This window comes from Melitaea cinxia, chromosome 25 (genome assembly GCF_905220565.1).
Source record: "Melitaea cinxia chromosome 25, ilMelCinx1.1, whole genome shotgun sequence".
Lineage (NCBI taxonomy): Eukaryota > Metazoa > Arthropoda > Insecta > Lepidoptera > Nymphalidae > Melitaea > Melitaea cinxia.
The window spans coordinates 281,409-353,497 of NC_059418.1; the positions used below are offsets into that span (position 1 = coordinate 281,409).

At 38.1% G+C, this 72,089-nt stretch overlaps 6 protein-coding genes and 1 long non-coding RNA gene across 7 annotated transcripts; 4 read left to right on the forward strand and 3 right to left on the reverse strand.

Moving 5' to 3' along the window:
- Window positions 1-3,211: 3,211 nt before the first annotated feature.
- Window positions 3,212-4,138, forward strand: LOC123665825. The gene has a single exon (XM_045600058.1). The coding sequence runs from the start codon at window positions 3,212-3,214 to the stop codon at window positions 4,136-4,138; it is 927 nt and encodes a 308-aa protein (XP_045456014.1).
- An 8,736-nt stretch (window positions 4,139-12,874) lies between these two features.
- Window positions 12,875-13,807, forward strand: LOC123665826. The gene is made up of 2 exons (XM_045600059.1): window positions 12,875-13,274; window positions 13,650-13,807. Exons 1-2 carry the CDS (start codon window positions 12,875-12,877, stop codon window positions 13,805-13,807), a joined length of 558 nt encoding a protein of 185 aa, XP_045456015.1.
- Window positions 13,808-25,966: 12,159 nt separating this feature from the next.
- Window positions 25,967-28,485, forward strand: LOC123665827 (protein toll-like). The gene is made up of 2 exons (XM_045600061.1): window positions 25,967-26,095; window positions 27,148-28,485. The coding sequence occupies exons 1-2, from the start codon at window positions 25,967-25,969 to the stop codon at window positions 28,483-28,485; spliced, it is 1,467 nt and encodes a 488-aa protein (XP_045456017.1).
- Window positions 28,486-28,822: 337 nt separating this feature from the next.
- Window positions 28,823-29,551, reverse strand: LOC123665828. The gene has a single exon (XM_045600062.1). It carries the CDS (start codon window positions 29,549-29,551, stop codon window positions 28,823-28,825), a length of 729 nt encoding a protein of 242 aa, XP_045456018.1.
- A 114-nt stretch (window positions 29,552-29,665) lies between these two features.
- Window positions 29,666-30,430, reverse strand: LOC123665829. Its single transcript, XM_045600063.1, has one exon. It carries the CDS (start codon window positions 30,428-30,430, stop codon window positions 29,666-29,668), a length of 765 nt encoding a protein of 254 aa, XP_045456019.1.
- A 291-nt stretch (window positions 30,431-30,721) lies between these two features.
- On the reverse strand, window positions 30,722-45,966 carry LOC123665964. The gene is made up of 3 exons (XR_006745136.1): window positions 45,827-45,966; window positions 34,857-34,862; window positions 30,722-30,734 (listed from the first exon to the last, which is right to left on the reverse strand). It is a non-coding gene; the product is annotated as an uncharacterized LOC123665964 (long non-coding RNA).
- A 2,402-nt stretch (window positions 45,967-48,368) lies between these two features.
- Window positions 48,369-54,835, forward strand: LOC123665963 (serine protease snake-like). The gene is made up of 5 exons (XM_045600185.1): window positions 48,369-48,566; window positions 50,794-50,988; window positions 51,923-52,112; window positions 52,989-53,155; window positions 54,642-54,835. The coding sequence occupies exons 1-5, from the start codon at window positions 48,384-48,386 to the stop codon at window positions 54,813-54,815; spliced, it is 909 nt and encodes a 302-aa protein (XP_045456141.1). The 5' UTR covers window positions 48,369-48,383; the 3' UTR covers window positions 54,816-54,835.
- Window positions 54,836-72,089: the final 17,254 nt, after the last annotated feature.

Genomic DNA, 72,089 nt, shown 5'->3' on the forward strand with positions numbered 1-72,089 from the left:
CTCGAACGACTGCAACTCATCCTGCACTGCCGCTAACCACTGTGCTTTCTCAGGACCTTCTAAGTCTTCTTGCAATGATATCTCACCCGTGAACATCTTGTCATCTTATATACAATCACTTGCAAAACCATATCTGTCTGGATGCCGCCTACGCCGAGGACCATTTGTTATGTTGACATTGTTGAGTATAATGGAGTCTTCTCTGTCTGTTGTATCAGACTTAGAGCTATCTAATGTATCACTTTTACTAGGTACATACAGTTCACCGCTATCATCTGTGTTCAAGCTTTCTGATTGTTCAGGTGAATCTTCCTGAAGTGTCAAACCTTCTTTCCCCACTGGAACCATATTCACCTCATCTGAACAATCTTTCTGTACCTCCAGAACATTCTCTATCTCTATCTTCTCTAACACCATAACATCTCGACTGGTGGTGATGGCATTAGATTTCGGATTGTAAATCCTGTACCCCTTGACATTATTGGAATAGCCGACAAGAATACATTTTTCCGACTTTCTGTCCCACTTTAATTTCTTTTATTTTGGCACATGTATTATGATTGTACTACCAAAAACACGTAAATGACTTACATCTGGCTTTCTGCCTGCCCATATCTCGAAAGGAGGTTTAAAGTTTAATGATGCGGTCACAGTTCTGTTCTGTAATTACACTGCAGTGCGTGCCGCCACTGCCCAAAATCTTTTCTCAAGACCTGCATCGAACAGTAGACACTTGGCTTTCTCGACAACAGTCCGGTTATAACGTTTCGATAGATCATTCTGCTCAGGTGTGTACGGGTTCGTTCTGTGATATATTATTCCATGTGACATCAAAAAACTGTCAAATTTGCTGTTGCAGAATTCTCTACCACTGTCACTTCTCAAAATCTTAATAGTGTGATTAAGTTGATTCTCAACGTCCGTTTTATACTGTTGAAAGCATTTCAATGCCTCATCTTCTGTTTTCAAAAAATAAATGTATGTCATATAACTAAAATCATCTATAAATAGTATCTAGAACCACCTATAGATCGGTTTTCCATCGGTCCACAGAGATCGGTATGCACAGTATGTAGCAACTCAGTACTTCTGTTACCTTCTTTGGGAAAAGGTAAGCGACTCTGCGTGTCACAACACGCGACACATGATGACTTTGATATTGTTACGGACACACAAAGAAACGCGCGGCAACTATTGAAACCACACAAAGACAGAGACCGCATGAAACTCTCTACTAAATACTAGATGGCGTTAGAGGAACTACTGTGGAACTATATAGAATTATAGTCTCGAAAACCGGGTACATGCGCGAACTTTCCAGAATTCTCTCGTCGAATTATTAAAATCGGTATACCCAGTAAAAAGTTATTACAGATTTTCAAGAGTTTCCCTCGATTTCTCTGGGATCCCATCATCAGATCCTGGTTTCCTTATCATGGTACTAAACTTGGAATAACTCCTTTCCAACAAAAAAAAATATCAAAATCGATACATCCAATAGAAAGTTATTAGGTATAATAAAACGTAGGTCGACGAAAAAAGCGTCAAGTAAAAACGCATTATTAGATATACCTACCTACCTACCTACCTACCATACCCCTACCTACCTACCATAACCTACCTACCATAGAGTACGCATGTATGAAGAAGAAGAAGAAGAAGAAATATACTTTATTGTGCATATTACATAACATACATCTTTAAAAATAAAATTTGCAAAACAATACTATGCACAAAGGCGGTCTTATCGCTAGGTAAGCGATTTCTTCCAGACAACCTTGGGGTAGAGGAGATTTTAAAATAAAAAGAGTAGGGTTATCAAAAAGAAAAACAGAAAATTAAAAACAAAGTAGATCCTATATTCTAATAATAATACAATAATATATATATATAGATAGATAGTATATATTATAAACATATAAAGAATTAAATACACAAATAAATACATACCCATTACATTATGCTTTATCGTAAAATATATACACAAATAAATACATACCTATTACATTAATTATGAAGTAGATAATAGTTAATCATAAATATAATATTGAATAATTATCGACAGCACATTTACGAATAACTACGAGTAAACTTACGAGTAACTTAACACAGACCAGCTTTTCACTAACAATTTAGGTAAAAATCTTTTAGTAGCTTCTTAAATGATGTAAGAGTTTTAGCCTCCCTAATAGTTTTAGGCAAAGCATTCCACAGAACTATTGACTGCACTGTAAAAGAGCAATTGTAGAAAGCAGTATGATGGATAGGTATATACAGCGTAGTTGTATCATTCGAGATTGTCAGATTCACGCACTACAAACTTTTCTCTTAGATACTCAGGGGCCCGGGGACTTTTAAGCACACAGTAAAGCAGCGCCAGCATTCTAGTATTCCGGCGAAAGCGGATTGGCAACCACTTGAGCTTTTTACGAAAATCGGATATGTGATCGTATTTTCGCAAAGAAAATACGAATCTAATAGCGTGGTGACTATGGGCAAAACACATGAGTTCACGTTATTTTTGGCGTAAACTTGTGGAGGCCTATGTCCAGCAGTGAACTGTATAGGCTGTAATGATGAGCTAAATTTTGGAGCCTCTCAAGTTTTGTCAGTTGTTGTTCAGTAAGGTCAGGATAGCACGCATCGGCATAGTCGAGATAAGACAGGAAAAGAGATTCCGCGAGTGCAATTTTAGTAGAAGTCGGTAGCATGTATTGTAAGCGTCTTAACGAATGCCAAGTTGAAAACATTTTTCTACTCACTTCTTTAATCTGCGTTGTCCAGTTCATATTCTCGTCCATGTAAACGCCAAGATTTTTAACGCACTTACTATATGGTATGGAAGTGCTATTGATGAGCACCGGAGGTAAAGAAGCCCAGTCAATCCTCGAAATAAAAGCCCGACAACCCAATACTATAACTTGCGATTTCACTGGATTTAATTTAAGACCATAACAGCGACTCCATTCAGCTACAGCAGCAAGATCTTTATTAATTATAGTAATAGCCCCAGGCAAGTTTTCGAGGTCAGACTGAGCATAGATCTGCAAATCATCTGCATACAAATGGTAGAGAGAAGAAATGTTATTCGTGATGTTGTTAATGAAAATGGCAAATAGAAGAGGTGATAATCAGTCGTCTCTTGGCATTGTCGCTAAACACACGCTTGTTCGTTTGAATAGTTATTTCAGTGTTTCTCAAACTTTTCACGATGTTTTCCTGCTCGAGTTGCGGTCTTCAACACTCTGACGGTCCAGTGTGCAGTTTGTGTAAAAATCGGTACGACTTCGGTTGTGCTGGAGTTACTGAGGCCGGGTTTCGGAAGCTTGGTGACAGAAGGAATAACTGGCGCTGTCCGAAGTGCAAGGCGGGCCCATCACTTTCGCCGACTCCTAACTCACCAGCGGTTAGTCAGATGGACAATATACTTGAACAACTGAACTATATTAATCTGCAGTTGGCTCCATTGGCATCCCTGATGGAAGACATCAAATCCATCAAATCTGATGTCAACAGTCTGAAGTCATCGCTAGAAATGGCACACGAGTCAATAAATCAATTTTCGAGCACTATAAAGTCCTTGGAATCGAGGGTAGCTAAAGCTGAGGAGATGGTGAATGATGTGCCGAGGCTGCGGGAGGAATTAATCAAGTTAAACCAGGAACTTGACGTTAGGGATCAGTGGGCTAGATCCAATAATGTTGAAATCAGGGGAATACCACAAAAAAATAATGAAGATCTCTACGATTTAACTCAGAGAATTGGTAATAAGTGTAATTTCCCTATAAAAAAAGAAGACATCAATTATATTGCCAGAGTGCCCACTCGTGTACCGAATGTTGAGAAACCAATAATTGTTTCTTTTAACAACCGATATATTAAGGAAAATTTTGTTTCGTCTTCGCGCAAGACTCGGCTGTCGGTGTCGGACTTGGGCTTTGCATCTACTGGATATTGTTACGTGAATGACCACCTGACCCAACGGAACAAGGTTTTGCTGAGTAAAGCCAAATCTCTGGCAAAGAATAATAACTTCAAATACATATGGGTTAAGCACTCAAAAATTATGGCTAGGAAGTCTGATACTTCGCCAATATTTTTTATAAGGTGCGAGAAGGATCTTGTCAGAATAATTTGAATATCAGTTCGACCGCTTCTTTATTATACTTAAATCTTTTATTTTTATATGAAGCATTGTTACAAGGTTTGAGAGCCGTCACCGTTTATTTGTTATCGTTTAATATTATTTATAAATACAATTGTGTTGCAGAGTTCAAGCTAATATCATACGTGAGTATGCAGCCTTTGACGCAAAGTTCACCTGTATGGGTACGTTTATACATTATCGTAGTGCCCATTTTAGTTTGCGCGCTACTTAACTTAAGTTTAATTTCGCCTGTCAATGACCTCGACTACTCAAGACCCATTATTAACTATTTCAAATCTACCCTATTGTTTAATGGTGTTATTATTTGTTATTTTAATATAAAATTGGTTCGAATTAATAGTAATATAATTCTAAATGCCTATCCCTCCAAGTACTATACGCGTAACGGTATATTATTATTACCATTATTACAAAATATATATTACTAGCTGTGCCCGCGGCTTCGCCCGCGTTGAAATCAGTTTGTCACAAAGTTTTCCCGGCAAACTTCCAGTGAAACTCTCATCAAAATCGGCTTTGCCGTTCCGTAAACCTTCCTCTTGAAGACCTCTCTCCATTTGTGAAACCGCATGAAAATCCGTTAAGTAGATTTGGAGGGAATCGGTCACATACGCTTTTGGGAACTTTGTTTTAAAATACACTAACTGTTGCCCGCGACTACGTCAGCGTGGTTATGAAGATATGCATTACTATTAAGATGCTTAACGCAAATTATTTTTTTTTATTTCAGTCACTTGAAATGCTTATCACTCTGAGTAACTTTTTCAAAGGCACAATTTAGTATAATCTAATAGTTATTTTTATAAAACCTCTCTATACACCACATTTTTAGTTTTATTTTCAGGCTGCAGTATGAATAACCTATCAGGCGAACTTGTTGCTACTGTATATGTTTCATACAAACTATCAACCCTAATTAAACCCCCTTAGCGATGGAATATCGCAAAATCCGTTCTTAGCGGACGTCTACTAACTATAATCTACCTTCCTGCCAAAATTTCATCTTTGTTCATCTTGGATGGATGGACCATCCAGCGATTTTTAAGTTCTCGTGATGTCAATCAGTGACCTTTCTCTTTTATATATATAGATTACGATGTTATTTGAATTCGTTTTTTCGGGATTTATACCATGTACCTTTTTATCTTTGAGGCTCCGATATTTCGGCGCAGTTGCATGCGCCATGGTCACGGAAGAAGTCAGTTCTCAAAGAAGGTACATGGTATAAATCCCGAAAAAACGAATTCAAATAATGTTAAGAACCATGGAAATTTAAAACAATATATAGATTACGATGTATTATTCGGACACTTTCTCGCCATCTATAGAGCATATATTTTAAATTTCAAGTCTCTTACCTTAATAACATATGACTTTCATATAAACTTCCAACCCCCGTTTTATCCCCTTATGGATCGAGTTTCGTAAAATCCGTTCTCAGCGGATGTTTACGCCCTATAAGGAACCTATCTGCAAAATTTCAAGTTTGTAGCTGTTATAGTTTCAGAGATTTCATGATGAGTGAGTCAACCTACCATACCCCATTTTAACCCCAAAAGGGAGTTGATTTCTAAAGATACATTATTTTAACACCTTCTCAACATCTATAGAGCATACATTTTAAATTTCAAGCCTCTTACTTCAAAAACATAGGACTTTCATACAAACTTCCAACCCCTGTTTTATCCCCTTAGGGGTAGAGTTTCATAAAATTTGTTCTTAGCAAATGTATACGCCCTATAAGAAACGTACCTGCCAAATTTCAAGTTTGTAGGTATTATAGTTTCGGAGATTTCGTGATGAGTGAATCAACCTACCATCCCCCGTTTTAACCCCAAAAGGGAGTTGATTTCTAAATATACATTATTTGGACACCTTCTCACCATCTATAGAGCATATATTTTAAATTTCAAGACTCTTACTTCAAAAACATAGGACTTTCATACAAACTTCCAAACCCCGTTTTACCCCCTTAGGGGTCGAGTTTTGTAAAACCCGTTCTTAGCGAATGTCTACGCCCTATAAGGAGCCTATCTGCCAAATTTCAAGTTTGTAGGTGTTATAGTTTCGAAGATTTCGTGATGAGTGAGTAAACCTACCATCCCCCGTTTTAACCCCAAAAGGGAGTTGATTTCTAAAGATTCATTATTTGAACACCTTCTCATCATCTATAAGGTATACATTTTAAATTTCAAGTCTCTTACTTCAAAAACATGGGACTTTCATACAAACTTCCAACCCCCTTTTTAACCCCTTAAGGGTCGAATTTTGTAAAATTCGTTCTTAGCGGATGTTTACGCCCTATAAGGAGCCTTTCTGCCAAATTTCAAGTTTGTAACTGTTATAGTTTCGGAGATTTCGTGATCAGTGAGCCGACCTACTATCCCCCGTTTTAACCCAAAAAGGGATTGATTTCTAAAGATACATTATTTGGACACCTTTTCACCATCTATCTATAGAGCTTACATTTTAAATTTCAAGTCTCTTACGTCAAAAACATGAGACTCTCATACAAACTTCCAACCCCCTTTTTAACCCCTTAAGGGTCGAATTTTGTAAAATTCGTTCTTAGCGGATGTTTACGCCCTATAAGGAGCCTTTCTGCCAAATTTCAAGTTTGTAACTGTTATAGTTTCGGAGATTTCGTGATCAGTGAGCCGACCTACTATCCCCCGTTTTAACCCAAAAAGGGATTGATTTCTAAAGATACATTATTTGGACACCTTTTCACCATCTATCTATAGAGCTTACATTTTAAATTTCAAGTCTCTTACGTCAAAAACATGAGACTCTCATACAAACTTCCAACCCCCATTTTACCCCCTTAGGGGTTGAGTTTCGTAAAATCCGTTCTTAGCGGATGTCTACGTCCTATAAGGAGCCTACTTGCCAAATTTCAAGTTTGTAGGTGTTATAGTTTCGGAGATTTCGTGATGAATGACCTTTCGCGTTTATATATATTACTAGCTGTGCCCGCGGCTTCGCCCGCGTTGAAATCAGTGTGTCACAAAGTTTCATCAAAATCGGCTTAGCCGTTCCGTAAACCTTCTTCTTGTAGCTATTATCATCTCTCCATTGGTGAAACCGCATGAAAATCCGTTCAGTAGATTTTGAGGGAATCGATCACATACACTTTTGGGGACTTTGTTTTTTAATACGCTAACTGTTGCCCGCGACTACGTCCGCGTGGCTATGAAGATATGCATTCAAGATGTTTAACACAAATTATTATTTTTATTTCAGTCACTTGAAATGCTTATCACACTGAGTAACTTTTTAAAAGGCACAATTTAGTATAATTTAATAGTTATTTTTATAAAACCTCTCTATACATCACATTTTTAGTTTTATTTTCAGGCTGCAGTATAAATAACCTACCAGGCGAACTTATAGCTGCTGTATATGTTTCATAAAAACTATCAACCCCAATTAAACCCTCTTAGCGGTGGAATATCGCAAAATCCGTTCTTAGCGGACGTCTACTAACTATAATCTACCTCCCTGCTAAATTTCATCTTTGTCCATTCTGGATGGATGGACCATCCAACGGTTTTTGAATTTTCGTGATGAGTGAGTCATTGACCTTTCTCTTTTATATATATATATTTCGACGCATTATTTGGACATCTTCTTACCATCTATAGAGGATACACACATTTTAAATTTCAAGTCTCTTACTTCAAAAACATAGGACTTTCATACAAACTTGCAACCCCCATTTCACCCCCTTAGGGGTCGAGTTTCGTAAAATTTGTTCTTAGCGGATGTTTAAGCCCTATAAGAAACCTACCTATCAAATGCCAAATTTGTAGCTGTTATTGTTTCGGAGATTTTGTGATGAATGAGTCAATCTACCATCCCCCGTTTCAACCCCAAAAGGGAGGTTATTTTTAAAGATACATTATTTGTATACTTTCTCATCATCTATAGAGCATACATTTTAAATTTCAAGTCTCTTACTTCAAAAACATAGGACTTTCATACAAACTTCCAACCCCCGTTTTACCCCCTTAGGGGTCGAGTTTCGTAAAATCCGTTCTTAGCGGGTGTCTACGACCTATAAGAAACCTACCTGCCAAATTTCAAGTTTGTAGCTGTTATAGTTTCGGAGATTTCGTGATGAATGAGTCAATCTACCATCCCCGTGTTAACCCCAAAAAGGAGTTGATTTCTAAAGATACATTGTTTGGACACCTCCTCACCATCTATAGAGCATACATTTCAAATTTCAAGTCTCTTACTTCAAAAACATAGGACTTTCATATAAACTTGCAACCCCCGTTTTACCCCCTTAGGGGTCGAGTTTCGTAAAATACGTTCTTAGCGGATGTCTAAGCCCTATAAGAAACCTACCTGCCAAATTTCAAGTTTGTAGCTGTTATAGTTTCGGAGATTTCGTGATGAGTGACCTTTCGCGTTTATATATATTATAGATATACTTTTATATTTTACAGATGTGTATTCTTTGTTATTAAATGTGAGTACCCGTCCCTCCGGGGATTATCTGCCTGACAGTGTATTTATATTGTTATATATACATACTTATATATATGTAATAATGAAGTTATACTTCATTTTGTTATGTGGGAGAGTGAGTGATTGTTGCACTCCTACGTCAACTGGTCTTGTGGTTGTCTATAGTGATAATTGGTACCTCATATTATTATTATTTTACCCTTTTGATAATCCTATTATTTGCGGTTTTGCTCAGATCGTTGATTCTATTTATATGTATTTATGTATGTGCGTGTATATGTATGTAAGGTTTTACACGTATATGTATGCGTATGTATGTATGTGTGTGCTTGTATGTGTATGTGTGTGTGGGTATATATGGATATATGTTAATGTGTATATGTGTATTATGATTACTGATGGCTTCGTACGACCTTAAAGTGTATTACCAAAATGCTCGGGGACTACGCACCAAGACTCACGCGTTCAAACGGGGTGTGCTCCTGTCCTCTTACGATATTATCTCACTAACGGAAACCTGGCTTCCGGATGGTCTAGGTGATAATGAATTATTCGATGATAGGTATATTGTCTGGCGGGCTGATAGGAATTATCAATCAACACAGTTGAGGTATGGAGGTGGAGTATTGCTAGCTACTCACCGGCGGTTAACCGCAGTGGAACGCCCAGAATGGCACTCCTCTGCTGAAGACATCTGGGTTACAATCACAACGAAAAAAACTATACGGGGATCACACTCAATTAAAATTCACATCTGCACTCTATACTTATGTAAGGAAAATTTAGGTAATTCTTTCAATACACAATTGCAAAACTTCTCAGAGAAGCTGTCGCTCATTGTTAGTTCATGTCCGAACGACTTATTTCTAATTTTGGGTGACTTTAACTTAAGCAACATCAACTGGAATGGTGAGATTAACTGTTTGCAGCCTAATGGGATCGTTGGCGAATCGCAGGTATTATTTTTCGATACTCTAGCAGAGTGCAAACTTAATCAGTTTAACTTAAATAGAAATATTAACAATAGAATACTTGATTATGTTTTGTGTAACGAATACGTGTGTGTATCGGCATGTGACGATCCTCTGGTACCAGAGGACCCTCACCATAAGTCGTTAGATCTAACTTTGACCTGTGCTCTGGACGACTCACTTGGAACTAATCGCAGACTTAAATATTTTTATGATAAAGCAGATTATGAGGCCATTTCTTCCTCACTAAATGAAGTGAATTGGGTGATGGACCTGAACAATAGCCCTTTGGACAATGCCGTTGATATATTTTACCACCACTTATACAATATTAGAGACAAACATGTCCCTCATAAAATAATAAGTTCTTCATCATTTCCACCGTGGTATAGCTGTTCACTTAAAAAACTACTGAAAGAAAAATATAAATATAATAAAAGATATCAAGTTTATGGTAATATGGCTGACCTCGACACTTTTCGACTTCTTCGAACTAGGGCTAAACGTCTGGAACAGGAGTGCTACAATAATTACATAAAACGCACGGAAGATGCGATAGTTAGGCAACCAAAAAAGTTTTGGTCGTTTGTAAAATCCAACAATAAGGGTTCCGTCCGTCTAAATTATACTATGAAGGACAGTCTGCGGATACTGGACAAGGTGTTTGTGATCTTTTTGCTTCATTTTTCCAATCCACTTTTCTTTCTCCATTGTCACATAGGAACAACTTAAATTATTCACCTTTAAACCCAAATAACGTCTCTGTTTGTATTAGTAATATAGAAATCAGTATAGATTCAATTAAGAAATTATTAAAGGCATTGGACTTAACCAAGGGTTTAGGACCAGACCAGATTGTACCCATCTTTGCCGTCAAATGCGCTGAATCAATTTCCGTGCCTTTATCTATTATATTCAAGCGCTCAATCTCGGAGGGACTCGTACCTCGTATTTGGAAATCCGCATTTATTTCCCCGATACATAAAAGTGGTAGTAAAAATGATGTCAAGAATTACAGACCTATATCTAAATTATGCCTCTTCGCTAAAGTGTTTGAACGCATAGTGTATTCTCAAGTTTATCAATCATTATCATCATTCTTTATTCCAGAACAGCATGGATTTTTAGCGATGCGTTCTACTTCGTCTAATCTTTTATCTTTCACAGATTTTGTTACAACTGGCATGGATTCTGGGGGTCAAGTTGACGCAATTTTTACGGATTTTAGCAAAGCTTTTGATTGCATTGATCATCAAATATTGCTACAAAAACTTCTTTTTGCTGGAATTCATGGTAATTTATACCGATGGTTTACCTCCTATATCGAAAAGAGATCGCAAGCAGTAGTAGTGAACGGATTCTCATCAAACTGGAATAATGTCCCTTCTGGAGTTCCCCAGGGGTCATTGCTTGGGCCCTTGCTTTTTAATATTTTTATAAACGATGTAGCCTCCTGTTTCCAACACTCTAACTTCCTTCTGTACGCCGATGACATGAAAATATTTAAAAATATCGATTCACCAAGCAATTCTAAGCTATTACAGGAGGATTTGGAACGTTTCGAGCAATATTGCCTTCGTAATAACTTACAGCTAAACATTCAGAAATGTTACTGTATAACTTTCACTCGTAAATTTAAATTCGTGAAAACTCTATATAAATTTACAGATCAGGTGTTACACAGGGTAAATGAGATCCGTGATCTGGGTATTATGCATGATTCTAAATTAACATACGACAGGCATATAGACCTGATCTGTAAAAAGGCTAATAAAACTATGGGCTTTGTTTTTCGGTCAAGTTCCCAATTTAATAGTATAAAGGTAATTAAGGTCCTTTATTGTTCCTTGGTGCGTAGTATTCTCGAGTATTGTTCACAGGTTTGGAATCCACGATATAATGTCTACATTGATAGGATTGAGTCCATACAGCGTAGATTTTTGAAATATCTACAGTACAGGCTGGAAATCAACGATTGCAATTATGAGGCAAGGTGCCGTAGACACCATTTACTACCCTTACGGGAACGGCGACAAATTGCCGACGTTGTCTTTCTAGCCAAAATTGCTCAAAACCGTGTAGATTCTCCACATTTACTCTCGAAGATTAATTTGAGGGTGCCTAATAAAACATCTAGGCAACCTTTATGTTTGGACATTCCGCAGTCCGCATCAAATTATAGACAAAACTCTTTTTTTATTCGTGGCGCTAAAAGTTTAAATAGTGTGGTGGCATCCACTCAGCTTGATCTCTTTACTTCTTCAACACTTCATTTCAAAACTACTTTGACGAACACTTGGTTTGACGGCTCTCGAACTGATAGGTGGCATTTATTATTTTAATACAACTGTATCAAGTGAACAAGCTTTTGTAATTTAATTGTGAAAACATGTAATTGGTGTATAGTTTTCATTTGGATATGTTTTTTTGTAATGAAACACTGTTTGTTTTCCGAATAAATAAAAATAAAAAAAAATAATAAAAATAAAATAAATAAAGGCTCCTACGAAGAAAAGCTATGGAGTCATGTGCTACAAGTGCGGCGAAAGGGGCCATCTTCAGCTCAACTGCCCGCAGAAGGAGACCCAGATAGCAAGGATGAAAAGGATCGAGGAATAAATAGAGGAGCTGAAGAAACAAGGGGCTTCGTCCCCTGCCCGGGAGCAGGGAAACGAATAAAAGCCAGGACTAAGGGGCGAGTACTGGCTGACGCGGAGGAAGCCCCAATAACTGTTATCTCCCAGGCATGCAGCGGAAATAGTCTTGCGATTCAGGGGACTATTAACGGGACGGATTGCAAAATGACTCTAGACACAGGAGCCTCTAGAACAATAGTGAACCCAAAGCTGGTAACAGCCGCAAGGGGACACAAGAGGAGAATTAACTGTCGGCTTCTTACGGCCTCCGGTCAGCCAATACCCGTCCTGGGAGAAATGTCAGTTACGATGTATGTAGGGGAGTCCTCATACTCTCATAACGTTATCGTGGCTGAGATTATGGATGATTGCATCTTGGGTTTGGATTTTATGAAGAAACACAACTGCAGAATTAATGTCACTGACGGAGTTTTCAAGTGTGGTGAAGAAGAAATCTTCATTCTTGGTGGTGCTTGCTGGAAAGTTGCATGTGTAAAGAAGTCATTATACCTGGAAGAGCGGAAGCCTTGGTGTTGGTGAAACTACCGACAACTGGAAAGAAAAAGTCAAACAGATGCGTGTTGATCGAAGATACACCTACCTAGACATCGGCGCAAAAACTGATGACGGCGAGAACCCTTGTTAGTGGAAGCAGTAACGCTGTGGTCAAGGTTTTGAAACTTGATGATCGCGAGATCTGCTTGAACAAAGGTGACGTCATTGGAAAATGTGAAGAAGTTGTCTGGATGAAAAAGTGTAGTTCGATGACAGGCGCAGACTTGGCAAAGAGCAACAACTACGAATTAGTGACTGAGCTACTCGATGACTGCAAGAGTAATCTTACTTATTCGCAGAGCATGAAAGCCAAGAAGTTTTTACAGCGCTACGCGAATATCTTCTCCAGTCACGAAGGGGACCTTGGAAGGACGTCGGTGGTCCAGCACAGAATAGATACCGGAAGCGAGAGACCAATTCGTCAACGAGCAAGACGGATACCAATCGCAAAGGAAAAAGAAGTTGAAGGCCTTTTGGAGGACATGAGAAGGAATAAGATTATTGAACCGTCTGCAAGTCCGTGGTGCTCACCTGTTGTATTAGTGAAAAAGAAAGATGGTAGCACGAGATTTTGTGTGGACTATAGGCATCTCAATGATGTCTCTAAGAAGGACAGTTACCCGTTACCTCGAATTGACGACACTTTGGATACCTTGAGTGGCATGAAATGGTTCTCAACCCTAGATCTAAAATCTGGATACTGGCAGGTGGAAATTCATCCAAAAGACAAGGAGAAGACAGCTTTCTCGACCGGTAAAGGTTTATGGCAATTTAAAGTCATGCCCTTCGGATTGTGCAATGCACCTGCCACATTTGAGCGACTCATGGAGTGTGTGCTGGCAGGTTTAGTTGGAGAGGCTTGCTTAGTCTACTTAGATGACGTCATTATTGTCGGCCGTGACTTCGAGGACCATTTGCAAAACTTGGAGCGAGTTTTCGCTAAAATAGAGGGGTCCAAATTAAAGTTGAAACCCGAAAAAGTGTCGTTTATTCAGAAATAAGGTCAGTTATCTCGGCCATGTTCTCCAGTGATGGAATCCAGACAGACCCGGAGAAACTGGAAGCAGTCCAAAAATGGCCTACCCCTAAGGACAAAACCGAAGTGCGGGCATTTCTCGGACTGTGCTCATGCGTTTTGTTAAGGGATTCTCAGAGATAGCCAAGCCATTACATCGGCTGACAAAAGATAAACGACAATTTAGTTGGGATGGGACTTGTGAAGATTCTTTTCAGAAACTAAAAAAACATCTGTGTGAAACACCAATCCTGGGATATCCACAAACCGAAGGTCGATTTATAGTCGACACGGATGCAAGCAACACGGCCATTGGAGGGTTATCTCAAAAACAGGGTGAAAGAGTAGTAGTTATTGCATATTTCAGCAAATCTTTATCCAAGCCAGAGAGAAACTACTGTGTGACAAGAAGATAACTCTTGGCTGTTGTAAAGACGCTACAACATTTCAACAAGTATCTCATCGGCAGACAGTTTTTACTGCGAACTGATCACGCAGCCTTGAAGTGGCTACTGCAATTCAAGAACCCAGAAGGTCAAGTAGCTCGATGGATTGAGCAGCCTCAGGAGTACGACTTGAAGGTGGAATACCGCAGCGGAAAGATGCATGGGAATGCCGATGCACTCTCACGAAGGCCGTTTTCGGAAGACTGCAAACATTGTGTTAATCAAGAATCTAATGAAGTAACATTAAAGCTAACAAGAACAAGTCCTTTGGGTATCTGGGAGAGTGACGCTATGAGGGAAGCTCAAGAAAGAGATGACGACCTTCGGCACATCATCACATGGAAGAAACGGGGTGACGTAAAACCAATCTGGAGTGAGGTTGCACCCACTGGCGCTGTCACTAAGGAGTACTGGGCTCAATGGGACAGTCTGATACTTCAAAACGGAATACTCTACCGGAAATGGGAGAAAACTAACGGCAGAGAGTTCCACCTTCAGATAATTGTCCCAAGAACGAGAGTACCAGATGTTCTCCGTGAAATACATGATGGCGTATCAAGAGGTCATCTAGATGTCAAGAGGACGTTAACAAAAGTGCGAGAACGATTTTACTGGTTGCATTGTCGAGATGATGTACAGGATTAGTGCCGCAAATGTACTACTTGCGCTGCTGTAAAAGGACCACAGACCAGGAGCCGTGGGTATCTGCGGTTATATAACGTCGGTGCACCGTGGGAACGAATTGCAGTTGACGTAGCGGGGCCATTTCCTATAACGTCGTCATGGACGTGTCGTCATGGACTACTTCACCAAATGGCCCGAAGTGTTCGCCATACCAAACCAAGAAGCTACAACAGTCGCTTCTAAGTTAGTCGAAGAAGTGATATGTCGTGCGTCTTTGGTGTGCCTCTAGAAATCCATTCCGATCAGGGCAGGAACTTCGAATCGCAAGTATTCCAGGAAGTGTGCAGAATTTTGGGCATGCATAAGACGAGGACCACCGCGTACCATCCACAGTCTGATGGAATGGTTGAGAGATTTAACTAGACCCTTGAAGGGTCACTGGTGTGGCTGCATAACCCGACCCGCCGGAAAGGGAAATCTCCAAAGTTGCAGACCAAGTGGGACGGTCCATACAAAGTGGTTACCCGACTGAATGATGTGACTTACAGGATTCAAAAGCAACCTAGAGGGACATTCAAAGTGGTACACATAGACCGCTTGGCGCGTTACCATGGCAGTAACAACGATGCTCGGGACGAGCATCTCTAACAGGGGAGTAGTGTTACGAACATACAAAGAAACTAGCACCATCTAGCGGCAACCATTGAAACCACACAAAGACAGAGACCGCATGAAACTCTCTACTCAATACTAGATGGCGTTAGAGAAACTACTGTAGAACTATGTAGAAGTATAGTCTCGAAAACCGGGTACATGCGCGAACTCTCCAGAATGGTCTGGGCCTCGTCTCGGCCGATATAAATAGCCGCAGGGAGGCGAGTGAGTCCAGTTCAGTTTGAGCGATCTTCGAGGCGACTTCAAGAGTGAAAACTAGTGATCAAGAGTGGTACCAGCGAAACCTACGACATTGGCTACGACTGAGGACATCGTTAGTGCTTAGTGTCTGAACCTAGTGCTTTGTGTTGGACCTAGTGCTAGTGAATAAAGTCTTGAAAAGAGTCAGCAGGTCTTTCTCTCCAAATCTTTCGAACCCTAACACGTAACAATATAAACCTTCCTCTAGAATCAAAATCCGCAACCGCGTCAAAATCTGTTGCGTAGTTTTAAAGATCTAAGCATACAGACAGCGGGAAGCGACTTTGTTTAATACTATGTAGTGATGGTGTAACTTTTCGAAAAATCGACATAATTTTTTTTTCACCGACGCCGACGTTTTATTCGTGAGTGTCTAGATTACACCATAATTTATTAAGAATTTTAGATTGTTATTTAATACTATTAAAAAATCTGTAAACTTGGTTTCTGGACGATAGTTTGACGTGTCAACGTCATAACAAAACATTTCCTCGGACGCATGGGTCAATCGAGTGGAAAAGAGATAGATGTGGCGCAACCGTACAATGAGCGTAACGATACAACGAGCGGAACGCTACAATGAGTCATCATTTTAGTGCATGCCGCTGGCGTTCATCGATTTATTAGATGTTGTCACGTCAAAATTTTTTTTTAATGATATACCGGCTTTTTAGACGGCTCGCCTATGTCGTAACGACCTCGCGGGGCACGATTTTCAGCGTTATAAACAGAGATAGAGTTCCAGGAGGTAAAATTTTTTATTGGAAATTTCCTCCTCTTTCAGGATCTTTTTTCGAAATTCCTTAAATATCATTATTTTAGAAATTACCAACGAAAAACTAAATACCTTTTTATCTTATTTTGTTGATCACAATCGCGATATTTTTATGTGCTAATAAACCCTTAAAAAACATTTTTCTAGACGTCATTCCGAATCGAATCACACATATTTTTAGGAGCTTTATTTCTATTTAATACGTTTTTGAACTTGTTGACTAGACTATACGAAACCAAATGAGTACGCGAGTGTAAAACTTGCACATCGGCGGTTTTTATTTTATTTTAATAAATTAAAGTTTGAACAACACATCAGACATTTCAATATACAATTAACATAAATATAACATTTAATATGTACCTACTCACATAGTTGAATATTTTAATTTTTCACAAAGTTGTTGAATCATTTCACAACCACTACACGTACTTAAGCTAGGCTTTAGATTAAGGGCCGTCCTTTGAAGTTTGTTAGATAGGTTAGGGTTTCCTTTCCTTTTTTGAAGTATGTTAAAAACACAATGAAAACAATCAAATGAAATTTCAATATTAAAACGAGCAACCATCATAATTCCAGGTGCTATCTCTATCAAAGAACAATTTGACGATATCAATTGAAAAGAACGTTAGAAACGTCTCTTCACGTATCGTATCCTACTTGTCTCCTCTGATAAATCATACAAGGATGAGGAGCCTGGACCTCAGTCATAATAATATCTCCGTTTATTGTGATGACTGGACTTGGGGCTCGTTTGAACTTAATTTATCCTATAATTACATCACTTCTCTACCGGTAAGTACGACGTAACCATACTGTTATAATTTAGGGCTTAAAAAGCTGTGTATAATTACATTTTATAGTTTAATTAATAAAACAAAGCCTCTAAATTCTTGATTTCAAACGTTTTGTCTCAATGTACCGAATCGAATTAATTCTAGGGTCTATCGAACGACTCAGAATAATATTATTTTATATCATACCGACATAATACTGTGTTACACTCATTTATTTCTCTGTGTAGGTGTATGTTATTTGCTGGCCTATTATAGTATTATATACTTATTGGTTATTCAGATTATTTTATATGTCTGTGATATAATATGTAATTTATCTTTAACCTGAAAAACAAGTTAAAAGTTGGTCTTTTAAATCCGGGATCGTTAGGTACTAGACATGACGAGTTTCTGGTTGCCATGGATAGACATAGGGTATATAATGGCGATTAATGAAACGTGGCTTCGGGATGGAGAAGAAGGCAGGGCAGCCCACGTACCCGGATACCGCTTACGGCACATACCGCGCCCACTTGCGGTTCGTTCAAGGGGAGGTGGTGTTGGTTTCTATATAAGGGACGGTCTTACTGTTCGGGCACTTGCGCATCCAGAAAATGAGTTAGTACAACAAATGTGGGTTAAAATTTTGATACGAGGAAAAACTATTGTGATAGGTACAGCTTATCGACCACCTTGGCTTACAGTAGATGTATTGTTATTGTAGTTAGATTGTTCTTATATGTAGTTTCATGCCTGTAATTATATCTATTTAAATGTATGTATAGTTATATAATTATATGTTTTTTTTTTATTATGTTATGGGCTTACTCTTGACCTCAGTCTAGCTCTAGAGCACAGACGAGGTCAAAGATGGACTGAGTTCGCCCAGAAGAAGCCTGTTCATTCGCACTTTAAACATATTCGGGTTGTATGAACTCGGAAATACAGACGCCGGCAGGAAATTCCATTCCTTGGCTGTGCGCATTAAAAAAGATGATTCGAAGCGCTTTGTACTTGTTGTTGTGTGTGTTGTGTGTTTACATATATTATTTTAAAGTACACCTCTATGCCGCTTCATTCTTATTCATGTCCTTTTTCTAAAGGTTGTCTGGAAGAGATCGCTCTTTAGTGATAAGACCGCCTTTTGTACATTCGTTTTTTTTTTTGTTATTATTATTTCTCGCTTGTTTCTTTTTCTTTTATGTTACTTGTATTGTTTTTGGTTGTACAATAAAGTATATTTGTATTGTATTTGTATTTGTATTTTTCGGTGCTCTTACGGAATCAGTAACATCTTTCTTATGGAGTGATAATATATTTTTGGCGGGCGATTTCAATATTGATTTCCTTAATAAAAGCCTCACTAATTATAGGAAGTTGTGTGATTTCTTAACTACCACCAATTTAAGTCAGCTGGTTGTCACGCCTACACATTTCACAGATACCAGTGAGACCCTACTTGACCTTGTATGTACGAACACTAGCGTGTTAAACGTTAACGTGGACTACATATCCGCCCTGAGTAGCCACGCGTTTGTCTCATGTGTACTAGATATCAGAAAGGACAAGCCAACGCCTAAATGGATTGTTTACAGACCACTGAAGGATATAAATATTTAAGACCTTACTGAGTCTTTCACTTTGTTGGATTGGGATATTATATTTTCTTTGCAAAACGTAGATGAGATTGTGGCTGTCTTTTCTAGTTATGTCCTGGCGCTCTTTGATAAACACGCTTCTAAAAAAGTTATTCACATAAAGAGCAAACAGCCACCGTGGATAACATACAATATCAAATTAATGATGAGGCGTCGTGACGGGGAACAAAGAAGATCTAGAAAGACAAAGCAACCCGGGCATATAATTTTCTACACAGATTTGAAAAAATATGTTAACTCGGCTTTAACTCGCGAAAAACATGCATTTTTTGAGACTTTTATTAATTTTAATATTAAAAACCCTCGTACACTATGGAGGCATGTAAAGGAATTGAAGGTCATACAAAAATTGCATAATTCCTTCTCATCTCTGTGATGTAAACCAATTAAATGCACACTTCCTTAATGTGCCAGGACAAAAAATAGCACCACTTTCAAATCTCACATTTTATGAATTCTATAGGCTTGGTGATGTTACCTTTGAGCTTGAGACTGTTACCATTGGGGAGGTCGCGAAGGTTTTAAATAGTCTGAAGTCGCAAGTGTTGGGTGTTGATGACATCTCACTGGATATGCTTAAAATGGTTGCGTCAGAAGCATTACTCCGTCTCACTCATATTATTAACAGGTCTATTGAAACAAATACCTTTCCTGTGATCTGGCAACAGGCTTTGGTAAAGCCTATCCCGAAAAACGGGAATCCTCTAGAAGTCAAGGATCTCCGGCCTATAAGTGGACCTACTTACGCAAAACAGAATCAACCCACACAATGTCAGTTTTGAGAAAAAGCCGTTTTTGTCAAAATTTTGTATACAGTAAAATTGTTTGTTACTTTGAATAAAATTTATTTATAATATTGTACCAAATCATTTATTCTATGTATATAAATATAATATTGAGGAAAATCATTAGCATTTCTAATAATAATAAAAGGAAAACTCGTTGTTTGCTTTTTGCAAAATGATCTGTGTGTGTGTTGGTTCTTTGTTAATTTTTATAAATTTATAGGAAAACAATGAAAAATCCCATATTTCTTTTAACATTCCTATTATTGAAAAATAAGAAAGGATATGTTAAAAGAAATATGGGAAATTAACCTGAAAAAAAATTCAAGATCGTCTTCTATATTATCTTTTCCGATAAGTTTTACATAAAAATCATGGGTGTCTTGTAGAATTAAGTGTAGCATACTTTTTAAATCCTTTAACTTAGCGTCAGGGACAGCTTTCATTGTTGGCCAAAATGGCTCCATTATCGATTTTGTTATAAAATGTCTTCCGCGAACATTTTTTTTTATATCCACAACCTTAAAATCTTCATTTAAATTAGTTTTCATGTAAATTTTGAACATTTCATCCTATTAATCCTATTATAATCATAATTTCTTTGGTATGAAGCCATTAAACTTTTTCTCCTTGTATCTTTGTGACGACATCTATCTATTTTCTTTCTATTTATTATATTTTTTTCTAATTTCAATGATGACAAGAAATTTTCATTTTTCATCTTATGTACATGCATTGGTTTCGTTTTTTTTTACAAGTTTTCATAACCTGAATATAATCATCCGGTATATAGAGCCTCTGTTGACGCTTTAAGGCACATTCTATCTTTCTAAAATCTGTATCATTTGGGAGGAAGCTACGCCTTGATTCAAGGAATTTTATATTTATCTGGTCTAAAGTTGGATGTTCATTCAACATGGCTTTCAGCATTAAGATCAATTTTATATTGCGGTTCTGACCACCACACGAATCACTCCATAAAATCAGATATTTTACCTTGCCATCAAGCCTTTCCATGATATGTTTGATGAGGCAAGACCCCACCCCTTGAGCATATCGGCCAGCTTCTCCTTCTACCCACACATTACAGTAGGCTTCGTCTTTGCTCCCAGTACACAATTTAGGGATACATATCCCTAAATTGTGTACCCAGAGTTGTCTTTTGTAAAAGACGATATTTGATAGTTTCGTGGGATCATCTTTAGCTAGCTTCATGTCAGTCCTCAATTAGTTAATTTCGTAAAAAACAATTTGTTGACTTTTGCAGCAGACAATATTTTCACGCCAGTGGTTTTTGCTTCATCGACGTATAATTCGTATATTTTTGATAAAGTCTTGTCTGCTCTCAAAAACTTAACCCCTTCTGTTTTTTGTCGGCGATAATGGGATGCATATGTCGGCACCTTCTCATAAGGTTAACAAAGAACTCCTCGCTATCAGGAGATGCTCTAATGCAACCGCCATGCGAACCACGATTACCTTTAATGCAACTGTGTGATCGCACCTTACAAAGCGACGTATTTATTCGTTTTGCCGACGTCTGTAATGTTTTGTCAAACATATCTCTACAAACTGATACACCATCTAGAAAATATTGGCGCGAGTAAGATTTTTTCTGTGAAACTTTAGTTTTATTGTCAGTTGCAACCTAATGACGTTTAGGGATGCGTGTGAAACGTAGTGTGAAGAATCACGTCGGGCATCGAAAAGGGAGGATCCCCCACCAGACGGGTGTTGTGTCTGGCGGGCTACTGCGCCCAACGGTTGTTGTCGGGATCTTGTATATACACTCAATCACTTTGATAACTTTGATAGCGCGATGTAGGATACGTCAGTTTTCTCTAGTTTGTGTGCCGCGCGATAGATGTGGCTACAAAATTTATGACATATTTTTTAAGTTGACTCTGGCTCGCGGTCATGTGGGTATTCTCCGCGACACCAACGGAAAAATTGTGTGTCGACTACACGGTATCCCCCATACTTAATCACTTTGAAAACTCTGATAGCGCGATGTAGCATACGTCAGTTTTCTCTAATTACGTAGTTTGTAGTCGTTCGTATTTCGCGCGATAGATGTCGCCACATCACTCCCCTCCGAGACCGGAGGTCGATAGCAGGTTAAGTCTTCCAATGATCTTGTGATGTTTGCCGGGCTAGTGGAGTGTTCCAGTGAGTCGGAACCAGATGCCGCATAGTTCATGGTGAGTCGGAACTGTCTGCGGTGATGCTGCATATGCTCCAGTGAGTCGGAGTGGTGCAGTGCTGCGTAGTGGCTGCTGCTGCGTCGACCAGGAGAGGAGTGCGTCTCTGCTTGCTGACCGGCCGAAGTGCAGTGTACTGTGTCAAAGTCGCTGAGGAGGCTGTGGGTGATGACCAGGAATGCGCGTCCGCTGCATGCTGGTGGTCAGGATACCCGTAGGTAGCCGTGAATGCTGGCTGGCTGAAGTCGTAGATGCTGGATGCTACTCGCTGCTCGAAATCTTGAGGAAGTGATGATGACGATGAAGGTTGCGCCGATGTTCATGCTCGGGGTCAAGTGATGATGTCGTCATGATGACGTAGCTTGCGAAGGCTGCGCTGATGTTCATGCTCGGGGTCACCAGTTTGGCGAAGCGTGCGGAAAAGGGAGGATCCTCCGACCAGACGTAAGTTGTGTCTGGCGGGCTATCGCGCCCCCAACGGTTGTTGTCGGGATCTTGTATATATACTTAATCACTTTGAAAACTCTGATAGCGCGATGTAGCATACGTCAGTTTTCTCTAATTACGTAGTTTGTAGTCGTTCGTATTTCGCGCGATAGATGTCGCCACATACGCTTCACAGGTTGTTCTTTAATTAAAACAGTTAAAAACATATTTTGCGCATTATATGATCCTAGGGAATAAAACTTTTTAAATTGAGCTAATCTCTTTTCTACTGAAACATTTTAATAATAATTTTAAGGAGGATTTATTACACAACACAGATTCAAAGGACTTGACTTCTTAGACGTCGTAAATAAAATTATATCAACAAGGAACAAGTAATGTGAATCTTTTTTTAACTATAGGATTACACCTATTTTAATATGCAAACAAGAACCAACCCGCATGGTTCTACTTATTTGATTAAAAAATAATAAATTAAAGGACCATGTGGTATGGATTTTGTTAGTTTATTAAACAACTGCTGTTATGTTGGTTGATAACTTTGTCATAGAAATGTTTTATTCTGTAAAAATTGTCATTTTGATCTTTAGAGGGTCGATAGAAGATTGATTTTTGAAAGCTTCTGTGTCATTATCTCGATTATGGCATTTGTGTGGATTGGTTCCCTTTTGCATAAGTAGGTCCAAGTATACTTCCATGTATGTTGAAAATCCTGGAAAAAAACGTTCATATGCAAGTATTAAAGTATCTGGAGGTTAACAAGATTCTACCTGAAATGCAATCGGGTTTTAGAAGACACAGGTCTACTGTTGGTGGATTGATTGATGTAGTCGACAAAATCATAACTTCGCAGGATAGGGGGATGGGTACAGTGCTTGCATTGCTCGACTATTCACGTGCATTTGATTCCATCAATGTCCCCCTATTGCTCTCAAAATTGTCCTATTATGATTTTAGTAGATCAACAATTTCATGGTTCGACAGCTACTTAAAAAAATAATTTTTAACAAAAAAAAAACCGACTTCAAAACGGAAACTAAAAAGTGAAAAATAAATTTACTTAGTACAAAGTAATTCGTATTTTGATTTAGTTAATCAGAAATGATTAAATAAATATTTTATAATTTTGAAGTCGGTGCCAAGTAAAACAATAACTACTCTAGTATCTACTCGTAAGTTGTACTCAGTTTTCTTTCATAATTTGTTTCATTGACTATTAGGTTGAATACTGTTGTTATTCTGTTATTGTTTTGACATATCTAATAATATTTTTTGTAATTGTTTGTTGTGTGTGTGTTGTTTGTATTTGTTATTGTAGCCAGGTTGTTGTAGTATTTACTTGGCACCAACTTCAAAATTATAAAATATTTATTTAATCATTTCTGATTAACTAAATCAAAATACGAATTACTTTGTACTAAGTAAATTTATTTTTCACTTTTTAGTTTCCGTTTTGAAGTCGGTTTTTTTTTTTGTTAAAAATTATTTTATTTTACAATTTTTAGTGATGGGTAGACCTATAACAAGGATGCTTTTTCTCTTATATCGGGGGTTTGGAAACATACACAATACACAAGCACAAACACCCAGATCACGACAAACATCTATATGGCCAATACAAATGTCTGTCGTGCGCGGGGATTGAACCCACTAACACCAGCGCAACAGCCGGTGCTGTGACCGTAAAGTGAGAGTGAAGTTAGCTATCAGGTGTACGTAATAACAACCGGGACTGACAGCCTAGCGTGTTCTCCGAGGCTAGGTTGGGAGAACCACAAGGATTAACAACTAGACCGAAAATAAATATTTGTATAAACATAAATATCCACTCCGAGCGGGAATAGAACCCGCGACCGTCGGTGTTTAGGCGCCGCCGACACGGCACATGCACCATTATATCAAAGCGGTCGTCAAACAGCAAAAGGTAACTGCTGTAAATTGTTGAGAAATTCCCTCGAGTGTTTATGGATCACACAGCAGGTAATTGCTATAAATCGTTGAAAAGTTCCCTCGACTATCTTTCGTCTCCATCATCAGACTTTAATGGCACTTGTAACTCATATAGGTGCAAAGTTCCCATCAATAGAAACGAATTAAGTTCAAACAGCAGGTAATTGCTATAAGTCGTTGAAGAGTACCCTCGACTATCTTTCGTCTCCATCATCAGACTGAAATGGCACTTATAACTCATATATATGCAAATTTCTCATCAATAGAAACGAATTAAGTTCAAAAAGCAGGTAATTGCTATAAATTGTTAAAGAGTTCCCTCGACTAACTTTTGTCTCCATCATCAGAGTGTAATGGCACTTATAACTCATACAGGTGCAAAGTTCTCATTAACAGAAACGAATTAAGTTCAAACAGCAGGTAATTGCTATAAATTGTTGAAGAGTTCCCTCGACTATCTTTCTTCTCCATCATCAGATCGACTCCAGACCTTTATTAAATAGTAGTGCTTTATAGTGCTTAATGAAAACATGATTAAAATTACTAGTCACCCTTACGATTTTTGAAAGTTTCCCTCGATTTCTCTGGGATCCCATCATCAGATCCTGGTTTCCTTATCATGGTACCAAACTATGAATATCTCCTTTCCAACAAAAAAAGAATTATCAAAATCGGTTGATAAACGAAGAAGTTATCCCCGAACATACATAAAAAAAATATATATATATATACGGTCGAATTGAGTAACCTCCTCCTTTTTTTGAAGTCGGTTAAAATAGATCTCAAATAGTAGTAGTTACAAAAGAGGATGGTTCTCAGTGTTTCTCTCAGTGCTCTGCTGTTGGCCGAAGTGTTCCTCAAGGTTCTATTTTGGGAGCTTTACTTTTTATCCTGTATAGCGCCGATGTCGTCAATTGCATTAATTACAGCAATTATCACCTATATGCTGATGATATTCAAGTTTATATATCTTTTCGCCCTTCTGAGACACAGCAAGCAATTGCGAAACTCAACAGTGACTTGGAATGCATTTCTTCTTGGTCTGATAAGAACACACTGGTCTTGAATCCTTCCAAATCAAAGTATATGATTCTTGAGTCACTACAGTCAGGTCAAAAGAATAGAACATAATATTCCTTTAGTACGTATAAAGGACAAACCCATCGAACGCGTTACAGAGGCACGTAATCTAGGGGTCATTTTCGATGAAAGCCTTTGTTTCGAAAAACATGTTAACACTACTATCGCTAATTGCTTTTATCGTTTAAGGCTGCTCTATCGTATCCGTCCATACCTTAGTACACAGCTGCGTGTTAGGTTATGCGAATCATTGGTGCTGTCTAAATTAAATTACGCGGATGTAGTTTATGGCCCTAGGTTGCTAAAGCGTTCCAAATTGGCTGTTCAACGAGTACAAAATGCCTGTGTTAGATATTGCTGGGACGTACCACCTCGTAGTCATATCACACCATATCTTGTTAAGGAGCGCATACTAAATATGGGAAATCGTAGGCGTCTGCACCTTGCTCGCTTATTATTCGATGTGATCAAGTATAAGTATTCGTTATATGTCTTCAACAAACTATCGTGGATGGGAGAGGGAAACACATAACATAGAACCAGGTCACACCTACGTAAGCTCTGTCTGCCTACATTTCACACCGCTGCTTTTAGGGGGAGTTTCAAGTACAGCGCAAGTAAGTGCTGGAATAACCTACCTCCTCCATTACTAGAAGCGTTAACGGTCCTAGTTTTAAGAGGAAATATAAGTTACTGTTAGTAGCAGAGTTTTGCAGCCAGTCTTAGATCTTTAGATCTTTGGTTTTAGTTAAATTTTAATTTGTCTTGTTTATTCTTCTCCACCCTCGCCGCGGAATATAATAATATGATAAATACTGTAATAATATGATAGATTCTGTCAAAATATTCGTTAAGTGTATGTATATGCATATGTATGTATATGTTTATATGTGTGTGTGTATATATGTAAGTGTATGTATGTGTATATGTATGTGTATGTTATGTATATAAGTATATTGTCAGTGTGGATGTGCTGCTCTCTTTTTGTAGGTGTAGGTGGTGTGTGGCAGTTGCGGATGTTTATGTTTTTCTGATATGTGCAGGGTACTTGTGGTGTATGTTGGTGTCAGTTAAGTGGGTGGTTTAAGTGAGCTATAATTGTGTGAATGTGTTATTGGTTGAGTGCTGTGAGTGATGTCGCTCCAAGCGAGTGACAATGAGGAGTCACTGAAAATCAGTGTCTTACCATTGTTTGCAATGGTGTGACAAATGCTGAGTGGCCTGTATTGTTCGTAATATCTATGAAACCGTATTTGTATTTTTTGATCTCTTTATTGTGAATAATAAAATATTTTTCTTTCTTTCTTTCTTTCTAATCCACGACGCTGCTCCACTGTGGGTTGACAGATATGTTCCCTACTATGAGTAACGATCGCTATCAGGTATTTATGATAACAACTGGGATCGACAGCCTTGCGTGCTTTCCGAGGCACGGTGGGGAGTCCCACAAGGTCAGGCATCAAAACCGCAAAGTAATATTTGTACAAATACAAATATCCATTTCGAGCGGGAATGGAACCCGCAAACCGTTGGTGTTTTGGGCGATTACTCACACCACCACGCCAAAGCGGATTAACTCTAAATAATAGAAAATTATACACGCTCTAAGTAAAGAATAGAAAATAACTCTAAAAATCAAATTTTAAGAACCAAAATTTTATGTTTACAGCCCGAGGTCTCTTACGGAAGTAACTTGAGGGTTGATTTGCAACACAACAGCATTGAAAGATTCGAACTGCCCATCAACAGTCAATACATAACCAACACAGTATTCCTTATGGACTACAATCCATACAGATGTGACTACAGCCTCTATTATTTTATCCAAAATAATATACAAGAAATTAAAATGTTCAACATTGTCATTAAACAAGCTGAATGCGCTCAACCACCGGAGCTGAAAGGGGTTAAGTTGGTAAATTTGCAACTAAAAGAACTGACTTATGACGTAGACTGTAAAACTGGAGATATAATCAAACATCCCAGTAACGATTCAAATTGTAAGTGTATAAGCAATCCGATTCAAAGTAGATTGGAGATGTTCTGCGATTACCCCCCCGATGTGTACCCCAAACTGCCCCAACATATCAATTCTACGTATTTGAAGCTGAGATACGTCACCGATGTGCCATTGCTTCCAGCGGAAGTGAAGATTGTTGATTTTTCTTCTTTGAATCTCACCGAACCACCAATTGCCAACTCTATAGCGTTGAATCTGACAAACAACTATCTGACTAAAGCTCCTCTTGAGTTGTTTCAAAGAAATTGTTCGGTGTACTTAAGTAATAATCCCTTTGACTGTACTTGCTGGGGGAAGGACAACGTGTTAGCTCTTAACGCCTTCCAGAATCGTATCCCAGACTACAAGAATCTGACCTGTTCTAACGGCATTTACGTATCGTACACAGTCGTAGAACAGCTCTGTGCAGTAAGAAATAGCACCATCATCGGCTTATCACTCGGCACATTTGTTATTCTTTTCATCATATGTACGATAATAGCCATCAAATATACAACGGAATTAAGGATACTTTTGAGGGAAATGGGATTTTGGCGCGGAGACGTCCTTGGCGGGGAGATTTACGATGCATTTGTGTCCTTCGCTCATCAAGATGAGGACTTTGTGAGGGAGAAGCTGCTACCGAAGTTGGAGAAAGGGAAACCACCTCTGAAGATCTGCGTACACTATAGAGATTGGGTGATTGGTGACTATATACCGGCTCAAATCTCTCGGTCGGTCGATCAATCGCGTTACACAATCATCGTGCTATCGAGAAACTTCGTCGAATCGATGTGGGGACGTATGGAGTTCCGGACCGCTCATGCTAAAGATCGAGTGATTATTCTCATGTTGGAAGACTTGTCCGCAGACAAATCACTTGATCCAGAACTTAGGGCATATATCTCCATGAAAACGTATGTAAAAGCCGATGACCCGCTAGTATGGGAGCGTCTGAGAGATGCTGTGTTACGTCGTAGGTGGAAAACTCTAAACCAAACAAGCTGAATACCACCGTTCTGAATTATGACGCTTGATAGTAGGCAGCTGGTGGGCAGGATGATGTCAGCGCCATCTATCCTACCATAAAAAGCCAACCTCAGCATTTTCTTTAACTTTTTTAAATTGTTATTTCAAACACATTATTGTGTTTAAGAGTCGGTAAGAATCGTCTTAAGTGTCTGAGTGGTCAACAATAATAATAATAATAATAACATTTATTTCAGGACTAGCCCATATAGTGTTAGTAACAATGTTTCTTATAACCTAGTGTGTTAGTACAGAAAATTTAAAATTTAAAATTTATAACATTTTTATATTTACATTCTATTACATTATTATACATTCATATTACATGGAGCTTTATCCAATGTCGCAGCATAGTACTCTCCCATCGATCTACAAACACTTTCAGAATAATATTGTGGCTGCCGCGGAAACGCTTAAGTAATGACGCGCACCTCTTGCGCATGATGGCTTTAAAGTTATCGACGCGCCTTTCCGCGAACATCAGTGAGGCACTACAGCGCCACGGCAGCCCCAACAGTATCCTGAACGCATTATTGTATTGTACGCGGAGGTCGCTGTAAGCACGCAAGCTATAGCTGGTCCACAGACTGCACGTATAAAATGATTGGCAGAAGGCTTTAAAAAGAGTTATTTTGAAATCTTCTGTACAACGTGCAAATCTGCGAGCCAGCATGTTGCAGCGAACTGACAGTGACCTTAGCTCCTTGTCTATATCCTTATTATCGCCTAAGTTTTCGGCTACCCAATGACCCAAGTACTTAAAGCTGGTCACCCTAAGTAGCGGTGATCCGCAGAGCGATACCTCAGGTATGGTTTTATAGCCTTTTCCACCTGCCTTAAAAACCATGATTTCGCTTTTCTTGGCATTGTACTTGAGTCCCTGAGCCTCAGCATATACTTCACATATAGACAGTAATCGTCTTAATGCACTGACCGATGGTCTCAGCAACACCATATCATCTGCATAACTAATGTTATTGATGTTCACTCCGTCTACATGACACCCTATGCTACTGTTACTGAGCTCATCGATCAGATGATTCATGTATAGGTTGAAAAGACAAGGCGAACTCAGGCCCCCCTGCCTTACTCCGCATTCCAACCGGTAAACATTTGAAAATGATTCCCCCCACTTTACACTGTTGAGTTGGTTATTGTACTAATAACCAAAGATATTGATTATTTCACGTGGTAGTGTGGTTTCACGATGAAGCTTCTGCCACAAAACCCCGTAATCAACCAAGTCGAACGCCCTAGACAGGTCTAAAAAACAGGCAATCACGGGTGTGCATCTGCTAATGTAATACTGGACAGTCTGCTTAAGACATAAAATTGCACTTTCTGTGGATAGACCCGGTCTAAAGCCGAACTGATTATCCTTAAGATTAACGTTTTTAAGTAATTGTTTGTCAAGCAAACTGTCCAGTATCTTGGCCATGATTGTCGCCAGAGATATTGGCCGATAGTTATTAATACCACATGCATCCCCAGTTTTATTTTTAACAATTGGTACTACCACAGTATACATAAGGTCTTCAGGTAAATAGCAGTGACTTATACAAAGGTTGAAAAACATAGCTAAAATTCGAGGCAGGTGTACACCTGCATGTTGCAAATGCTCAATGCTGAGACCATCATGGCCGGGTGACTTACCTCTCTTCATAGATGATATAACCGTGGCAATGTCTTTTTCGGTAAATTTGACGGTGATGTCACCAGAAACGGACCCAACACCGGGCATCCGAACAGATTGCCTTAGTGGTGAATCTACTTTAAAATATTGTTGAAACAAGTTGGCTATGTCAAAAGGGTCGTGTACACCCACTACACTCACAGGGCGGCTCGACCTTGGATTAAGTTTCTTTGTTAGCTTCCAAAATGACTTAAAATCTTTACCCGAATGACTTTTAGCTAACATATCCATTTTAATTTGTTGTTTATTGTTTTGACAAAATTTCAATTTACTTTTAAAGATATTACGAAACTTACACATGTTATCACAAATATAACCAGTCCTAGGTTTATTATGTAAAAGCCAAGTTTGATACCATAATCGAGCTTCCATGTGACCGCCACGAACATATTTGTTTCAACCCGGTACATACTTTCTGTTATTTTGCACATTTTCCCTACCTTCGTATGTAATTTGTGCAGCATCCTTTAGTACCCTAATTAAGGTGCTATACATTTGATTCAACAGTGTAAAGTGGTGAGAATCAGAACACAAACTATTAGCACAAATATTCAACTCTACAGGAAATTCAATACAGTCTAATTTTGAATTACAATATTTCGAATATTCAATAATTTTATTGTTATTTCTTTCACCTCAAATTACTTTATTGTAATATATATTTTTAAATGTTACTCTGGGTGTAATTAAATTTTAAATTACATTCTATGGACAATGGAATATGGTCAGACGTATATACATCATACTGAACTGAGGCCTTAACTATTAACTGTCTCGCAGCACTACTCACCACACAGTGGTCTAACCAGCGAAGTGCTCCGTTTGCAGTGCTGCTGAACGTATACGAATCCCGAGGTAACAATTCAATGTCCACACACGACCACAGCTGTTCCGAACACACAGATAATACCTCATGTGCAAAACGCTCACCAGGATGCGCATTAAAGTCTCCCATTATAAATACAGATGCCTGTAGAATCACATATAGCAACTATTTCACTAAGACAGGTATTAAATTCTATAAAATGATCAGCTGAGTTCGTAGGCATGTATACTGAAAAAAAATAAAAAGGAACAGTCTACGTGATTAATTTTTATTGCAGCCAAACGATCACTATTACACGACACTACGGTAACCCTTTGAAATATCGACTTTCGCCACAACAGTGCCACTCCACCATAAGGTCTTCCAATTAGACATCCAGCAGTAGTATCAACAGCGGACTTGCCAGTATATGCAGTCACTATGCAAGCTCCCTAAGTACGCCACATCGTGAGGAAGAAGCCATGTCTCTTGTAAAGCCATTATATCACAATCGTCGCATAGATCTCGCACACAGTCAGCTGATCTAGTGACACTTTTACAATTGAATGTTGTAAATTTCGTATTTATAGACGTTTTATCTATTATACGTTCAATTTATCTTTGTTTTCATTCACCAATCGGGTGTCTTTGCTACTTTTGAAATTAATAAACTTTCTGAAGGTACCCTCTGGCCACAACTTGTCATCCAAAAAGTAGATATTTTATTTTTTGGAACGTATACTTTAAACGCATTGTATGGCCTATCTTTTCTCATATTTATTTTTTTCAGAATGACTTCTTCGTTCGATTTCATTTTTATATATTTACAAATGTCAGTGTCAGTCAATAATCTGTAGTAGATTTAATAGTGGTATTAGGACATTGAAGTTGGTTCCACCGGTAGCCGTTAAAGCTATCTGATGTACGACAGTACCGAACGGATAAAGGCATATGATATATTTTTTTCGCCATGAATTCCTCTTTATTAATGGGCTCTTTGTATTCACCACCTGTGAATTAAAAAATTGTTATTAATTGAGGCGGAACAGGCGCTCACGACCTATTCCACCTCCTGCTGTTAAAGTCTATCCGTAACTTATGTGCAGGATAAACCTTATCCATAGCCGGTGAATTATGCTCAAGCTGTAAGGATTTATATGTAAGAGTTTTGTGCTCTAGATATCATTGTCACTGTTGCAAGCGCAATAAATATCAGAAACCACTACCCATCTACTGTGACTCTTAGACCAGTTCAGTCAGACAAGCAATTGTATTGAAACAGACGCGCAAAATGCTAAAAACTTGCTACTGAATCACAAATTGTCATTTAAATGTTTGTCTAGACTAATAAAATATATTTTTTTGGTAAAAGAAATATTTCAGGAATCTCTTATTGATATATTTTTTGAGATGATTTTTTACGTTTTGTATGTATTTTGTATGCCTATAATTTAATATTTTAAAAGGTTAGCTAGGCTAGCCTGTAATTAACTTTGGAGGGTAGTCCACTAAAATCTCTACAATGTCATTTTTATTAAATAGCCGACTTAAAAAATAGTTTTCCGTGTGTCTGTATTTTTTATTATACCCAGTCTATGTGCGAGCGGTCTTTGCCAACTTTATTTAATTATAATTTCTGTTTTCATTTGACTGTTTCGTATAAACAAATGGTATATAATGTATGTGGTTTAATTTAGAGCCTCGCGCTTGTATCCACATAAAAAAATTGCTTTTGTTAGTAGGTTAAGATGACGTTTCAGTGACTGAAAGTTGATTCAAATGTATATAAATATGTAAAACAAATAATACTTTGTAACAATATACTTTATAAATACCTATTTATGGTTGTTTTTTGCACTTCCTTCTTTTACGCCCCAGTGACGTAAAGCACTTTAATTCTCCCGAGTCTACCCAAGAGATCTGGCTACCTTACTCACAGGATTCCAACACTAATATTCCTGCTTTTTAGCTTCTTACCTATTTCTTATTAGGCATTATGTCAGCCCATCTCTACTAAATATTAGTTCGCTGGAAACCCTGGCTGATAGAGGTGATACATGTCTGTTTGCAAATGTGGAAAGAGTTTAAAGTTCAGCTTTATAAAATATGGACCGTTTTATAAAAAATAATTATTAAATAATTGTGTTTGCTCGCAAACTAAAAAAAAACCGACTTCAATTACATCGACGAGTAATAAACGTAGATCGACGAAAAAATAGTCAAGTAACTACGCGTTATCAAAGATTACTCAAAAAGAAGTTATCAGATCTCAATAAAATTTATATGTGACCACATGAAAAATATCAGCTTTCGATTAAATTAAAAATTATTAAAATCGGTACACCCGGTAAAAAGTTATTGCAGATTTTCAAGAGTATCCCTCGGTTTCTCTGGGATACCATCATCAGATCCTGGTTTCCTCATCATAGTACTAAACTAGGGATATCTTCTTTCCAACAAAAAAAGTATTATCAAAATCGGTACATCCAATTGAAAGTTATGCGGTATAATACAACGTAGGTCGACGAAAAAGCGTCAAGTAAAAACGCATTATTAGATATAGCTCGAAAAGTAGTTGTTAGATCTCAAATAAATTTAAATGGGACCAATTGACACACACCACTTTACGATTTAAAAAAAAATTGTCGAAATCGGTCCACACGGTCAAAAGTTCTGATGTAACATACATAAAAATAACAAAAAAAAACCGACTTCACAAAGGAAACTAAAAAGTGAAAAATAAATTTACTTAGTACAAAGTAATTCGAATTTTGATTTAGTTATAAAATATTTATTTAATCATTTCTGATTGGTGTCCTTATCATTGTACCACTGACAAGTTATCCGCGAACACACATCAAAAAAATATAAGTCGAATTGAGAAAGTTTCCTTCTATCCCTGGTCAACAACACACAGGGTATTCTTGATCCCGGACAATGAAAGAGTTTCAGTGGGATAGTAAAAAAACTTCAATTACTTAAACAGCTTATTATACAACTTATACGCCTAATTAAGTTTTGATATTGCCGGTATCCGTAAGCTGTGTGGCTACGGTAGTAAATAATAAAGCCACCTCCTCTCTTCCCGTGGGTGTTGTAAGAGACGACTTAGGAATAACACAGTTCTACCACCTCCTTGGAACTTATAAAGCCGACCGGTGGCGGGATAACCGTCCAACTGCTGGCTTTGAAATACACAGGCCGAAGGCGGCCAGCACTATCTTCAAAATCAAATTCAAAAACAGCTTTATTCAAATAGGCCCCAAGAGCACTTTCGAATCATTATTTTACAAAACAAAACTTTAAAAATAAATGCATATTCTGCAGAAAAGAATCGGTAAGAAACTCCGCAGTTACTCTTATGAAAAATATTTAAGGGCACATTATATGTCTTTGGAAATCCTGGAGCAGCTTGGCTGAGGAAGTACCTCAAACTTACACAAGATCATAGACACTCACTGTTCTTGACAGGAGATAATTTCTCTCAAATTATCAAGCAGTGTTGTATTCCTGTGGTGGGTAAGGTTGCCAGAGCTCCTGGGGATGCGCTGTGTGGACAGTGGGGGTGGGGTTCAGGTGTAGCAGGAAAGGAACCGGAGAGTAATTGCTGAGTAAATTATTATTTGTCGTAAATTTAATGTAGTTAAAATAATTGTGATTGCTTGCAAACGAAAAAAAAAACGACTTCAATTACATCGACAAGTAATACAACGTAAGTTGATCTGAATATTGCCAAAGATACAATAACCTCGCTTCAAGAGCAAAATAATAAAAACGACCAGTTCGCACGAATGAACAACCTCGAAATCTCAGGTATACCCATCACATCCGGCGAGAACCTTCATACCATACTGCACACTATCGGTAGTAAAGTTGGAATTCAAATCGACGACCGCGACGTGGATGCCATTCGGAGGGTGAGGCGATTTGAGGTGAGCGATACTTCCGTCAGCAAGACTCCGACCAAAAACTCTAGGCCATCCGCTATTGTAGTTAAGTTCACACGTCGCATTTGTAAGGATAAACTCTTGGCAGCAGTTCGTGCTAGGCGGGGACTTACAACCATTGACGTCGGCATCTCTGGACCTGCTAACAACATTTACGTATCCGACCACCTGACCCCTCAGAATAAACTTCTTTTGAGACGTGCCCGCCAAGTGAAATCAGACCTTCAGTATTCCTACCTTTGGATTAGAGACTGTAAAATATTAATGCGAAAAAACGATCATTCTAAAGTAATAGTAATTTCAAGCCAATCAGACCTCTCTAAATTGAAGTGACTCTTTGAGCTGCAAGTATCTATATATTATTTCTCGAGAAAGGAATTGTTACCACTTGTACCATTTCTATATCTTTGTATTATCTTTTTTTTGAGGCAACAAAGTATCTCTTATATTTGCAGTAGCTTTACCATTGTAAATAATGTTGAAAACATATTTAAAATTAATCCTTATTGCTTGCGAGGAGCGGATACCGTATATGAGTATATATCAGACTCAAATATTCATTATTTAAAGGGATGGTGGCTTTTAAATCACTGCTAGGTTACTACCAAAATGTTAGGGGCTTACGGACTAAGTCGTACGAGTTCTTAAGTCAAGTCGCTCAGGTTGACTACGATTTCTTATTTATCACCGAAAGCTGGTTAACATCAGATTTCTATGACAGAGAATTTTTTGATGCTAGATATGCTATATTTCGTTGTGACCGATCACACGTTGAAAGTGGCACGACGCGTGGCGGTGGTGTTATTGTGGCTATTCGCAATGAACTGCAACCATTGCTTCGTAATTGGCCGGGACCATCGCCTGCTTGTTGTGAGTACATTTGGATATCCATACCATTGTGTAACAATCATGAAAAATATCTTAACATGGCTTGCGTCTATATACCACATGGTCCTGGTTATCGTGCCGCTCTAACCGACTTTTTTGAAAAGACTAGTCATATAATAAACGACCATCCAGATGATTTATTCTTGATAACGGGTGACTTTAATATTTCTGATGCCATTTGGATTGATTGTGATGCATCGTCGAACAAAAAACTACTAAATAAAAATAATAATTACGCAGTTGAATTATTGAATGACTTCTTAAATTTTACTGGACTTACTCAATCGAATGGTGTACTTAATGCAAAAAAACGTATTTTAGATTTAGTCATGAGTAATTTTAATTGTAAAACTTCAGCCGCCATCGAATATTTACTACCTGAAGATGCACACCATAAAGCTATAGAATTAGATTTCGCGATTAATTTAACACCCCCTTTGAAATCAGTACCTTCTTACACTTTTAATTTTTCTGCTGGTGATTTTGACTCTATTAACACACAACTAAAAAATATTGATTGGCATACACTGTTCGATTCGTCTGACGTAGAAACTTGTGTAAAGATTTTTTATGACATTTTAGATGATTTAATTAGCAAATTTGTTCCTCGTAAATTAATAAACAAATCGTGTTCCTTTCCAATGTGGCACAACAAACCTCTTAGAAAACTTTTAAACGAAAAAAATAAATATCACAAAAAATGGAAAATTTATAAAAATCCACTTGATTATGAAAGTTTTAAAATTTTAAGGAAACGTGCCAAATCTATGCAAATTAAATGTTTTACAGATTATGTTAGTTATGCAGAAAATAAAATTAAATCACATCCTAACTTCTTCTGGTCATATATAAAAACAATAAAAGCCTCTAAGGGTCTGCCACGGACTATGACTTACAAGGGAGTAACGACGTCAGATGAACAGCGGATATGCGATTTTTTTAATGAACATTTCTATTCCGTTTTTGAGAGGCCATTGGGTAATTCAACTGTATGCCTAGATACAACTAAAAACACAGTCATTGAAATAAGCTCACTTGATATTACCCAAGATCTAGTGTATAAAGAGTTGAAAAATGTAGATGTTAGTAAAGGTGCTGGTCCTGACCGTGTGCATCCTTTACTTATCAGTAAATGCTCCAGCGGACTAACTCTCCCAATTACTCTTATTTTTAAGAGATCTTTGAGCGAGGGTTGCTTTCCATCTTTATGGAAAAATGCTTGGATAACACCAATACCAAAAGGCAGTATAACACAAGATATTGTCAATTACCGTCCTATATCTAAGTTGTGTCAATTTGGTAAAATACTTGAAAAGATCATAGCTGCTAAGATGTTCAATGCAGTTCGACGAGTGCTTTCAATAGATCAGCATGGTTTTTGCAGGGGTCGTGGCGTTGAAAGTAATTTATTATCATTTACTGAAATGGTAACTGAAGCCATGGATCGAAATCTTCAGGTTGATGCCATTTACACTGATTTTGCTAAAGCGTTTGATAAAATCTGTCACAATACTTTGCTTTCAAAGCTTTTCTATCTCGGAATCCACGGAGATTTGTTCCGTTGGATATCTTCTTATATAAGAAATCGTAGTCAGGCTGTTGTAATATCGGGTCATCGTTCTCGGTATAAGGATATACCCTCTGGAGTTCCACAGGGTTCGCATTTGGGTCCGCTGTTATTTACCTTATATATTAATGATCTTTCTGACTCAATCAGTAACTCTAGGGTATTAATGTATGCCGACGACACTAAAATATTTAGGATTATTCAAGATACCAATGATTCGGATCTTTTACAGGAAGATCTCAATAGTTTCGTTGATTATTGCCATAATAATAATCTCTTCCTTAACATAAACAAGTGCTTTGCAATAACATACACTCGTAAAAAAAATCCCATCCATAAAAATTATAAGTTATGCGATAATGTTTTGTCAAAAGTTAATGAAATCCGGGATCTTGGAGTTATTTTAGATTCTAAATTAAGTTACATATCTCATATTGAAAATATTTTAAATAAGGCATATAAATTTTTAGGTTTCATTTTGCGTGTGGGTAAACCATTTAAAAGTGCTTTCACCTATAAGATTCTATATAACAGCTATGTCCGTAGTCGTTTAGAATTTGCTAGCTGCGTCTGGAATCCTTATCAAAAAGTACATGTAGAGAAAATAGAGAGATTGCAAAAGAAATTTCTTAAGTCGTTAGAGTATAGAGTTGGCAATAATTATATAGACTATAGCAGTTCTTTAAAAGTACACAAGTTGTCAGGCCTTGCTGAAAGGCGAGACTGTAACGATGCAATTTATCTATTTAAGATTCTGAATAATATGGTTGATGCCCCTTTTCTGCTTTCTAATATCTACTTCCGCATTCCTCGCAGGCAAGAAAGAAGTGTCCGCAAAAAGGATTTGTTTACAATACCTAAAAGTAGGGCACGCTACACCGCCAATAGTTTCATACGACGTACATGTAAATTGTATAATGATAGATTAAGTGATATAGATATATTTGGTATGAGTAAAAAAATCTTTAAAAGAGATCTAATTAGAGTATTGAATGAATAAAATATTTTCTTCTTTTAAAAATGTAACAATCTAGCTGTACAAGTTTCATATTTTATTTTATTTTCTTTTTGTATGGTATTTCAGGGAGCTATAGGTTTAAAATTATTATCATAAATGTATTTTTATTACATTGTATGCAACTGTTTGTTCCTAAATAAAAGAAAAAAAAATAAAAGAAAAAAAAAAAAAAAAAAAAAAAAGTAAGTCGACGAAAAAATAGTCAAGTATTATAGACGCGAAATTTTGTATGTATGAATGTATGGATGTTTGTTCCTCTTTCACGCAAAAACTACAGATTGGATTTCAATGAAAGTTTACGATAATATAGCTTATACATTAGAATAACACATAGGGTATAATTTTTAAAGATAGCGTGTGAATTGTCCAAAATATAACGATAATTGTCAAGTAAGTCGGAAAAAAATCTGCCATCTGCGAGCTATTCTGGCGTGCGCTGCAAAAACTGTAGAGTTTACACGTATATAATGTACTAGCGACCCGCTCCAGCTTTGCACGGGTATAAAATATAATTATAGCCTATGTCATTCACTGAAAAAATGATTAAAATCGATCCAGTAGTTTTGATTTATTCATTACTGCCCGTGGCCCGTACGCATTAACTTTAGAGTATAAGCCGGCCGCAACCGCCGCAAACGCTACGTACTGCAATTTTTAAATCTGTAATATCTTCGAAAATATTCATTTAAATCATATGCTGTAAAGGGTCATATAGATCTATTTATATTAAATCAACAATGTATTTAAGGTATTTAATTAGATAAGGATGAATGCTGTATTGGTTAAAATCGCTTTGAAAATTAGCCATTATTTGTCGTAAAAATTAAATGACAAAAAATGTTATTGTGGGATATCCATAAGAGATAGACATAATTATATTATATCTAATGCACATTTGGTGGTAACAAATTGATTTTTATATCGCAGAACCAATTTTGATGAATTTTGGTATAAAGATAGATATTGTGAGGATTATTATCTTAGATTATTAGCTACTCGAAGTATTTACTAATCCTGCGCAGACAAAGTTGCGGGTAATGTTAGATATAACTCGAAAAGTACTTAAAACAAGCACCAGTTTTCGATTAAAAAAAGGATCATCAAAATCGGTCAACCCAGTAAAACTTTTTAAAATAACATACATCAAAGAAATACAGTAGATTTGATAACCACCTCCTCCTTAAAATTCATCACTTCAGACTGTTATAAATATCTTAGTACCTCTTTTTTCTTAAATTAACGTGGGTCAAACCGCGTTGCACGTCTAGTAGTTAAATATTATTAAATAAATATCTACACAATACACACACGGTCGTCTGTTCCTAAAGTAAGCAACTTAATGCTAGTGTTATAGGTAACAGTCGACTGGTATAGCTACAAATTTGTTTTCGATAAACATATAATGATACCTATGCCATATGCGAGTATAAATATACTAGCTGACCCCGCAAACGTTGTTTTCCCATATATGCTATTAACCCCCTTAACCCCCCCCCCCCCCTTATAACTTATGAGTATAAAAAATAGATGTTGACCAATTCTCAGACCTACCCGATATTCACACAAAATTTCATAAAAATCGGTCCAACCGTTTCAGAGGAGTATTGTAACTAACATTGTGACACAAGACTTTTATTTATAAGAGATATATACTACACCCAGACTCAGGGTGGGAATCGAACCCACAACCCCCGAAGCAGAAAGCATGGTCACTACAAACTGCGCCAACGGGCTAGTCAGAGTATAAGAGATAACTCAAAACCATCTACTTGCCTTGCTTACTCGCTACTTACTTATTTGTCCAATTAATTCAAAATTTGTATTGAATAACCCCTTTGAAACGCGTAATTTTGAATCAATTACATATAATTGTAATTATGTGAATCAGCGAGAAACTCCGCAGTTACTTTTTTAAGAAACTCTTAAATACATATTATAAATTTAAAATTATCTTGTATATAATGTACTGTGTGGCTACGGTACTAAAGAATATAGCTACCCCCTCTCTTCCCGTGGGTGTCGTAAGAGGCGACTAAGGGATAACACAGTTCCGCTACCACCTTAGAACTTAAAAAGCCGACCAGTGGCGGGATAACCATCCAACTGCTGGCTTTGAAATACACAGGCCGAAGACGGGCAGCAGCGTCTTCGGTGCAACAAAGCCAGCCCTGCGGTCACCAACCCGCCTGCCCATCGTGGTGACTATGGGCAAAACACATGAGTTTACGTTATTTTTGGTATGAACTTGTGGAGGCCTATGTCCAGCAGTGGACTGTATAGGCTGTAATGATGATGTATATAATAATTACAGAGACACTAAACCTGTAAAACCATGCTTAGGTAGGTATTTGGTAAAAACTGACTTCAATTACATCGACAAGTAATACAACGTAAGTAGACGAAAAAATAGTCAAGTAAATATGCGTTATCAAAGATTACTCAAAAATTTGTGATCAGATCTCGATGAAATTTAAATGTAACCACATGATAAACATCGGCTTTCAATTGCATTAAAAATCATCAAAACCGGTATACCCAGTAAAAAGTTATGCGGTATAATACAACGTAGTTCGACGAAACAATAGTCAAGTAAATACGAATTATTAGATATAGCTCGAAAAGTAGTTATTAGATCTCAAATAAGTTTAAATAAAAATGACACATACCACCTTTCGATTAAAAATTTTTTTGTCGAAATCGGTCTAGCCAGTCAAAAGTTCTGAAGTTACATACATAAAAAAAATACAATCGAATTGAGAACCTCCGCCTTTTTTGGAATTCGGATACATACACGACACAAACGATAAAATAAAGTTAAAGAAATATTAATTAGTAGAGATCAAAATGGACATTTTTTTACACCCATTTTACGAAGAAATGGGCAAAAGTTTATCATTTATTTTCGAATGTCCATTGCTGACTGACGCGTGTCGGCTGCAGTTACCTTTGCCTTTGGCAACATGCCGCTCGTAAGAACTCTACTAAATCGATTAACGCCGGCGGCGTGCACGAAAAAGGATGACTCATTGCGTTACGCTCAGTGGTAGCCATTCGAATGACCTATACGTCCGAGGAGATGTTTTGTTATGACGTTGTCACGTTAAATTTAATTTTCAATTCGATAGAGACCCAACATTTTGACATCTTTTCTCTTGTGTTAATATCAAGTCTGGTAAGTTACCCGCGTAATTATATCACAAAATGATTTTAATATAATAAAATTTATTATTGAAATCAAAGATAATAAAATTGGAGCGTCTGTTTGTAATATTAAAATAACCGCTTTTCACTAATACATATACACGGTATATATACCAAAATAACATTTTTTACAATTTTTGTCTGTCTGTCTGTCTGTTTGTTCTGATGTAGTGAGGAGTAACTTAGGCTATTTTTATTTTAGAAATTTATTTATTTTATAACTCTGTGAACTGAACAATAACTTTTTTGTTAAATTCCACGCGGACAAAGTCGCGGGCACAGCTAGTTGTAACAAAAATCACGTATTTCATTACAAATACATTTAAAACGCGAATGTCAGACACGGATGCGGGAAATATATGCAACATTGTTTGTTTAGATAAACTTAACATGTGCGATAAAGTAGGTCAAAGGTTTGGTTACTAAGTAAATGGCGACTGCGTGTAACTTATGATCGTCTGGTACCTACTACTAAACACTGGCCTATATGGTTACGGCAGCACATAATATAGCCACCCCCTTTTTTCTCATGGGTGTCGTAAGAGGCGACTAAGGGATAACACAGTTCCACTACCACCTTGGAACTTAAAGCCGACCAATGGCGGGATAACCATCCAACTGCTGGCTTTGAAATACACAGGACGAAGACGGGCAGCAGCGTCTTTGGTGCGACAAAGCAGCAGTGTACTGCGAAGTGTGTGTGTGTGTGTGTGTGTGTGTACGAAACATAGATTTATTGCTACGATCCCAAAAAAAAGCAGCTATCGAGCGTATGGGTCTTTCAAGGTGAGCCGAAAGGTGAACAGTGCATCTAAGCGGATGATTGCTTCTTTTTTTTATAAAACTGGACACGTGGCTACTGTTGCTTTAGAGAATTGTTGTGAACAGTGACTGGTACAGGACCATTTGTTTGCCGGAAGTTATTGACGAACTGCGTATAAATAACCGTAAACGCCGTATCATCTTGCACACGACAACGCTAGCTCCCACAGGGCCAGACAGACAGACGAATATTTGAAGGTGAAAAACGTAGATCTTATGAGCCATCCTCCATACAGTCCCGTCCTGGCACCTTGTGACTTTTTTCTGATCCCAAAAATTAAGAACCAATTACGCGGTCTACGATTTTCATCACCAGAAGAGGCTGTCGAAGAGTATGAAAAACACGTTTATGAGGTCACTCACACATGAGGGTGGCACAAATGTTTTCGAAATTGGTTTAATCGTATTAAAAACTGCATTAACGCAAAGGGAGAATGTTTTGAGAATAAAATAATTCATTTTTTACCTTTATTAGTATTTTTTTCTTATTCATTCCTGAAACTTTTAGTGCGCCCCACGTTATTACGTGTAGCAAAGCAGCAATTGAAACGACGAAATAACGCTAGTGTTACGTATAAGACAATTTATTTTTATTTTTATATAACTAGGTCGGTAAACAAGTAAGCAAGCGAGTAAGTGGAGCTCTGGTCACCTTACTCACCAACAGGAACATAATACTGCTTGAAAACAGTATTATTTAGTTGTGGTCTTCTGTAAGGTCGAGGTACTACCCCAGTCGGGCCGCTCAAGATTTTGAGCAGGAAATTTTCTGCTGTGCACTACCGCAGTCAAAGCTACTATATTCCTAACTAGCTGCTGCCCGCGACGTTGTCTACGCGAATGCTATACAGCACCAAAAATACCTACGATTATACCTTTTAAAATAACATTCATTTACCTTTTTCTTCTTTACATTTTATATCTACAGAAAAATCTCATAGATGGCGCTGCTTTAAAATTGTCTTGTCTACTTATATTCATTTCATTATGTTTATCGGCTTAGTTACTTATATTGCGTGATTTTTATAGTGTGAAGCTAGCTTATATAGCATGGTTATTAACATAACAACAACAAAATTCAAATATGCGTCGTTAGATTACACGTTGTTACAGAATCCGTTGAGGAAATAAAGGTTCACTGCTGGTTCACGGTAGGTGATATCATAATAATATGTAGCCTATTGTTGACCCGACTTCTTAATAATATTCGTGCCAAACTTGAAGTAAATCCATGCAGTACTTTTTGAGTTTATCTCGGACACACATACAGATAAACAGACAAACAGACAAAAATTCTAAAAATTATATTTTTGGCTTTGGTATCGATTGTAGATCACACCCCAAGTATTCTTTTAAAAAAATATTCAATCTACAGTTTTGACTTTCCTACCATTTTATTAACTGAGGTAGGGCACAGCAGGAATTTCCTGGTCAAAATATGGAGCAGCCCGACTGGGGTAGTACCTCGACCTTACAGAAGAACACAGCAAAATAATACGGTTTTCAAGCAGTATTGTGTTCCTGTTGGTGAGTAAGGTGACCAGAGCTCCTGGGGGGGGGGGATTAGGGATTGGGTCGGCAGCGCGCTGCTTCTGGTGTTGTAGGCGTCTATAAGCTACGGTAATCGCTTACCATTAGGTGAGCCGTACGCTTGTTTGCCGACCTAGTGACATAAAAAAAAAATATATTGTATATAGATTAGCGTCGTTTACTCTTTAAGAACCGATGTCAGGCTCGTGTATGGAAAAATTGCGGAAGAGAGATCAAGAGAAACTGTTACACCAATTCTGATAGTAAAGTTTAACCACGCGATGTCTTTATAAATACATAATATATTTTTTCCAGTCGCGTGTCGGAGCTGACACTTACACTTCATTCTCCTTTTTCAGATTTTAAAGTCAATCATGTTACTCGCGGCGTGCTTGGTTTATCTCTTGAGCTGTCAAACGGGATCTTCTCAGAACTGTAAGTACTTAAAAGTTATCCTTCTCCTACATGGGGAAAGAGGCCTATGCCTCCGCTGTGGAATATTACAGGCCAAAGAGATATATTATTATTATTATTATTATTATTCCGTTGGAGTAGACGAGTCCTAGAGTGGAGACCGCGTCTTGGCAAACGCAGTGTGGGACGTCCTCCGGCCTGTTGGACCGACTATCTACGTAAGATTGCCGGTGTAGGCTGGATGAGGATTGCGGAAGACCGGGATGTCTGGCGCGAACTTGGGGAGGCCTATGTCCAGCAGTGGACTACGATAGGCTGAAGTGATGATGATGAGTGAAATAATATGTGTGTTTTCTGTAGAATGTAAAGGGTTCATTTAGTTACTTGTTGCAGTGGGTGACGCCTGTGTGATAGAGGACACAAACCGAGCTGGTGTCTGCAAGCAAGCTTCCAAATGTGACTCCGCTCGGGCAGCTTACCAGTTAGTGCTTCAAATCTTAAAGTTTATTTGAAATTAACCAGTAACGTAGTTAATTGAGACGTTATGTATTTTTTTGGCTTCTATATCTTGGCCGTTCTAGACGCTAATAATTATGTTTGCTTGCTAACGAAAAAAAACCGGCTTCAATTACATCGACGAGTAATACAACTTAGGTAGACGAAAAATAGTCAAGTAAATATTCGTTATCAAAGATTACTCAAAAAGTAGCCATCAGATGTTGATAAAGTTAACAAAAAAACTACAAAACAAATATCAGCTTTCGATTAAATCAAAAATCATCAAAATCGGTACACCCAGTGAAAAGTTATGCGGTATAATACAACGTAGATCGACAAAAAAAATAATCAAGTAATTACGCATTATTAGATATAACTCGTAATGTACTTGTTAAATCTTAATCGAATTTAAATGAGACCACAAGATACGCACCACCTTTCGATTAAAAAAAAAATCGTCGAAACTGGTCAACTCAGTAACAAGTTATGAGGCAACAATAAAAAAATACAATCGAAGTGAGAACCTCCCCCTTGTTTTGCAATCGTTTAAAACAGTGTGTGTGTGTAACCAACACGCAGCTGGGGTTTACTCTGTAATTAATGTTATAATTACCGAGGTATTAAATATATATATATACCTATCTTATGTATAAAATTCAAAAGTGTAAATTCAAAAGTTTTAATTGGAGTGAAAAGCCCAAGGGCCTAAAGACAGTTAGTCTAAGGCTTTTGTCTTTTAGATAACCAAATTAAACAAAATTTATTTCGTTGATTTTCAGAAACAACGGTATCAAGCCGACCTTTTGTTCACTGACCTTCGACACGGCCTTGGTCTGCTGCAGCGATGGCATTTCAATCAGCGCTACTCCGAAGCCTGTGGAGTAAGTATAGACCAGAATAAAAATTAAAAAAAGTGTGTGTGTCCGCTCCGATGCACGACTAGGGTTCCCAACCCTCCCGGATCGCCCGGGAGACTCCGGAAATAATAGTTAATCTCCCGACCTCCCGGGGAACAATAATTTTTCCGGTTTTTCTAAAAATTATACGCATCCTACGCTGGGTTGACTTCTTTACTATATCGAAAGATAAAAATCCTTGTTCTGAATTGAAAAAAATGGTCACGTTTGTTCTTTCCATTCCTGTCTCTAATGCTTCTTGCGAACGTATATTCAGCATAATGGAACAAGCATGGAGCAAGGAAAGAAACCGAATGAGTATTTCTTTAATAAAAGCAGAATTACAAGTACTCACAAACTTCGAATTTACATGTAAAAACTTTTACGATTTTGTAATGAAAAACCGTAAAATATTAGATGCTGCTAGAAAGCAAAATAAATATAAATTTAAAAATTAATTGAGTTTTTCTTTCCCTAAAGTCTCCCGGGTTTGTCCTTTCAACAGTTGGCAACCCTATGCACGACTGAAAAGGCTTACTAGTCAAAAAAAAAAAGATTAATACCATATCAAAAGTTAAATAAACTAATCAAATAACGCCACATCGGTGGCGTTATTAGAAAACGTCGTCGTCCCCTACGATCCCTGTTATCTATAACCCTATTGGTTTCCGATAGATGGCGTTACGAAAAACGTACCGAGATCAATCGTTCAGTAGATTTTACACCTCATATTTTTTTCATACCTTATATAAATCGATTCTTAAAAAGGAAATCCCATAAATGTATAAAAAGTGTGTACAGTAATACCCCTACTTACGCTACCTCGACTTACGCGAATTCGGTGTTACGCGATTTTATTTTCTCGTCTATTCGTTTTTTGTTTGACTCCCCCCACCCGCATTATTATTCGTTCAGTTTACAACAGGTACAGACGTGTAGTGCGGAATCGGCGCGTAGGTACATAAGTTACGATTTTGTGTTTTTTTAGGAATCGATAGTCAGATCAATTACGAAAAGTACCCCGCAAAACTGTATCTCAACTTACGCGAATTCGACTTACGCGGATAGCGCTCAGTCCCACCTATCGCGTAAGTCCGGGGTATTACTGTATGTGTAATTCAAACACGAAGAAGTGAAGTTATAGGAAGTCATTTCGATTTGATCTATCGACGATGAACACGGTTTCGTGAAAAAGGTCGTATACGCCATGCAAAACGCGCCGCTTACGCGATTCGAGCAATAATGTATTCTATGACATTCTATCCTGTACTTTTTATGTTTCTTTAATCAGCCGAAGACCAGTCTGGAACCAGTTCGCCAACAAAGTGGATCGTAACAAACGTATCAGCGAGAGAAGTAAGTGATTTGCAATTAGAAACTAATTTAATTCTGACACTTATAGCCTTCACTGAGTCTAAGCAAGTATATGACTCACCTGGTGGTAAGCGATTACCATAAATATCGCATGCATGTTGCCGACCCTATCTCAGAGCTCTGGGGGGGGGGGGGGGGGTGGGGTTGGGTCGGCAACGCGCTTGCGATGCTTTTGGTGTTGCAGGCGTCTATAAACTACGGTAATTTCTTACCGTCAGGTGAGCCATAGGCTTGTTTGCCGACCTAGTGACATAAAAAAATCCTCAATTTCCCCCTAGGTCAAATTACTCACCAACAGGAACACAACACTGCTTGAAAGCAGTATTATTTACCTGTGATTTTCTGTAAGGTCGAAGAACTCCCTCAGTTGGGCTGCTCCATATATACGCAGAAAATTTCCTGCTGAATCCTACCTCAGTTAAGTCAGCTGAATAAAATGTTCCTACGAAATGAAAATTGGAAAATTATAAGAAGAGTTAACGACTATTTAAGCTCCGCGCATAAGATGACAGACAGTTCTTGCGTTTGATTGATCTGAACATAATTGTGTTTGCTCACAAACGAAAAAAAAAACCGACTTCAATTACATCGACGAGTATACAACCTAAATCGACGAAAAAATAGTCAAGTAACTTTTTTTTTAACTACGCGTTATCAAAGATTACTCAAAAAGTAGTTATCAGATCTCAGTAAAATTTATATGTGACCACATGATAAACATCAGCTTTTGATTAAATTATCAAAATCGGTATACCCAGTAAAAAGTTATTGCGGATTTTCGAGAGTTTCCCTCGATTTTTCTGGTATATGGTACAAAACTAAAGATATCTCCTTTCCAACAAAAAAAGAATTATCAAAATCGGTACATCCAGTAAAAATTATGCGGTATAATACAACGTAGGTCGACGAAAAAAGCGTCAAGTAAAAACGCATTATTAGATATAACTAGAAAAGTAGTTGTTATATCTCAAATAAATTTAAATAGGACCAAATGACACACACCACCTTTCGATTAAAAAAAAATTTTGAAATCGGTCCACCCAGTCCAAAGTTCTGAAGTAACATACGTTAAATAAAAATACAGTCGAATTGAGAACCTCCTCCTTTTTTGGAAGTCGGTTAAAAAGAACGGATGAAGACAACTCAAGATTAAATAAGCATGTACTTTCTAAATATAAAACGTTTCGTTCGACTTTTATCTATTTCACTTATTTTTACTATTAAATGATCTTCTGTCACGTTCCAGAATGTGATGAATACAGCCGCGGTGTGACAGAGACCGTCGGCTTCATTCCGTTACTGACAGAGCCGGAGACCATGTCCATATCGGCTCCTAAGTGCAACTACGAGAGGATTGAACTGATCGTTGGTGGAGAGGATGCAAACCAAGGAGAGTTTCCACACATGGTGAGTTAATGTGTCCTAATTGTAACTATTATCGGTCACCAACCCGCCTGCCCAGCATGGTGACTATGGGCAAACCACATGAGTTCACGTCGTCTTTGGAGGCCTATGTCCAGCAGTGTTCATAATAAGCTATTTATAATACTTCACTTCAGCCTTTCACATTCCACTGCTGGACATAGGCCTTCCCAAGTCCACGCTAGACATCGCGATCTTTCACAATCCTCACCCAGCCACCACCGGTAATCTTACGTAGACCATCGGTCCATTTCGGTCCAGTCGATGCGAGTTCGCGCCAAAAACGGAAAACTAAATAAATAAATGAATAAATAAATAGTCACCACGCTGGGTAGGCGGGTTGGTGGCCGCAGAGCTGGCTTTGTCGCATCAAAGACGCTGCTGCCCGTCTTCGGCCTGTGTATTTCGCCATCGGTCGGCTTTATAAGTTCCAAGGTGGTAGTGGAACTTTGTTATCCATTAGTCGCCTCATATGACATCCACGAGAAGAGAGGGGATGGCTATAATCTTTAATGCCGTAACCACGCAGCTCTCAATTCGACTGAATTTTTTAACCGACTTTCAAAAAAGGAGGAGGTTCCCAATTCGACTGTATTTTTTTTATGTGTGCAACCTCCCAACTTTTTACTGTGTACAGATATTGATGATTATTTTATTGTTCAAAAGCCGATGCTCGCCTTGTGGTCCCATTCAAATTTGATCGAAATAAGACTAGTACATTATGAATTATCAATAAAAAACTACGTTGTATTACTCTTTCACGTAAACTGAAGTCGGTTTTTTTACTATTTGCGAGCAAACAATTGTACACTAGTAGTCGCCCAGTAGTTGAATTTCGACCATAATTAACTAATCTGTAATGTAATATCTATTCTCAATTTGACCACAGACTTTAACAAAAATCAAAAAGTATAATATAAGCGTGTGTGTCAGATAAGTGATAGTGTGTGTTAAGTTTTATTTATTGCTATAAAGTATTGATGTGCATAAGGGGGCTTTCATAAAATACGTGAGATGTTTGGGGGGGGGGGGGTCGATTCAATCTCATCTAATCTTACGTTGGAGAGAGGGAGCCTCGGCAACAAAAAAAATATACTATTTTGATCCATTTAATCCAGATTATACATGCTTAACATTTAACGTAATCGTAATACAATTAAGATCATTCACTAATTCGTTAGAAAGAAAATAATTTCATTCTGATGAGACTGTCAAACCACCAAATTTTTTTATCCCTATTAGTACTTCCTATAGTCTCTCTTGAAACCGCGCATGATTCTCCATGGACTGAATTAGAGTAGATATTCTTTTTTTAATCACAGTAGTTACGATTTAAGTATTCTATTGTTAAATTCTAATTACACTTATAATTAAACTCTCAGCAATATTGATTACTAGTCTTAACTAGTCGTAAATAAAAGCACGAAGCAATTTTTTTTCTTTTTACAATAACAATCCAACGCGTTTACGTAAGAAACCTACATTTTGAAAAATCTCACGTGAGATTGGGGGATGGGGGCGGTTGAAAAAATCTCACGACATCTCACCAGGGGGGGGGGGAGAAAATTAAAAAAATACCTCACGTATTTTTTTTTTTTTTTTTTTTGGTTGACTTCGTCTTTTGAGTGCAATAAGCTCCCGTGCCAGAAGGAGTCATTCTTCCTTAACACACTCATACTTAATAGAAAGTTATAAGACGAAGCAAACTAAGTTTGACAACTAATACAAATAAATAAAAGAAAAAAGAAAATTGTTAGTAATAACCTGTGTGTGTGTGTGTGTGTGTGTGTGTGGTGTGTGTGTGTGGGTGTGTGGGTGGGTGTGTGTGCGTGTGTTTGTGTGGTTTTTTTTGTATAAAGACTAAGTATTTAGATATCCAAACCTATTTACAAAATACGCTCAAATAAAACTTCTGTATCTTCATAACTTAGAGTTTTAAGCCACGCAGTTACTTTTTGCTTACATTCGCGCAGATTTAAAGGGAAAATTTATGAACGCCCCTAATAAAAAAAAAGATATTAACATTCTGCACTCCATCTAGCTTCCTTTCGCACGCTATAAGTGTGCGAAATTTTCGTAAAAAGGGGTACAAAGTTTCAGCTTCACGTATTAATATATAGATAATTACATACAGTCAATGAGAACTGACAAGTATTTAGAGCAAAGCTTACTCAACTAAAACAATAACAATACCTCAATTATTTTATTCCAGGCGGCCATAGGCTGGGTGGATGTTGAAGGAAACTACGCCTTCCAGTGTGGAGGCAGCCTGATCAGCTCACGTTTCGTGCTGAGTGCTGGTCACTGTAGCAAGAACCCTCGAATGAAGGAAAAAAAACCCGCCATCGTCAGACTTGGTGACCAGAATCTAGACCCATCAGTCAGCGATGGAGCTAGTCCTCTTGATGTTTGTATTACTTGATATATACCTTGTTATAAAGGTCCAATGGTGGTCTCATTGAGTAATTTTCACTGAGGTAGGGCCCAGTAGGGAATATCTTGTTCAAAACGAACAGCTCGACTGATATTCCAGAAGATGACGCCTAAATAGCACGTAGCTTGTGAGAATCACGGATAAAATTTATAAAAGCATCAATTAGGTACTAAAATGGCTCTAACCCACCCGGGGTTTAGACTTAATAATAAAAATAATACACTTTGTTGTACAGCAAAAAATAGATATAATACATAGCAAAGAAAGAGAAATTTTGACAATATATTCTTTAGGTATAAAGGGCGGCCTTATCGCTAAAAAACGATCTCTTCCAGGCAACCTTAGGGCAAAAAAGGGAAACGGTCTAGCGTCAGCATAGGTGTACAAGTTACAACAAATTTAGAGTAAATATTCAAATAATTAAACATACATATACATTCATACATAAATGTATACACACATCCATACAAACATAGATAAATACCTACATACATGCAACTTACTCTTTTGACTTGTAGAATTTTTTATTAAAAGTCTCCTATCAATAAATAAAAGCAATAAAATGCAACATAAGTGATTGCTCTTTAAAAGTTGTAGGCGCTTTAATTTTAAAATTGATTAATGTAGCGCACAGCTGGAAATATCCTGCCCATAATCTAGACTAGCTCGACTTTGAAAGTTTCTCACAGAATATCAAAAAGAAATAATACTTCTCTGGAGTGTTGTTGTGTTCCTGGGGTCGTTATTTAATAATTAATGGTTAAAGAACCGTTATTCTCATAAAGGATTAAGTGATCCAGGCATTTGTTTTTGAGTGTTATGTGTTTTCAGACCCCAGACACAGCAGTAAAGCCAACGGGAGACGGCTGAAAGTAAGGTGTTTATTTACTTTTTCAATTTAAAACAGGTACCGATAAAGACAGTCCACAAGCATCCTCTATACAAGTCACCCGGCAAGTACAACGACATCGCGCTCTTCGAGCTGAACAGTGACGTCGATTTCGAAGCCGCCATCCGTCCAGCTTGCCTCTGGACCAAGCCCGATTTCCCCGGACACACCAAGGCGGTTGCGACAGGCTGGGGTGTCACCACCTCAAGTAAGTCCACTTAGACCAAAAACTGTCACAATATTTGAGGGCACATTATGTAAATTCTGGAGCAGCTTGGCTGAGGAAGTACCTCGTACTCTCCTCGTACTCGGAAGTACAAGATCATAGACACTCACTGTTCTTGACAGGAGATAATTTCTCTCAAATTATCAAGCAGTGGTGTTCCTGTGGTGAGTAAGGTAGCCAGAGCTCCTGGGGATGCGCTGTGTGGACAGTGGGGGTGGGCGATCAACAAGTAATACAACGTAGGTGGGCGAAAAAATAGTCAAGTAAATACGCGTTATCAAAGATTACTTCAAAAGTTGTAATCAGATCTCGATGAAATTGTGACCACACGATAAAGGTCAGCTTTTGATTTAAGTAAAAATCATCAAAATCGGTACATCCAGTAAAAAGTTATGCGGATTTTCGACGGTCTCCCTCGATGTCTCTGGTATCCCATCATCAAATCCTGGTTTCCTTATATTAATACCATACTTAGAATATCTCTTTTCCAGCAAAAAAAGGATTATCGAAATCGGTTCATAAACGACGAAGTTATCCCCGAGCATACATAATAATATACGTATATGTACGGTCGAATTGAGTAACCTCCTTCATTTTTGAAGTCGGTTAAAAATACAACTTACTGTGTACTTCTGTACTGCTTAGCTGCTAAACTACCAGGGTTTTTGGTTAGATCCCCGTTTGGGATTAAGCTGTTGGAAGCGGTTTTTGTAATTCTCATACCGATTTATGAGAGACCATGAAATCTACGAGAATTTGGTCTGCCATTGTCTATGGTGTTGTGAAGTTTTGAGACTTTTCCCACAGAGTAGAGATAATGATTTTTACAACCTACATTTTCGACTCGTTAATTTTTAGAAAGAGGCGCCGTGGGCTCCAATGAGCTGCAGAAGGTGTCTCTCTCGCTCTTAGAGAACGATTACTGCGACGTATTGCTCAACGACACACACAACAGACACTGGTCGGGCTTCGTCCCCTCCCAGATGTGCGCCGGTGAGCTTCGAGGTGGCAAGGACACTTGTCAAGTAAGATAACATTTTTATAAAGAACTCATATGCATTTATTCAACCTATATGTAAATTCCTTTTAAATTGACGACAGAATAATTGTGTTTGCCCGCAAACGATAAAATAAACTGACTTTAACAAAGATAGCTCATAAAGTGGTCATCAGACCTCAATGGAATTGAAATAGACCGGCGTGACAAGCAAGAGCAAAGATTAAAAATAGAATTATTGAAATTGGTAGCTTCAGCCTGTACTATCCCACTGTTGGGCTTAGACTTGTCTCTCCATTTAGGAGAAGGATCCGAGCTTAATCCACCACGCTGCTCCACTGCGGGTTTACGGAATAGTAAAAATATAATAAAAGTTATGAGATATCACACACCAAAACAATACAATCGAATTGGGAACCTCCCCCTTTAACGAATGAGCTAAAAATACTGTTTAAATATCGGCGTAGGCGGAGACGCGGGAAAAACTAGTAATTATGTAATTTAAATTACTTTATGCGTTATTAACAAACAACGTAATTAACAAAAACAAAACGTTTAGGAATTAAACAGTAATTGCGCTATTAACAATAATTTAGCTATTGACAATAATTTAACTATTAAGAAGAACAATTTAACCATTATAGCTACCTTGTACAACCGTTAATTTTCTTTTTGACAGCTCTCGTCTGTAAATTACAGTTTTTTTTTTCGGGATAATCTTGATGGGCTTTGTTGTGAAGCAAGTATACGTGCTTCTGATTGGTCTCCAAGATTACACGAACGTGATTGGTCGCCTGATCTCATGTTCAGTGTTTCTGTCTAAATCAATCGATATAATTAATAATTGTGTTTGCTCGTAAACGAAAAAAAAACCGACTTCAATTACATCGACGAGGTATACAACGCAGATCGACGAAAAAATAGTCTAGCAACTACGCGTTATCAAAGATTACTCAAAAAGTAGTCATCAGATCTCGATAAAATTTATATGTGACCACATGATAAACATCAGCTTTCGATTAAATTAAAAATTGTCAAAATCGGTACACCCAGTAAAAAGTTATTACGGATTTTCGAGAGATTCCCTCTATTTCTCTGGGATCCCATCATCAGATCCTGGTTTCCTTATCACGGTACTAAACTAGGGATATCCCCTTTCCAACAAAAAAAGAATTATCAAAATCGGTACATCCAGTAGAAAGTTATGCGGTATATTACAACGTAGGTCGACGAAAAAAGCGTCAAGTAAAAACGCATTATTAGATATAACTCAAAAAGTAGTTGTTAGATCTCAAATAAATTTAAATGGGATCAATTGGCATACACCACCTTTCGATTAAAACAAAATTTGTCGAAATCGGTCTACCCGGTCAAAAGTTCTGATGTAACATACATAAAAAAAAAATACAGTCGAATTGAGAACCTCCTCCTTTTTTGGAAATCGGTTAAAAAAAGAACCCAATGGTCGTAGACATAAGGTACACTTAATTATATATTTATTAAATAAATCCTAGGGTGACTCCGGCTCCCCGCTTCAAGTTGCCTCCCTGAACAACAAGTGCGTCTTCCACATAGTCGGGATCACCTCGTTCGGACGTCGCTGCGCTGAGTCGGGCAAACCCGCGGTATACACCAGAGTGTCTGAATACTTGGATTGGATAGAAGCCATCGTGTGGCCTGGAGAGTAATAAATATGTTACTATTTAAATGTTGTTTTATTTTGATTGTGTAAAACAAGAAATAATTGCGTTTGCTAGCAAATTAAAAAACCGACTTCAATTACATCGACAATTAAAACAAAGTAGGAATACGAAAAAATAGTCGAATTATTACGAGTAGATACAGGCGTTATTACAAACGCGTTAACGCGTTATCTATATATTTATATATTGACTTATCACGAAATCTCCGGAAATATAACACCTACAAACTTAAAATTTGGCAGGCATGCTCCTTATAAGACGTAGACATCCGCTAAGATTTTACGAAACTCGACCCCTAAGGAGGTGAAACGGAGGTTGGAAGTTTGTATGAAAGTGATATGTTTTTGAAGTCAGAGACTTGAAATTTAAAATGTATGCTCTATAGATGGTGAGAAAGTGTCTAAATAATGTATCTTTAGAAATTATATTTCTTTTGGGGTTGAAACGGGGGATGGTAGGTTGGCTCACTCATCAAGAAATCTCCGAAATTATAAAAGTTACAAATTCGAAATTTGGCAAGTAGGATCCTTATAAGGCGTAGACATCTGTTAAGACCGGATTTTACGAAACTCGACCCCTAAGGGGATAAAACGAGGGTTGGAAGTTTCTATGAAAATCCTATGTTTTTGTGGTAAGAAAAAAATATATTTTTTACAATATGTAACCTTTACGTTACTAGAACACTTTTTTGTTTACCCCTGTCGGCGCAGAGTCACGGAGGAGCGTGTGTTACGCTATTCCGTGGCATGTATTTACGTAGAATCATATTAAAAACTAAATTGCTTGCAGTATATTTTAAACATATTTACACTACAATATTATTTCATGATACAATTCTGAAGAATTCAACGAACCATTTTGTTCGACGCGACGCGCGCTTCACGCGGCCGTAGTCGCGGGCAACAGTTAGTGTATTATAAAACAAAGTCCCACAAATGGAATGTGATCGATTTCCTCAAAATCTACTGAACGGATTTTCAAGCGGTTTCACCAATGGAGAGAGGGCTTCGAGAGGAAGGTTCAGGGTACGGCTAAGCCGATTTTGATGAGAGTTTCACTGGAAGTTTGCCGGGAAAACTTTGTAACACACTGATTTCAACGCGGGCGAAGCCGCGGGCACAGTTAGTTAAAGATAACTCAAAAAGCAGTCGTCAAATCTCGATGAAACTTTTTAAACGGGACATCACAAATATCAGCCACTTACAAAAAAGTGTGTCACCAAAACTAACTACTAGTCTAAGAAAAAGATTAATATTATATCAAATAGTAAATAAACGAATCAAATAACGCCATAGATGGATTGAATGTATATGTTATATACGGTCGAATTGAATAACCTCCTCTTTTTTTGAAGTCGTTTAAAAAGACAACTTGTTATTTCTTTTATAGTTTGATAGTCATCATCATCATCATCATCATGATGATCATTTTAGCCTATTGCAGTCCACAGCTGGACATAGACCTCCATAAGTTCGCACCAAAAATGCGTGAACTCATGTTGCCCATTGTCACCACGCTGGGCAGGCGGGTTGGTGACCGCAGGGCTGGCTTTGTCGCAACAAAGACGATGTTACCCGTCTTTGGCCTGTGTATTTCAAAGCCAGCGGTTAGATGGTTAGCCGGCCATCGGTCGGCTTCTTAAGTTCCAAGGTGGTAGTGGAACCTTGTTATCCCTTAGTCGCCTCTCACAACATCCACGGGAAGAGAGGGGGATTAATAGTAATATTTTATAATTTAAACCTTTTGGGATTGTTATTATTTTTATATTTGTATTAGTTGATTTTGGCGTAGCGTGGAGGGTGACGAGGGATCATCATGGCCCCGGTAAATACCACGATTTTTTCAATTGATAAAAAAATAATTCCAAATCGAGTTCGCTATGTCAGTCAGACACTTCAGCCTATCGCAGTCCACTGCTAGACATAGGCCTCCCCAAGTTCGCGCCAGACATCCTTGTCTTCCACAATACTCATCCAAACTATACGGGCAAACTCACGTAGATCGTCAGTCCAGCAGGCCAGAGGACGTCTGACACTGCGTTTGCCAAGACGCGGTCTCGACTCCAGGACACGTCTTCTCCAAAGGCCATCGGTCCTGCGATACAGGCGACTAGTCCACTGCCAGTTCAGTTTGTTAATTCTGTAGTTAAATATTAAATCCAGACTCGGGGCGGTAATGGAACTCACTTCCGTGGAGTAGAAAGAAGAGTTGCTGCACTGCCAACGGTCTAGTCAACAGTAGTTCAATAATTTCTCCGCGAATAATGGAGCCTTGCAGATGGGGAATAATTTCAAAATCGGTTCATTAGTTCGATACACATTTTAAAACCAACTTAAAAAAGAAAAAAGTTTTTAAGAGTATTTATCCACCAAACAATAGTGATATAGCGTCGAAAATTCTAGAAGAATTCGAGAGCTACGGTAATCGCTTAAATCAGGTGAGCCGTACGCTTGTTTGCCTTCTAGTTGTATAAAAAAAAAAATTATCGCGCAATCAAAAAGGGTCATGTCGCCATATGCACGCGTATCGCTATTAATTAGTCATATTAACTAATATATTTGTGACGATCGAGATGGTGCTATTGTGTTTAGTTAAAAAACCCATAATTATAGTTCAATAAACGTTAATTTGTGAATCTGTAGAGTACGTTGGTGAAGTTGTACTAACTTGGTGGGGAGTTCAACTCGCGCTTAAATTTTTTGCATGCTGCAACTCTGGTGTAGTGGTGCGTGTGTAAGTAGACGTATATCACTTCAGCCTATGGCAGTCCATTGTTGGACATAGGCCTCCCCAAGTTCTCGCAAAAAAACGGCGTGAACCCATGTGTTTTGTCCATAGTGACCACGCTGGGCAGGCGGGTTGGTGACCGCAGGGCTGGCTTTGTTGCACCAAAGACGCTGCTGCCCGTCTCTGTTCTGTGTATTTCAAAGCCAGCAGTTGGATGATCATCGCCATAGGTCGGCTCTTTATGTGCCAAGATGGTAGTGGAACTGTGTTATGCTTTAGTCGTCTCATATGACATCTACAGGAAGGGGGTGGCTATATTCTTTAATGCCGTAACCTCACAGCAAGTTCGCAACGTAGCCCACATAAAATAATACAGTTGAACTGAGGACTTCCTTCTTTATTGAAGTCAGTTAATGAACATAGAAAAGAATGTTCTTGCATTGACGTCACTGTCTATCTGGATATTAGGTACCCGTGCGCGGTAAACGGGGCTTTCCCCGCATATATCCCGATTTCTATTCCCGATTTTATCCGGAAATTCCAAAAGGAGGAGGTTCTGAATTTGGGGGCCTTTTTTCTTATGTATATACAATTGTACACTGATTACGCCGAGATTTCTAAATCCAACTTACGTGATTCTTTTGTTGTCGATTGATGTGGAATAGTTGCCATTTGTTCCCACAAATATTTGATTCACTTTAGCTCATTAGTTTTTACTTTATGATCATTTTCTGTAACTTGTACGATGTCATTTTTGTCATTTTTATGTGTTACCGCTTAACTTTTACTTGGTGTACCGATTTTGATATATTTTTATCGAGCTGGTATGGCTTGTCATGTGGTCCCATTTATAATAAATAGAGATCTAACAAGTACTTTTTACCTGCATTTTTTTTTTTCGTCTACCCACGTTACATTACTTGTCAATGTAATTGAAGTCGATTTTTTAACCGACTTCAAAACAAGGAAGAGGTTCTAAATTCGATTATATATTTTATGTATGTTACCTTAGAGTTTTTAACTGGGAGAAGCGATTTAGATGTTTTTTTTACTGGAAGTTGGTTCGTGTCATGTGGTTCCGTTTAATTCAGATTTAGCGAGTACTTTTTGAGTTATGTGGGTATTTACTTGACTATTTTTTCATCAAACATACATAAAAAATACTGTCGAATTGAGAAACTCCTCCCTTTTTTGAAGTCGGTTAAAACACGAGAATTTCTCCCATATGGGCCGTGTCAAACTTTGTTTTTCGTCCGCATTAATGACTGGCTCTGACATATACATATAATTACATGCAATAAAAGTGTATTAGCAGAGACAATAAATTAAGAAGAACACACTTTATAACATTTATAAAATCATACAAACCATCAGTTCAATAGAAGTCGTTGTGAAACTAGCTTGTGAGTGAAAAGTTTGCCGCTCAGCCATGTACGCAGGTGAGCTAATATATAAAATATATATGTATATCTTTTTAGTTTGTTTCGCTAAAACTCAAGAATGGCTGGACCGATTTGACTAATTTTGATCTTGAAATATTTGTGAAAGTTCTGGGAAGGTTTAAACGGTTGCACCGTTAAACATAAAAAATAAGTGACAGAAAATACTAAATATGACAATTCAATTTTCCAATACAAAATATTTTATAGCTGTGGAAAATTTGATGACTTTGACAATAAAATGGTCACTTGGTTGTCAAATATGTACAGGTGCGTTCAGAAAATGTTTTGCACATATTATTCCCAAACATATGTATGTGATACGAAGTTAGCCGGGTCATATAGTATCTTATAAATACTGTTAAATGTTTATAAAGGATCAACTCAAACTACTGCACCGATTATAAAAGTTCTTTCGCCAGGAGAGCGTTACGTTTTCACTGAGTGACGTGGGCTGTGTCTTGAAGGGAGAAAACGGAACAGCTAAAATAAGCACGCCAGCGGGAATGTATACAGTTGTGGAAAATGGGGAATTTAATATGGTCTGGGTTTTTTTTTATCTGACCTCCTTTCTATTACGATGACTGAGGTAGGGCATAGCAGGAAATTACCCGTACCCGTAAATTATGAAGCAGCCCAACTGGGTATTACAGAAGATGACACCTAAATAGTACTGCTCTCAAGGGGCGTTGACTTCATGTGGTGAGTAAGGTGACCAGAGCTCCTGGGAGGGGGAAGGGGGATTTCTAAAATTGTGTGATAAATGATACTTGTTAAGCTATTTTACACCCCTAACTTGACTTTGTACAAACTCTAGAATAGCTCTGTAGATATTTTTTGTTATCACTCGCTTGTTCACATGATTTGCCGAAATTTAACAAGTTAGCAAAAAAATTTGAGGTTTAAAGTGAAAATAAAAAAAAATAATTAAATTTAAAATTGAATAAAATCGCATTTAAGTCACAAAGTGCAAAAGATATCGTTTAATACTGACAATGTTATTGATTACTGACAAAAGGGTACATGTTCACGAATTTTTTAACAGTTATTTTTTATATATCATTTTATACAACCATTATTTCCGTAACTTTTTTAAATGTGAGCTGGACCAAAAAACAACTGTCATTTTGAACCGTCTTGAAATAAGAAGAATATTCTCAATTCTATTGTATTTTTTATACATCATGTAATTTTTTTATGCGTGCTACCTCATAACTTCGTTCTGAATGGACTGATTTCGATGATTATTTTTGTAACATTTCTGTTATGCTCGTGCTTGTTAAGTCCATTCAAATTTACTGAGATCTGACGGGCAGATAGTTTTTGAGAATCAATACATTTGTAGCTGTCGTTACGAGTACCGCACATTCTGCAATGTCTACGATCGTCTTTGCGATCTAATAACCTTATTTCATTTCGGTTAGCTCTTACGAAATTGTCTATTTTGTATATACCCTATACTCTACTGCTGGGCGTAGGCCTCTTTCCCCATGTAGGAGAAGGTGATCCTTTAAGCTCTGATGAGCTTAATCCACCACGCTGCTTCAATATGGGTCGGCAGATATATTACCTACAATGAGTATCGATCGCTATCAGGCGTATGTGATAGCTACCGAGACCTATTGCTTAATCTGCTCTTCGAGGCACCGAGGGGAAGCCCATAAGAACTGCACAAACACCCAGACCAACAATAACAACATAGGTCAGCGAAAAAATAGTCAAGTAAATATTCATTTTTAGATATAGCATAGCTTTTTAGATAACCACATGACAAGCACCTCCTTTCGATTCAGAAAAAATAATCGAAATCGGTCAACCCACTCAAGAGTCCTGACGTAACACACATTAAAAAAAAAAACAATTGAGCTGAGAACCTCTTTCTTTTTACCACGCTTTTATTAGCTTGTATGTATGTATGTATGTATGTATGTATGTATGTAATGGAATCTTTGAGCATAATTTTCACCAACTTCTAGGAGTTTGATTAATTTGTAACTTTGCACACGTATCAAGGACCAATGACAATGCAATAATTCACAGTTTCCCAATATCCTTACAAATTTAGACGATATTCGGATTGAAGACCTTGATTGCTCTAAGTTAACAGGAAAATTCCCATGCAACAGTGAAGCTTTAGACGAAATGACTAGATTACGAAATAGTTCGTAAGGTAGTTCAATACTATCACATGTCCGCAAATAATTAATTGAAAAATCAAACTAAAATATAAAAAATAAATTATAGTTTCAAAAAACTAGAAAAACACGCTTTTATAGCTAATCGAACTAAAAAGTAGAAAATAATTTTTAATTACAAAGAGTTTATATTACAGTAGTAGAAGATCGAACAATCAATCATAACTAATTACTTCAAAATAAAATTCACCTCGCGCTTAAATTTTTTGCATGCTGTAATTCTGGTACAGTGGTGCATGTTTTAGTAGAAATATTATGTATTATGTATATTTATATTTTAACAAATATCCGTTTGACTACCTCCTGATAGCAGTTATCAATAACTGATTTAAATATTATTTGTAAACGTTTATAAATATAACACCGACTCGAGGTGGAAATCGTTCCCACAAACCGGGGAGCGTGAACAGGGCAACTGCTAACTGTACCAACGGGCTGGTGGTGATATGTTAAGGCGCTGATATCGATGTGTAGCTCTGGAACGATTGAACCAATTTTTATCAAATTTTGTAACAATTTGAACCATAAGGCGTAGTTTTGAAATTTAAGAAGAATATTCCTTTCAACTCCACCCACAAGAGAAAAAAAAAGAAAAACCCCTTTTTTAAACTGTAGCTCCTATCGACTCCTTTGGTAGGAATCTCCTATATATGTGATGTAGAAATGATCAATTAGCAGATTTTATGATTATAATTCATCCCCAATTAAGGATTGCGAGGGTGGGTATTAGCAATAAAAATTGCAAATTTCATTTAATTTGCAAGTGGTCTAAAAATAATTTATGAACAAATTTTACGATATCCCATATTTATTTAACCTTAAATTTTATTTCTATTTGTATTATTTAATTAGGTACTTTTTTTTATACTATGACAGGCTTGCGTTTGACCACTATTTCACCTGATGATAAGTGTAAATGCGGTCTAAGATGGAGCACGCTTACCTAGAAGTAACCTATTCACTCGCGACTTAAAGATCCCCAGGTTATAATTTTCTGGAAACAGAGACGCTGGTAGAGAGTTCCATTCTTTGGCTGTACGGATCAAGAATGTACTAGTGGAGTGCACTGCACCAGCGCTCGTTAGAAAGAGACGCCTCTGTCCCTAGTTCTTAAGCCGAATTTTGCCAAACTGTGTCTGGGAAAGGAAAAATGAAAGTCACATTATTGTTGAAATCTAGATAGCGACGGTTTTTTTATGAGCGACACTAATAAGTGGCAATTTGTTACAGACACAGATATGAGGTTACGCAGGATGCTGCCATGGCTGGTAGTTCTCGCCGTCGCGCTGGCGGCGACAGACGCCCAGGAGTGAGTGTGGAAATTATTGTTTTTACGCATTCAGCCTGTAACATCCCACTATTGGGATTAGGCCCTTTTTCTCCATGTAGGACAATAAATGGAGCTTAATCTACCACGCTGATCCACTGTCAGTTTCCGGATATGTTCGATACAATGAATAACGATCGCTAAGAGGTATTTATGATAACCAGCGGGACCAACGGCTTGGCGTGCTCTCCGAGACACGATGGGGAGACATCCAATATTATAATTACAAACATCTTACAAACAGTGCTCCCAAGTCTCACCCGCGCAGTTTCCGATCCCATGGAATGTCACGATAAAAAGTATCTATGTGTATCTTATGTAAGCCATGTGTATCTCTAGCTAACTACGTACCGAGTTTCATTAAAATCAGTTCAGTTGTTTCCAGTCTGGTTTCCGCCCCGGGCACAGCACCGTTTCAGCTCTCGCTAAATTATGTGACGACATGTGGCTTGGGATTGATAAGCAGCATGTTAAGATTATAGTTTTATTAGATTTTAAAAAATCACGTTTGTTGTTTGGGAGCCCCCTTTAATTATTTATTATTACGAGCTTGGAGCTGAGGGTGGAGGGGGAGCTACACTAGGTAACACTGCCATCATTCGGAAACCAATGGTTATGGAGATATTATGGAAATATTCATAGTTAAAGTTTTGATATTAGTAGAAGTATTTAAAGCTATTACAATACCTTCGAGCTCTGCGTCTGACTCCACCTTAGCTCCGGTGCTGCGGGAAGTGCCACTCATGGTCCGTTCTGCACCTTTCACCAGTTATTTTCGAACAGGTTGAGAGATAGATTCTTAAAAAAAAAATGGCACGCCACAGCGTTTCACTCCAAAGCAATGTAAGCACAATTTCATTGTTTTTATCTAAAGAACTGTAAAAGGCAAAGATCTAAGACAATACAGCCTTATTTCATGTTATGTTTTTTACTTAAATATATTTTATTTTTACTTATTTACTGTCATACGAAAAATATTCAAAATTTCAGTTCGTTTTATTAATTGTTACTGAATATTAAATGAGAGTAAATAAGTTAAAATAAAAACACATGAAAGTGAAAAACATGACATGAATTAAATTAAAAAGAGGGGGATTCCCGTCCTCCCAAAATGTTAAAATTCGATGATTTTTATCTTAAGCTTTACCAAAGCTTATTTTTTAAAAAGAGTTTTTTACTTTTAATTTATTTTATTTTAATTTTAGTATTTATTGCTATAGCGGCAACAAAAACACATAATATGTGAAAATTTCAACTGTCTTGCTATCGCGGTTCTTGAGATACAGCCTGGTGACAGACAGACGGACAGACAGATAGCGAAGTGTTAGTAATATTGTGCCCTGTTTTACCCTTTGGGTACGAAACTCTAAAAACACAAGGAATCAGAGCTTTCTCAAACAAGGATTTACTGTATGATATGTGAAGTATAAAAAATTAAATTAATTTAGGGTACGCAAAAAGTTTTTATTCTGAATATTTCCCCAGGGCCTCGCTAGACATAGCGAGAAAATGGCAAGATCCTGATAAAGTATGCACAAATAAGGTATACGTCGGTATTATCGAAATGTACTGCACGCTGCCCAGCGGGAACCTGACCCTACTACTATATTTAAACGAAAGCTTGTACATCTTGTGTTCAAAGGTCAGTCGAGATAAATTTTACAATACCTTAACGAATTGTATAGTTATCGGCACGGATATTGAGCGCTGAAATCCAACATTACATGAGCATAGATATAAAAAATAAATTCATCATTACAGCCGATACAGTCCACTGCTGGACATAGGCCTCCACAAGTTTACGCCAAAAATAACGTGAACTCATGTGTTTTGCCCATAGTCACCACGCTGGGTAGGCGGGTTGGTGACCGCAGTACTGGCTTTGTCGCACCGAAAACGCTGCTGCCCGTCTTCGGCCTGTGTATTTCAAAGCCAGCAGTTGGATGGTTATCCCGCCATCGGTCGGCTTCTTAAGTTCCAAGGTGGTTGTGGAACCTTGTTATCCCTTAGTCGCCTCTTACGACACCCACAGGAAGAGAGGGGGTGGCTAAATTCTTTAGTGCCGTAGCCACACAGCAAAAAATAAATTAATTAAAATTAAAATAAATTCGACTTTTCATTTTTGTGTGTGTGTTATAACTTTTTGCTGAATGTGCAGATGTTGTTGATTATTATTACATCTGATGCTTGTCGTGTTGTCCCATTTAAATATGAGCGATATCTATCTATTAGTTCTGAGTTAACCCTAGTAATGCTTAGATGCTTTCTCATTATGTTATTCGTTGATGTGAAATTGGAGGCCTTTAGAAGCCTATTTTGAATAAAATATATTTTGATTTGGATTACTTTCTGAAATGTTTTCGTCGTTCGATTTGTGGAGAATAGATATGACTGATTTCCAAAATTTTCTTACAGAACAGTACGCTAGTTTGCGATGAACTGCAAGAGGTGCAGCCCTTCCTTTACAAATATTATGACACAGGCAGTACGAAAGAGACTTTTAACAGCATTTTAATTAAAACATGCAATATGTCCAGCGAAAGTCTAGTGTGTCTCCTAGGTGTGGTGGATGGAACAGACCTGGTGAAGCTGCAGAGAGTTGCGGGGACTCTAGAGCCTGTTAATCTTTTGGAAAGGGTTACTAAGCTTCATATATATAACGTGGGTGAGCGATTTTATTGCCATATATTTTTGTTCTACTCTGTGAGTGGTACCAATTTGAAAGCATAATATTTTTGTTCAATTCTTCTAGAAGATAGGAATAACCACTTAAACACAAAAACAATCAAATTTTACTCCATTAAATGAGAAATAGGTTATAATATTAGTTATTGACAGAATTTATTAAGTTGGTAAGCTTTCGCGGTCAATATCAAAAATTTTAATTATAAAATTTAATATTTCAACGACATTGCAGACGCCGTTGTTACGGACTGGGTTAGTCAGCAAAAGCAAAAAAAAATAAATTTCGTTTTAACCTCAGCCTCAACATGTTAGTCAGAGGAGAGAAGTAAGATACGAAACCTGAGAGTCTTATGAGACTTTTCTAACGTTTAATCGTCATATCGTCAAATTGTTCTTTGATAAAGATAGCACCCGGATTTTAGACGGTTGTTTGTTATAGTATTGAAATTTCAGTTGATTGTTTGATCCAGGCGTAGGGAAGTGACGACCCCACCGCCCGCTGGTAGGTCACACTACCAGTGCAGTCAGTCTATGGTTGATCCGCCATACCTTTACACAAGACCACTTCGGTGTAGGAGGCGAGCACTGTCCGTAGACAAACGCACCCGGTTTCTACAGCGATGTGGCAAGGCACAGGGGAAGTGCCTCAAAGGGCGCACGCCAGGATTCGTACAGTGGCGTATGGCCAATCTCCTGCAACCTCTGCTTTCTGCCGGTCGTATCGGCCATCCGGTCCATCGGCACTGGGAGGCCGAGGTAGAGAGAGTGGATCCGCACCTGCGCAACTACCTATCCACTTAAATATATTCACGCGCAGATGACTCTTGCAAGTTACCTGGTCTTCGAGCGCAAACCCTGCGGCGATGGAGAGCCGATGGTGGGGGGAGGATCGGTGTGTCCAAACCTTAATTGGCATCTGCACGTAGGCGGTTGTCTGGTGATGGTCGTTCTGGGTCCCGATCGAGGCGGGGGACAGGTTCGGCAGCTCAGACGATGACAAAGCAGCTCTATTCAGGGAGCGCTCTGCTTTCCCCAATCCGAAGAGGGGCCTAGAAAAGGTGGCCCAAAAATAGCCCGTCTCATCCTCAAAGCAGATGGTAAACCGCGGTCATCTGTTCACCATGTTAATGCGGTCGAAAAATGAAACTTAAAAAATAAAAGATCTTATAATAGGAACGTGGAACGTTCGTACTTTATTAGACAATGACATAAACTTATGTCCGGAGAGAAGACGGCTTTAATCGCGAGAGAATTGGCCAAATATAATATAGATATAGCCGCAATAAGCGAAACCCATCTTAGTGACTCGGGAGAGCTTTGCGAACAACTGGGAGGCTACACCTATTACTGGAGCGGGAAGCCAAGTACTGAGAGAGCGGCTAGTGGAGTCGGGTTTGCCGTAAAGAATCAGCTGGCAAAAACACTCAAAGAACTACCGAAAGGCATAAATGACAGAATTATTATATTAATTATTTTCATTATTATTGAATTTATTATGCCCCCACACTGCCCTCTCCAGAAGAAGAAAAAATCAAATTCTACAGCGAGCTGAATCAAGTTCTAAGATACCATCCACAGATAAGTTAATTTTGTTCGGAGACTTTAACGCACGAGTTGGTAACGATTTCGGTGCTTGGGGTGGGGTTCTTAGTCGTCACGGTGTTGGTAAATGCAACGCCAATGGCCTCGATCTTCTCACTCTCTGTGCCGAATTTGATCTTACAATTACTAACACCTGTTACCGATTGCCAGAAAAGCTCAAGACCACGTGGATGCATCCAAGATCTAAGCACTGGCACCTCTTAGACTATGTAATAGTACGCAAGAGAGACCTCAGTGAAGTACTTATCACTCGAGTAATGAGGGGTGCTCAGGGCTGGACCGATCATCGGCTAGTCCGATCAAAACTACGTCTCCACTTAAAAGCACCACGTCGAGCATCTCACAAGATCCCGGCAAAAATACACTGTGAAAAGCTTGTTCGCGACCCACATTTAAGCCAAGAGCTAGATGATGCATTCTGCACCAGTATTCATTCATTCATTCATTACAGCCTATACAGTCCACTGCTGGACATAGGCCTCCACAAGTTTACGCCAAAAATAACGTGAACTCATGTGTTTTGCCCATAGTCACCACGCTGGGCAGGCGGGTTGGTGACCGCAGTACTGGCTTTGTCGCACCGAAGACACTGCTGCCCGTCTTCGGCCTGTGTATTTCAAAGCCAGCAGTTGGATGGTTATCCCGCCATCGGTCGGCTTCTTAAGTTCTAAGGTGGTTGTGGAACCTTGTTATCCCTTAGTCGCCTCTTACGACACCCACGGGAAGAGAGGGGGTGGCTAAATTCTTTAGTGCCGTAGCCACACAGCACCTGCACCAGTATGCCAGAGACAAAAGAGGGCATGTCTATTGATGAGGAGTGGCGTTTATACGCTGAGAACCTTCACACCTGTGCCTCACGAGTTATTGGGAAACCAGAAAAGAAAAACCAAGATTGATTTGATGATTCCGAAGTGGAAATCAAGAAGCTTGTTGAGGACCACAGATGTACCCTTCTTTCGTCAGACGTCTCTGAGCGGAGAACTGCTAATCATAGCCTAAAAGTAAAAGTGCGTGCTCTCAAAGATAAATGGTGGGTAGACAAAGCCAATGAAATCCAGCGTTATGCTGATACCAATCAGACTGGTAGATTTTTTGAGGGTCTCAAAGCTATTTTCGGCCCAAGATCTAAGAGAGTAGCTCCAATTTTCAACAAGGACAAGACTCAACGGCTCACTGAACAGAAAGATGTTCTTGCTCAATGGGCAGAGCATTTTAATGACGTTCTTAACCCTAGTGCACAGACAGCTGACTTGTTGTTTATAGATTCCCTCGAAAGTTTACCGGTACTTGAAGACCTGGCAGAACCACCATCCTTTGATGACTTTATGAAGGCACTGGATAGGCTGAGAAATCACAAGGCACCTGGGGTAGATGGTTTGCCGTCTGAATTATACAAATACAGCGGCCCTCACGTCAAAAACAGGTTATTCCAACTTATCCTGAAAATATGGGAGAGTGAAGTAGTTCCGCAAGATTGGAAAAATGCCTCCATCTGTAAATTGTACAAAGGCAAAGGCGACATCGCTGATTGCGGCTCGTACAGAGGTGTCTCTCTTCTCTCAGTAGCAGGGAAAATCTTATCCCATATGATAAATACCCGTCTATCCCAACACGCAGAAACCATACTTTCCCAAGTGTCCGTTTCCAAGACCCAGTGTGGTTTCCGGCCAGGCCGAGGTACGGTGAATGCTATCTTTGTCGTAAGGCAAATCCAAGAAAAGAGCCTGGAACAATACCGTCCTCTTTATATGTGCTTTGTGGATCTGGAGAAAGCCTTTGACAGAGTCCCGCGTGAAGCCCTGTGGATAGTGCTAAAGAAAATTGGCTGTCCTGGAAAGTTGTTAAACTTGATACGTCAGTTTCATGACAATATGGCGGTTAAAGTTCGACATGAAAATGACTTTTCAGACCAAATACCAGTAACCAGTGGCGTGAAACAGGGCTGTGTCTTGGCTCCCACTTTGTTTTCTCTATACTTTGCCTTTGTTGTGCGGGATGTGGTCAGAACTTGCAATAGTCAAATTGAAATTAGCTCCAGAACAGACAAGAGCATATTCGATCTATCCCGTTTCAGAGCTAAAAGACAAGTTTCCAGGCTCTCTGTTCTAGACGTTTTATATGCCGACGATGTTTGCCTTATGGCCGACTCAATAGAGTCTCTTCAAGCCTATGTGGATTCCTTACACACGTCGTGCCGCAGGTTTGGTCTGGTTATAAGCACCAGCAAAACTCAGGTTTTAAAGCAACCTGCTCGTGGTTGTCTTGCTGACCAATCCGCTATCAACTTGGATGGTTCTGCATTGGAGGAAGTCCCATACTTCAAATACTTGGGCAGCAGACTAAAGCACGACAACACACTAGAATCAGAAATACCAGCCCGAATAGCAGGTGCTGCAGCGGCCTTTGGCAAACTTAAATCCCGTGTCTGGAATTCACACGACCTCAAATTGCAAACTAAAATATTAGTGTACAAAGCGATTGTCCTGCCCACATTATTGTACGCTTCAGAGACCTGGTGCTGCTATAAAGCAGATATCAAGAAGTTAGACACATTTCACCTCAAATGTCTAAGATCCATATTGCGCATTAAGTGGCAGGATCGAATTTCAAACACCGAAGTATTGCGGCGTACAGGTATGTCTGGAATTGAAGCTCTCATAATGAAAAGTCAACTGAGATGGAGCGGTCACGTCCTACGCATGCCCGATAGCAGACTACCGAAGGCAGTCTTCTATTCTGAGCTTTCAAACGGAAAACGAAAACAAGGCGGGCAATACCTTCGCTATAAAGACGTGCTCAGACGCAATCTTGTGGCTTGTCATATACCAACTGCGAGTTGGGAGAGTCTGGCACGTCAAAGACCGGAATGGCGTCGAACCAGTCAGTCTCGCTTGTGACTTCGTGCGAAACAGCTGATTGTGTTTGTAATTCCGAAGTTACGTATTTCTACCCCCAACCTAAACATATATAATAAATAAAATACAAAAATGCCTAAATGTGATAACTGCAACAAAGTGATAGCTAAGAAAACTGCATTTCTCGAATGCAACAACTGTTCAAAAACAGTGCACGCCAACCAGGCTTGTACTGGCTTGTCATCAAAGCAATTAGCAGCACTGCGCAACGCTGAGAATTTAGAATGGACCTGCGAAGATTGTTGTCGCGAATCTCCAAGACGGAAGTCGTTTATGATACAAGAAGAAGAAGAAGAAGAGGAAGATGCAGAGGAGCTAATAAAGACACGGGGAAATGATACAGAAACAAGTGTGATGAAAAAACTACTACGCGACATTTCGATCGAGGTTAAAAAAGCAGTAAAGAAAGAAATATGCTCAGTGAACGATGCTCTTAGTTCCTGTTGTCAAAAAATGGGTGGAATAATGGATACTTTGGCGATAATTAGTGGAAAAATAAAAGAATTGGAAAATAAAAATACATATTTAACAAATAAAAATATAAATCTGGAGTTAAAAATCGATGCAATGGAACAACACATTGGAAACCTAGAGCAAAAGCAGCTTAACAACATTATCGAAATCGCTGGTGTACCCGAAATGATAGAAGATAACACGGAAATTATGATAAATACATAATTTAGCTACAAAACTTGCTATGAAGAAAGAAGATATAATTTTAACTAAAAGTGTGAAGGGAAAAAATGGGAAGGAAGGCATACTCCACGTGTCTGTAAAACAGGAAGAACTAGTGGACCAGTGGATACGAGCAGCAAGAAAAGGAACCATTTATGCAGGGGACATTGTTTCATCTTCAGACCCGTCTGTTGCTAGATCCAAGATTATGATACGCCGTGCCCTATCTCACGCCAATAAAACCCTCTTGTGGCAAACTAAGTTAAAGCTCAAAGATACCCATAAATATATATGGTTTCAAGGCGGTAAAATTTTAGTTCGCAGGAGTGATAATGATAAGCCTGTCGTCATCCGAAACTGTATGGATATAGACAATATAGTGATGGAGAAACAAGTGAACCGATAATAGATATCTTACGCGCTAGGCACTGCATCGGAAATAATTGAAATTCATGATGCAGCAAACTTAAATGATTTTAGTACCTATCTTCCTAAACATACTTCTTTATTTAATGTTGTCCATGTTAATATTAGATCCATAATCAAAAATTTTAGTTCATTAGTGCAGATATTAAATCAATCTTTATTATCTATAGATATTGTTATTGTAACTGAGGTAGGCATTTCAATGAGTAGCGATCTTTTGAAATTATTTAATATTAACGGTTATGAAATGTGTAGTGTGCTTCGGGAGCGTCGACGTGGTGGTGGTATAATTATGTACATCAAAAATTGCCATAATTTCCAGATAGTAAACGATTTCAAACTAAAACACTGTGAATCACTAATAATAAACATCCAAACTACCCGCCACTACCCGACACACATCTGTGCATTGTATCGACCACCTAATGAAAGCAAACACCTTTTTATAAATGAGCTTAAATTACTATTATGTCACAATTCAATCAAAAACTCTGATTTATTCTTCTTTGGCGATATAAATATTGATCTGAAATTAAAAAATAACATACGAGATCATTACTTAAGCTGTATGTCCGAGTGTGGTCTGATAAACGCGATATCGGATTACACGAGAATAGAAATTCGAAATGAAAATATTACGCGGAGTTGTATTGACCATATATTTGTTAAGTCGCGGTCGTCAGACTTATACTCGGCCGCGCTTGGAACTGTAGTGGCGGATCACCGCATGTGCATACTGTCGTGCTCCTCCGCACAGTTTGATAGCAGTGTACAGGATGATACGAAAATCGAAGAAATAATAAATGATACAAAATTAATATCTCTTCTTGAAAACGTTGAATGGAACGTAGTTGAAAAAATGCAAAATTCATTGGAAATATATAATTTTATACAAGATAATTTTAAAAAATGTTACGAAATTTCCAAATATACTATAAAAACTAGTCTTAATAGTAAGAGAAATAAGTATCCGTGGATAAACAATAAAATTAACTTTCTTTGTGAAAAAAGAGACTTTCTATATAGGGAGTGGAAAAAAGATACAAGCAATTAAATATTAAGGTTAGAGTACAATAAGGTAAGAAATAAAACAAATAAAATAATTGAATTATCGCGAAACAAATACTATAATCAGGAAATAAACAATAATATAAATAACCCAAGAAAGCTTTGGAATATCTTAAATTCCCTAACAGGTAGAATAAATAAATCTTTGGATGCGGCAATACTAAAAGCTTTTAAAAAAAATGATTTAACTATTAAACAAC

Excerpts from the sequence above, each read along its gene's own strand:
- LOC123665829 (XM_045600063.1), bottom strand. The coding sequence starts at position 30,430 with ATGGATATGTTAGCTAAAAGTCATTCGGGTAAAGATTTTAAGTCATTT.
- LOC123665825 (XM_045600058.1), top strand. The coding sequence starts at position 3,212 with ATGTTTTCCTGCTCGAGTTGCGGTCTTCAACACTCTGACGGTCCAGTG.
- LOC123665826 (XM_045600059.1), top strand. The coding sequence starts at position 12,875 with ATGACGGCGAGAACCCTTGTTAGTGGAAGCAGTAACGCTGTGGTCAAG. Across the intron at positions 13,275-13,649 it reads AAAGGAAAAAGAAGTTGAAG|GTTTAGTTGGAGAGGCTTGC; the intron begins GCCTTTTGGAGG and ends GTGTGCTGGCAG.
- LOC123665828 (XM_045600062.1), bottom strand. The coding sequence starts at position 29,551 with ATGAATCATCTGATCGATGAGCTCAGTAACAGTAGCATAGGGTGTCAT.
- LOC123665963 (XM_045600185.1), top strand. The coding sequence starts at position 48,384 with ATGATCTTCTGTCACGTTCCAGAATGTGATGAATACAGCCGCGGTGTG. Across the intron at positions 50,989-51,922 it reads ATGGAGCTAGTCCTCTTGAT|GTACCGATAAAGACAGTCCA; the intron begins GTTTGTATTACT and ends AATTTAAAACAG. Across the intron at positions 53,156-54,641 it reads GTGGCAAGGACACTTGTCAA|GGTGACTCCGGCTCCCCGCT; the intron begins GTAAGATAACAT and ends AATAAATCCTAG.
- LOC123665827 (XM_045600061.1), top strand. The coding sequence starts at position 25,967 with ATGTCTTCAACAAACTATCGTGGATGGGAGAGGGAAACACATAACATA. Across the intron at positions 26,096-27,147 it reads GAGTTTCAAGTACAGCGCAA|CCCGAGGTCTCTTACGGAAG; the intron begins GTAAGTGCTGGA and ends TTATGTTTACAG.